The sequence below is a fragment of the Adiantum capillus-veneris genome, chromosome 16 (assembly GCF_014529385.1).
Source record: "Adiantum capillus-veneris isolate H3 chromosome 16, ASM1452938v2, whole genome shotgun sequence".
Classification (NCBI taxonomy): domain Eukaryota; kingdom Viridiplantae; phylum Streptophyta; class Polypodiopsida; order Polypodiales; family Pteridaceae; genus Adiantum; species Adiantum capillus-veneris.
In genome coordinates, this window is record NC_140946.1 from 34712648 (window position 1) to 34784736 (window position 72089).

Genomic DNA, 72089 nt, shown 5'->3' on the forward strand with positions numbered 1-72089 from the left:
AAAACAACGAAATCTCACGTGCAAAAGAAATGGGTTCCATAAGCAAAATGATCGTGGACTAATTCAAGGATGCAAGCGCCACATGGACTTGAACACGTGCTCACCCAATAAGAACTCGAATTTGAGCTAGCAAACCATCCAACGAGACGATGTACAACTCGTGCTCTTACATATTTTCTTTTCAGCCTTGTCCGTCTTTGGAATGTGTGTGATTTAGTTCAAACGCTCCAAACCAAGAGTGTAACCTACTAAGATCTTGTTCAAGGGGCTGTTCCAGTATTGGCCCCCGTACCCTAGGCTTACCATGATAACGACTCTCTCTCTCTCTCCCCCAAGACTAACCAGAGCTTACACAGCATTAGGGAGACCGGAGAGGATGTGTTCGTATGTTCAATTTCAGGAACCTTGAACAAAGCTTTGGCTTTTTGACACTTTAGTAGCTTCAGCTATGCTATATGGAGTTCAAATATGGGGACCTTCGGTGATTCACCGAGGCGAATCTAGTAGCACTAATGGATGGAGATGTATGGAGAGGCCTCTAGTCTCTATGATTTCTCGGATGATTCGGGCTAACGCCTCAGTGCCACATGACATTACTCGAGCCGAGCTAGCTGCTCCTCCCCTCGTGGTCGAGGCACTTACCAGGTCAGTATCCTTTATGCATAGTTTATGGGACTACCCCATAGATAGATATGCTCCCCATAGCATGTTGGTATAGGCAGATGACATCATGGTTTCAGTAACATGAGTTCAACGTGGACAGATTGCCCCCGTTCCAATACTCCTTGGATGCACCCTCCCTATCTATCACACAGATAGAGATCACTAGACTCATACGTCAGGATCTGATTCAGCTAGATACAAGGAGCACATTGATACAGCCAATACAGGAGTTGGGCATGAAGATGGCTTTCTATAGAGAGCATCTTCTCCAACTCACGGAGGACGAGGCCTAGATACATGGATTCACACTTCTCATGGGATACGGTGTGCTATTGGCCAGATACGCACATCCTCGCATCAGCTTCAGATCGAGACAGTTAGATTTCGAGGAGTACCAATAGAGACCAGGATATGCCATTTATGTCATTGAGCCAGAGATAGAGCTGCACTACATGTCACTGCCGGATGTACTATGAGATCCGTGGCCACTTTCACCGTTTGTTCAGAGAGGGTTTTGGACCACTTTCTAGAGTCATGAGATACCCAAACCAGAGATGCCTAGGCCTGTTTTTACTGGAGTTGCATAGACACAGGGGGACATAAAGGGAGAGCCTATCTCAGAGGCAAATCACAAATTTCTTTACACCTACACACAGTGAGCAGCCAAAGGAGTGCTCACCACAGCAAAGCTCAGCTTCAGATCACACCCACACCAGAGGGACGTCGATCGATCGGGCGATTGAGCTAGGGAGATCCAGACGCCCATGACCATGAGGGGCTTCACAATATCGGAGGAAGCTGCAACAGAGGCTCCGGATCCCCCTGGCTCGACATGCGAGGCGCCCAGTCAGAGTATTGACTATAAAGGATATTGACGAGATTTGCCACCGATCGAAGAGAGATTTCCTCCGACCCCCCCCCCCCCCCCCCCCCCCTTTCCCCTGATCCGCCTACCTCTACTAGCTTTGTACCACCTTTATATCACTGATTGTATCAGCCCACCCATTGTACCTTGTTGAAACAAAGAGAATCTCAGAGCAATGACCCTTGCAGCCCCAAAACAAAGTTCCAAGGAAATATTGACTTTGTCGATCTCCATAGCATCAACCTCCATCCTGCACAAAAGGATATTAATACAAACAATCCAATTTGAGACAATCATTTGATCTTATGGCACCAACAAAATCATCTGAACAAGCCTTACTAGAGAGCTATAGAGCCCACAGCTTCTGTTTCTGACAAGCTTCAACTCCTATAAAGATTTTACAAAGGAGAACTCTGTGACCCGAGTGAACCACATCACAGAGTGCTTGGGTTATACAAAATAGATGCACAAAATTTTAAGAATGGCACCCTCAGGTTGAGAATGTACACTGTATCATCTCAATCAAAATGGGCATATGTATATGCTTGTGTAGAGAAATACAATAAGACTCTCTTTAGTGTTTTCTCCATCTGGTTCTTACAAGCCGCAATCTACTGGTAAGCTGTACAACAGAGACATTTGAGAATGCAGGTTCTTGCCTGCAATTATAAAAAGGGAAGTATCAATGGTCAGCAATCTCATAAATAGATTGATAGTGGCCTAGCGAAAGGGGTGGAGTGATTCTCCACAAAATGGAAACGTCCCCCCTTTTCCGTTGAAATGGAAGGCAATCAATTGTGTTGCTATTCCCACCTGATGCCAAGAGCCAAATAAGGTCAGTGATCCTAAATATACATACCATCATAAGATCAGAAAAGTCTGAAATTACTAACTAAAACGGGACTCAAACAACAGACAAAGGTCTGCAATCATCCTCAATCTGACAATAGAAAAATACCCCAATTTACAAATAGCATCGAAAGATGAAACCCTCTGGCGAGTATCAATCCCATTGCTACTTCCTATCAAAAGAATTTGAAATGCTACTTATACAGCTTCAGGATCCTTCATGTAGTTGGTAGTAAAAGATGTAACTAGATACTAGTGCAACAAGGATCCAAGAGTCAATCTACACCACAACTACGCATTCATTACAAACTTGAGAGTTATAAAATCCAAATTTTAGTTGCGTCACAGCATCATGCTGCCTGCAGCTGAAGATCTAAATTACTAGAACTATACACTCACACAACATCCTAGGAGCGTCATTCAACTCCATGGTACCAGCTCTCACGGAGGCAACTATCACAGCCACGAAGATGGGACTAGCCCGCTGACCATTTAGGACTAGAGACAATTCATCCTTCAGAATCCGGATGGACTTGAAAGTTTCAGCAAGATCACACCCAACTAACAGGAAACAACATCGTCCAGCACAGAAAGATTGAGGAGATCCTATGGTGATTACAGTCACGGATATGCCAGTCCCCACCCCCCCCTCCCCTCCCCTCTTCAAGAGCTCAATTTTTTAGATGGTTTAAGTACATACACATGAATGAATTCAGGATAAGCCCAGATCCACCTTTAAAATCAAGTGCACAAGACAGTATAACCAGTAGCTCCAGAGAGAGAGAGAGAGAGAGAGAGAGAGAGAGAGAGAGAGAGAGAGATCAAATGAAATAAGATATTTATTTATGTTTGCAAAAGGCCTAGAAGACCTATGAGACCATAATATTACATCATCGTCATATGATAAGATATCCAGCGACGAAAATACCATAGACTAAGGTAGAAAAGCTAAAATGTGAAGACATGCTGGTCTATCTGCCAAAATCTGATCTCCTCAGTGGATTGACCCTGTAAATACCCTCACATGAACTCTCTCATGTGCCGTTGCATCAAAGAGTTAAATCTCCTCTGTAAAGAACCTCGTAGGAGCCACTCTATGCCTCTCAACATTTTTATTAACGTCTTCTAGAAGAGGAAGTCAGCCTACGAGACAAAACAGTGTACGTATATGTGTTCTTTGGGTATTCAGAAATGCTGGAAATAAACATGCTACTGTCACGTGCACATCTAACCCTATGTGTACATGGACAAGCTACTTCATGACATGGGTTCAGTTCAGTTTAGTTAGCCTAGCTTAGGAAGTGTTCTGGCACCTTTGTGAGTCTGTTCGCAGACAGTGCATGTCCAAGCACTTAGAGTAGATGCATATCCTCTGGTTGCACACAGCATGATCATTAGATTACCATAAGAACCCATCAGGAGCATTTATACAGTACACAGATCTAATTTCCCTATTTTAGCCATTTTTCACTTACTATTTATAAGTGACTTTGTTGGGAAACTGAAACCGGCCCGTGGGGCGGTAGGCGTTGGCTTTCACCCGAAATTCTTTACTTCATACACACGCACAGAGCACTTTGCAAAGAGAACCAGCGACGGGAGTTAACACTTGAATACACACACGGCTCGGAAGCTAGAATGCTCCGAGCAGACGCCGACAACCTGTAGGCCCCAAAATTGGCGCCCCTTTCGGTATTTCTTTATTCTTTAGGAGGGTAAATTACAAGGTAAGGTCCTGGGAATCCTTCACGTGTATCCACCTAGATACCCTTTGATTTGGCCAAATTTCGGCAACATAACAGCCCCAAAACTTGCGCGAAACCAATTCCCCTGCTGGAACTCGCTTGCACTGTCATATACCCTCTGATTCCTGTCCAAAAACAGTAAATTCAGCACGCTGTATTTACTGGTTTTTCCCCTGTTTTCAGCCCCAAACAGTCCCCTAACTGTCCTTTGCCAGTGGGGCACGATTCCCAATGATCCTGGCGTCCGTACGGCTGAAAAACAGTGAATTTACAGCGCATACACAGCGCTGATTTTGCACCTATACGGTGAGGTTATGACCCTCACCAATGCCTGCTTTGGAGTAGCAGTTAGCTACCCCTGTTCCTGCTCAAGGAGGCTCTTGCCTCAGCACAAAAGCATGAACCCACACAATTGTACATCAGTCAAATGAGTAGCCCTCTTGTGGGGCATCACATAACTGCACGTAGGGGAGAAAGAGAGCAGTGTGTAGTGTGTAGTGTGCAGGGCATCACTCCTAGCACCACACTGTACATGAGAGGGAAAGGAAGCACTCCATAGCTCTTAACCTGTGACAGACTGCAAATGAGGCCTCTCCCAGCATAAAAATCAGCGCCCATTTTTCTGCAAGAGGAAAGTTCACCAAAATGTGACACTTGGCGCATTTTCAAGCATTTTCCCGTTTCGGGTTCGCCGCTTAAAAATATCCCAACCGACGCGTCAGTTGACTTCGCGGCAGAGTTATAAAGTGTTCCCCTAGTCATACCGGAGGTAATGACGCAAACACATTTCACGGCCCAAATTAGCAGTTCCCTAAATTTTAGGAGATGCTTCCGTTGGGCTCCCACTAATCTTCTGACCATCTATCCTCATTGGGACCTCATCCAAAAATGCAATGTGGCCCAACTGTCGGATACTTTTTGTTGGTAGTCCCACCTTGACTTTACGCCTTAATTGAGTTCACTTCCTAGTATCCACCAACTTGCTAAGTGCGACGGGGGGACCTATATGATCTTGCTCTGAGCCTAGACATCCTCTTACCATACGAATTCCAGTGCCGACCACTTCCTGTCTGCGGGTGAATCTACCGTTCACATTGGCCATACAATGTCCGACCGTTTGCTACTTCAAAAAGAGGGTCTCAAAACAAATAAAATAAACCCCATTGGAAAGAAACCAACAACCAAGGTTAGCAGTTGCCACATCTCTGTGACATGATTAATAACTGCCACGTCCTCGTGACATACCCCCCTCTTGAAATCGCAAACGTCCTCGATTGCATACCATAAATACACGCCACTGATGATCTTGTGCTATTAACACTCTTTTATCATCGCATGTATCCGCAAGAAAGGTCGTAACATACATAGATACAAATGACTTAATGAGGCCTTCATACTTTTTCCATTTCCATCTATGGCACTGAATTCATATGTACATTTGATGTACTAGCTCTATCATTACCCCTCCTTTGCACACGTTAGGTTGGGGCATAAGTAGGCTGTAACCCAAAGGCTTCAAGGTAAAGCTGCAATACATTTGGTGACTCTGACAGTTCATGCTCTTCCATCCACTTTGCATCCATAGGTGGATAGTTCTTGAACTTCACCAAATAACGTCTTGCAACTTGTCCTTTAACTTTTCTGTCCTTATGTGCCAAAACTTGCTCAGGTACTAGGATCTCATCAAGTTCCTCAACTTCTGGTTGATCCTCAACTGGCATATCTTCTGGCACATCACCCACGAAGGGTCTTAGAAGACTCACGTGAAACGCATTATGAATCTTCCACGCATCAGGCAATTTCAGCCTGTAAGCCACATCGCTGATCTTGTCAAGCACTTGAAAAGGCCCATAGTATCGCATGCCGAGCTTAGGAAACAGCCGTTCCTTGCCCTTCATCTTCTTTAACCTTGCCTTTTCGAACCTTAGCAGAACCCAATCACCAGGTGATAACAACAATTCACGACGGTGACGATCAGCAGCCTTTTTCTGCTTTGCCTGAGTCTTCTCCAAGGCAACTTTAATTTTCTTATACATCTCATCCATGTTCTCAACATATCGATCTGCCTCAAAGATCTTGTCCTTTGTATGCAAAATGGGAGGAACCTTTTTGCCGCCTTCAACAATTTCAAAAGGTGCTTTGCCAGTAGACGAATGCACCGTATTATTGTACGCATACTCAAGCATAGGCAAATACTGTTCCCACTTGCCCTTATTATCTGACACATAGCATTTCAACAGATCTAAGACAGTAGAATTAGCCTCTTCTGACTGTCCATCAGTTTGTGGATGAAACGAAGACGAAAACTTGAGCGTAGTGCCCATGTTCTCAAACAATCCTCTCCAAAACAAACTGGTCATGCGAGGATCACGATCACTGATAATCGATTGTGGCATACCATGGTACTTAAACACATTGTACATGAACAAGCGTGCCATCTGATCAAATTTTATCTTCTTCCTGACAGGGATAAAATGGGCCTGCTTGCTGAACCTGCAGATAATGGTCCATATACCATCATTCCCTGTTGGTGTCCTTGGAAGATCAAAGATAAAGTCCATAGCAATGCTTTCCCATGGCTTATCCGGAATCGGCAGTGGTTGTAACAACCCTGGTGCCTTTTGCCTGTCAAACTTGACCTTTTGGCAAACTATGCATGCTCGCACAAAGGCATCCACATCTCTCCTCAAGGTAGGCCAATAGAAGAACGTCTCTACCGCTTTAACTGTTGCATCAATGCCACGATGCCCGGCATACGGTGGGACATGACTCTCTTCCATGACCTTATGTCGCAGTGGCCTAGTGACACAAAGTCTGCCATACATCATCATAAAACCATCTCTGAGGAGGTAGTGCTCGTGATGTTGCCCCTCTTGTAACTGTTCAAAGATCCTTGCAAAATCTTCATCAGCAGTATACTGTTCCTTCATGTCATCTAACTCATGATGATAAGGGATTGACACAGCTGAAATTTGTGGCTTTCTTGATAACGCATCAGCCACAACATTCTTCTTGCCTTCCACATGCATAATCTGGAAGTGGAACATGGAAAGAATGTTTGCCCATCGCATATGCTTTTTGGATAACTTTGACTGTGTCAAGAAGTATCGCAAGGTCTGATGATCTGTTTGGACAACAAAATCAGCACCTAAGAGGTAGTGCTTCCAGCTAGAAAGCGCATGAATCACGGCCAAGAGCTCTTTCTCATAGACTTGCATAGTCCTCTTTGGCCCTTGCAAAATTCGGCTTTCATAGGCTACTACCCGTCCATCTTGCATTAGCACTGCTCCGATGCTACTGCCACACGCGTCACACTGGACCACAAATGACTTCCTGAGATCTGGCAGAACAATAACTGGATCTGAAGTCAACTTTTCCTTTAAGAGACTAAAAGCTGAAATCTCTTTTTGGGTCCATCTGAAAGTGACCTCTTTCTTTTGCAATGCGTGAAGAGGCGATGCTATCTCTGCAAAATTTCTGATAAACCTTCTATAGTAGGAACACAATCCCAAGAAGCTTCTGACATCATGCACAGTCTTCAAGTCTGGCCATGTCTTGATAGCTTCGACCTTTGCGGGATCCATTCTAACACCATCCTTTGAGACTATGTGACCCAGAAAGTGGATCTCTTCAAGGAAGAATTCACTTTTCTTAGGATTGACAAGTAACCTGTGACTGCGCAGCTCTTCGAACACAATGGTCAAGTGACGCCTATGCTCCTCTTCATTCTTCGAATACACTATCATGTCATCGAAGAATGTTCCAACAAACTGTTGATGCGAGCGGAAAATCCGGTCCATCATTCTGTTGAACGTGGCAGGAGCATTTGTTAGCCCAAACGGCATCACTAGAAACTCATAAAGACCAAATGTCGTTCTAAACACAGTCTTGTGCACATCCTCTGGGCTTATACGAATCTGATGGTACCCACTCTTCAGGTCTATCCTGCTGAAAATTGCAGCACCCTCTAAACGATCGAGAATATCATCAATGCGAGGAATAGGAAACCTATTCTTGATGGTATTCTTATTCAACGCACGGTAATCAATACACATGCGCCATGAGCCGTCCTTCTTCTGCACTAGGAGCACTGGGGAGCAAAAGGGTGAAGAACTAGGCTGAATCAGCCCCTTCTCTAATAACTCCTCAACCTGGCCCATAATCTCTTTCTGCTGCGCCGCACTAACCCTGTAGGGAGGTCTATTTGGTGGGCTACACCCTGGCACCAAATCTATCCGATGGTCCTTAGGTCTCTCTGGCGGCAATTGCGACGGTAATGAATCAGAAAAACCGTCACTAAACTTTTGCAAAAATGCTGACCTTTCTTTATCTAGCACAGATAAATTTGACTGATCACTATCTGAGACATCACGTGCAAAAATCAAGTACACAGAAAGATGATTCTTTATCACAGAAGTGATAGCAGAAGCAAATACAATAGGGACTGACTCTCCTTTAAGCTTTACATCCAAGATGTGAGTTTTGCCCCTATGCTGTACAGTGATCTTTTTGTTGTAGGCATCCAAGACTCCATGCACTCGGAACATCCACGGGATCCCCAACAAAGCGTCACAACCTTCCAGCGGCATGATGTAAAACTCTTCAGTGTCCACATACGACTGAATATGCAGACGCAGTTTTCCAATGATGGGAGTAACACACTCTGAGTGGCCAGGACATGCCAACCCTGCCTCTGCTGTGTATCCCATCTCTTCAGCTCTGATGCCAAGCTTCATAGCTAACTCTGGTGAGATAAAGTTGGCTTTGGCACCTGGATCAAAGAAGATGAGTGCCGTCTGATCCCTAACTTTACCCCATGTCCTGCATAACTCACTGGCATTTGTGCTGGGCCTGTCACCCACCATGTCTGGCACTAAACCTGCCGTGGGTTTAGGCTTCTTGCCTTTCTGGTCTTCTTTATCCTTAGAGTCAGCTGGCCTTTTCCTTTGTGGACAATTGATAGAAATATGACCAGGCTGCTCGCATATAAAGCATTTGTTCTCAGCCATTAGGACCTTCTTTTCCTCGAGCGACTTGCGCACAAAAGGCTTCCTTTTCTGTTTCTTTGCCTGCGCTCCAGAAGTCCCAACTGAATCCTTATCTTTGGTGGCCTGTTCTGACCCCTGTGACGCATCAGGAGCCGTTTTCACAAAGGGCTTCTTCGCTGAATTTTTCTTTTGCTGCCCTCCTTTATCACTACTCAGAAATCCACTGTCCTCTCCTTTCAACAGGGCAAGACCAGTGTTCTCAACTTCCATAAGCTGAGTAAGGGTAGCCACTCTGTTCTTTGTACAGTAATCACGAAGCCCTTTAGGCAGCCCACAACAATACTTCTCTATCTGCTCTGTCAGTGGCACAAATCTGTAGGAGGTCACTGAGAGTAACGCTTTACAAAACCTCCTATTGTACACCAGCAAGCTCTTGCACGAAGCTGCCGTAAGCTGGTGCCAATCTGTCAGGACATCGGCTTCAAATTCATTTGATAGCCAAGCAGATGCAAACATTTGCTTGAAGTAAACCCAAGTGGCGGGTGCCTGTCCTTGCATTAACAATGTCGTCCACCATGTAAGCGCGTTGTCCTTTAAGAAAGTGGCAGCTTTCCTAACCTTCGAGGCCTCTGTAAAATTCCCTCCCGCATAAGCTGTATCAAACTGCTGGAGGAAAGTGAGTGCCTTTGTCTTGTCCTCGAAACCACTGAAGGTACTGAACTTTACTGCTGCACCACCTTCTTTGTAAGCCTTCGGCTTCTCTAGTGCCCCCAAGTTGTCATACGGAATGGTCTGCAACATGGGCACTGTACTAGGCATGATCGGCACGCCTTGGCCATTCACATTTTGCGTCAGAGGTGTGATATCTGGCTGCTGTCCAGAAAAACCAGCCATGCCAAAATGACCCTGTGGCACCCCAAACTGGCCCTGGTTGCCGTGGAAACCTTGCTGCATGCCGATAGTACCATACATGGGGTTTGGCATGATGCCTTGCGTACCCCCGAACACTGTTCCTGGCATGTACGGCTGACTTCCAGACGCATAACCAGCCATACTTTGGAACACTGATCCACCCTCGAAATACCCAGGATGTACCGTGGGTGGTGGAAAAACTGAGTGCATAGCCTGGTATCCAGCTCCCTGTCCATTCAAGACAGCATGCTGGCTCTGAAAGGTGGCGGGCTGAACTGGCATAACCTGAGGAATAGGCGTTCTAGCCACCTGTTCAAGCACGGGAGGAACCTGCTTTGGAGCCCCCGACTCCGCAACATGCGAGTGTTCCCTTTCCTCTTGCGCCTCATGAAGTACCTGGGCTTGAGCTTCAACAAGCTCCGTACGCGGCGTAGGTTGCCTATTTTGTTGTTGCACTGGTGGCGCTTGCAAGAATTCCATAAACCTCGGATTCTGCACCAGCTGCGAAAAGACATTCACCGCGGCAACTAACTGAGTCTTAAACGCATCATCCTCAAGTTGCCCTATCATAAAGCCTTGTACTACTGGAGGGACATTCACGTTGACAGGAGGTACAGATTGACGTGGCCGTGAGCTCTCGCCAATCTCAAAAACCATAGGAATCTCCTGCCTGTCCTTTGAAGAGGAACCCTCTTCCATAATTCCCTTCCCCTTGTCGGCCATAGTGTAATCCCCGCGTTCTTGCACTGTGTGTCTTTACCTTGAACAATCCAGGCTCACTCTTTGAGGAAAAAGTGATTGATGTCCCGGCAACGGAACCATGAAACCGGCCCGTGGGGCGGTAGGCGTTGGCTTTCACCCGAAATTCTTTACTTTATACACACGCACAGAGCACTTTGCAAAGAGAACCTGCGACGGGAGTTAACACTTGAATACACACACGGCTCGGAAGCTAGAATGCTCCGAGCAGACGCCGACAACCTGTAGGCCCCAAAATTGGCGCCCCTTTCGGTATTTCTTTATTCTTTAGGAGGGTAAATTACAAGGTAAGGTCCTGGGAATCCTTCACGTGTATCCACCTAGATACCCTTTGATTTGGCCAAATTTCGGCAACATAACAACCCCAAAACTTGCGCGAAACCAATTCCCCTGCTGGAACTCGCTTGCACTGTCGTATACCCTCTGATTCCTGTCCAAAAACAGTAAATTCAGCACGCTGTATTTACTGGTTTTTGCCATGTTTTCAGCCCCAAACAGTCCCCTAACTGTCCTTTGCCAGTGGGGCACGATTCCCAATGATCCTGGCGTCCGTACGGCTGAAAAACAGTGAATTTACAGCGCATACACAGCGCTGATTTTGCACCTGTACGGTGAGGTTATGACCCTCACCAGTGCCTGCTTTGGAGTAGCAGTTAGCTACCCCTGTTCCTGCTCAAGGAGGCTCTTGCCTCAGCACAAAAGCATGAACCCACACAATTGTACATCAGTCAAATGAGTAGCCCTCTTGTGGGGCATCACATAACTGCACGTAGGGGAGAAAGAGAGCAGTGTGTAGTGTGTAGTGTGCAGGGCATCACTCCTAGCACCACACTGTACATGAGAGGGAAAGGAAGCACTCCATAGCTCTTAACCTGTGACAGACTGCAAATGAGGCCTCTCCCAGCATAAAAATCAGCGCCCATTTTTCTGCAAGAGGAAAGTTCACCAAAATGTGACACTTGGCGCATTTTCAAGCATTTTCCCGTTTCGGGTTCGCCGCTTAAAAATATCCCAACCGACGCGTCAGTTGACTTCGCGGCAGAGTTATAAAGTGTTCCCCTAGTCATACCGGAGGTAATGACGCAAACACATTTCACGGCCCAAATTAGCAGTTCCCTAAATTTTAGGAGATGCTTCCGTTGGGCTCCCACTAATCTTCTGACCATCTATCCTCATTGGGACCTCATCCAAAAATGCAATGTGGCCCAACTGTCGGATACTTTTTGTTGGTAGTCCCACCTTGACTTTACGCCTTAATTGAGTTCACTTCCTAGTATCCACCAACTTGCTAAGTGCGACGGGGGGACCTATATGATCTTGCTCTGAGCCTAGACATCCTCTTACCATACGAATTCCAGTGCCGACCACTTCCTTGTCTGCGGGTGAATCTACCGTTCACATTGGCCATACAATGTCCGACCGTTTGCTACTTCAAAAAGAGGGTCTCAAAACAAATAAAATAAACCCCATTGGAAAGAAACCAACAACCAAGGTTAGCAGTTGCCACATCTCTATGACATGATTAATAACTGCCACGTCCTCGTGACAGAAACTGGGTATGGAAAATTGAGTAAGTCAATATATAAGAAAACCTAGCACTAGCATTATCTCGCAGAAGAGGCAGCAAGGACCAAGTGTCCAACAGAGCACCTTCTAAGCAAGACTCCCCGGTAGGCAACCTAGCATTTTCGAACCAACAGACCAAAGACCAGCCTAGCGTTTTTCATAAAGGACAGCCCAGCATTTTGCAGACAGCAGATCAAGCCTGGCGTTAGCAGATTTCCACGACAGAATCCATAGCGTTTTTGCAGCAAGACACCATATCAATCCTAGCATTTTTGACAGAGCACCTACCATTTTGCAAATTCCCGGCGATAGAACTCCCCTTTGCATCAGCGTTTTGCATTTTCAGCAGATAGACACCGCAGAATAGCCCCCAAACCTCACAGATCTCACCTTCCCGCAACAAATCCTCGCCGTACGGTCAGATCAGCCAGAGTTTGCAAATTCAGCCCGCTATTCGTAGATTTCAGCATCTGCCTTTTCAGTGAGTTGTCGTCGCATCGTTGTCATCGCCGTCGTCACCGACATAGAGTCAGAATTCAGCAGATACAAGATTTGCAGATTTCAGATTTCAGCCCTTGCATTTTCAGATTTCAGCCCGTCTCGTCGTCGTCAACATCATTGGCAAGTCCATTGCATTGTAGAGATTTGTGCAATCAATAGTAGACCGCTCTCGCCATAGAGAGTGGGGCCTTGGAAGAGGGTTTGACAACTTTCTGGTGTCGTATTCTTCTCTCTCTATCTCTCAGTCTCAGCACCTTCATTCACAGTGTTTACCACTTTGTTTGTGATCATTTGCACTCTCTCTCTAAAGGAACGGAAGGCTCTCCGAGGAACCCTTGAGCACAATCCGGAGCACTCATCTTGAGCAAAGTTCAACATTCACTTCCGCTGCACCTTACATTGGTATCAGAGCTTTGACAATGTTCTGTATCACTCAAGGAAAGAACCACATAATTTTTTTTTGCTTGTTGCGGTCACACGTAACCCAAGTCCATTGGGCGTGTCGATTCCTAATCGTGTTTTTGAAGAGTGACACGAAATCCAAGAAAGCAGGGCTTGTCCAACCTCCCCTTGTTTCTCTTTTCACTCATTGAGAGCGGACCATGCACTTAGCGGCTGGCCAATCGACGTGAAGTGGGAAAAAGCAACATTGGAGTGTGCGCAAGGCCGCCAAGGGGTGCGCCCGCGAGAAAGAGAAGAGCTCGGGTAAGAGAAGATCCTTCTCTAACACAGATTGCAAGCTAAAGAAGAACCTCACGAACTCAAGACCCTCAAGAACCCAAGTTCCTCGTGAACTTTAAGAACCCAAGACTTCAATGTATGGTCATTCCCCGAAGCGGAATGGATACTTCGCATGGAGGTGATGAGCATGGAAGTGGCGAAGAAGAATTTTCCCCACGAGGAGGTTTTTCTGACCCTCCGCCTTCCCCATCTACACCAAGGATTGCACCAACCCTAGGGAGGCTTTGGTCAAGATGATGATGGACAGGAAGATACAACGAGAAGCGCAACGCGCTACCTTGGAACGCGAACGCGAAGCAAGAAAGATAGAATTGGATCGCAAGCACAAAAAAAGAAAAGCCGAATTGGATTGCAAGCGCGAAGAACGACGGTTAGCCTTTGAGCGTGAGCGCGAGCAAGCGCGCTTGGCGGCCGAAGAAAGAATGGCAGCCTTAGAGCGTGAGCGCGAGCAAGCACGCTTGGCGGCCGAAGAAAGACGGTTCGAGCGTGAAGCGTAGAGAGACCAACACATGCAAGAGTTGGTCCCACTATTTTCTAATGTGCAGGTGCAGATTGAAAAGAATCAGGAGAAGGAGACTCTTTCAGTCTTTTCTTTTCCAAAGCACGACACACATGATTTGTATGATCAAGATGTGATTATTCACAAGCATGATGAATTGCATGATAATGATAAGCATGATGGTTTGCATGATCACGATGTTATTGTTCACAAGGACGATAATTTTGTTGATACTTTGTCTAGCAAAGCTAACCTCATTGCAGATTTGATCAATCACGAAGAACGGATCTTTGCTCTCGAGTCGAGGTTCCAAGAACCCCCACGGGAAGTATTATGTGTGCGCATGATTAGTAGTACGCGTTCTTCGAGTGTTTCATTCGTGATGCTTTCCTATATTTTAATCACCATCCTTATGTGATCCCTTTTCATAGGCATGACATATTGTATGATGAGCACGACTCACTCATGAATGAGCACGAATGTATGCGGATTACTCATGAAAAGATGAAATGTTTGCATTCAAGGAATCCACATTCAATGTCTCTTCCCTGGCATGACACAGTATCTGAAAGAGCACAAGAAGGATTGAGCATAAAGCATCGGCATTTCCATTGTGAGTTGCCACAGTTGATAGATTTAGACCAGAAAGACATGTTTCGATTCCAATTTTTGTGTGTGTTTAATAAACGGTTTGGCACTCCGTCTCTTTGTTCATCTACATTGCATGCACAGTCTTTAAAGAAGACTAGAATTTTTCCAGTCACTTTACATGGAATGGGTATGTTCATGTTTTTGTGTTGGAAGTGGTTTCAAGAATTTTCATCCTCAGAGATTCTTGAAGAAGTAGACGCATGACTATAGACAAAGTTGAAGCATTGAAGGAGCCACAAATGACTCGGTAAAATTTTAGACTTCTTCGGAAGTGAAAGCTCGAAAGACAACATTACAGTTCTTTCCGTGGTTCGATAATATCTATTCGTTGGCAAACTACACAAAAGAATCCAAAATCTCCCAAGCAATTGCTTTTCGGAAAGAAAATGCTATGCAGTGGTGGAGTTCTTTAGCCACAAAGCCTCATGCACCAAGGACTTTTTTTTCCCAGAGTCACCTTATTTGAAGTATAGCTTCTCGCAGAATGGGGTGACTGGAAAGTATCGGTCACTCAAAGTATTTACGACTACAACCAAAGGATTTTGGACATCTACCTTACGGTCTCTTTCTTCAAACTAATAACCTTGGAGGACGAGTGCGAGTGCTACACCATCACACTGCCATCACCACTTGAAGTATATTGTTTGTCCTAGTAGGTCTCTACCATACAAGAGCTCATCGACCATGCTGCGGTTCATTATAAATTGATGAAGGGAAGATGGAATTTACAACTAAGGACCAACCGCACACTACACAGAATCCTCGACCACAACGCACAAATTCTTGGTCTTCTTGCAACACTTAACTCCACCTGCACAGCCTCTGACTACTCGCTAACAAGATATCCTTCAACAAGGTGGGTGCTTCGAATGTTTTCATACGGGAAATGCTTTTTATGTCTGTCCCCACAAAGGTGATAAACCTTCTGAGCAACCTCCCGCCCAGCGCCAAGAAACCTAGAACCACAATGGGACTTGTTCCAAACATTTTAGCAATTTTTGTACCAATGCTTCCAAGGAATTGTGCAAAGCTTATGGAAAGATTTGTGGCCACAAAGCACATATCTTCTTTGATCCAAAAGCCATCGAAAATTTCATCCACCCAGAATTCCTCAAGCTCCTGGACTTTGAGTACGACAATTTGTTGGAGGCATTGAGGCAGAGTTGGCTATAAGAGATACCAGCATAGTTGTCTCAATTATTGGTGCCCTTCTTCTCAACATTCAAGGGTACCATTGTCACAAAATGATGACGTGGTAGTACTGCACAGACCAAATGATCTAGCAAAATTCTACGGAATCCCGTGAATTGCGTTGCCATGCTGACGTGACAATTGTACGGACCTCCGCGTTTTGCGTTGACATGCCACGTGGCAGTGTCACGTGACACATCCAACCCTATGTGTCCGTGGACAAGCTACAGCATGATCAAGGTTCAGTCAGTCCAGTCAATCTAGATTTAGAAGTGATCTGGCACTTTTGTGAGTCTATTCGTAGACCGTGCATGCCCAGTCACTTAGTGTAGATGCATACCCTCTGATTGCACACAGCATGATCATCAGTATTCCCTGCAAGATCCATTAGATTCAATCGGGGGAATTTTCCAGTGCATTTAGCCTATTTTCCCTATTTTTGGTATTTTTCACTTATTATTTTTAAGTGACTTTCCAACAAAAGTAGGTAGGACAATTTTGCTAAGTTAATATATAAGCAAACCCAAGTTAGCACAAAATGGCAGAAGAGGCAACAGGAGCTCCCCACTCAACAGGCAACTTCTCAACAGAACCCGCAGAACACCTCCAACCTTGGCGCTACCTCTCCCCTGTGGCTAGCGCTTTTGGTTTTCCCAGCAGTACTTCCCCAAGATCCGACGTATCAGCATTGCTTCATCGCCATCAACACAGAGCCCTAGCGTTTTCATCTGTGCATCATCGCCAGCACACCAGAAGCATCAGCATTTCATTAACGCTAGAGGAAGGCATCAGCGTTTTTGGTACTCAGCCCTTGGCAGCAGAATAGCATGAGCGTTTTTTTGCTTTACAACCCATCTGTAGCAGACCAGCCCAGTGTTTTCGTTTTCAGCCTGTTTTGCAGCAGAAGACTCAGCGTTTTCAGCATGCATAGGAGGTAGCAGATTCAGCCCCATCGGTCACAAAAGATTCTCCATTTTCAGCCTCGAAAACGCAGCCAAAACAGTCATTTTCAGCCACCGAAACAGTCCCGAAATTCAGCAGATAGAAGACCACAGATTTGAGCCCTTAGGTCGACTTCGTCATCACCGTCGTCATCGTCGACATAGCCTAGACTTGCATCAGTCTCATGCATTCCATTTGTACCAGATTGTGCAATCAATAATTAGACCACTCTCGCCAACGAGAGTGGGGCCTTCGGAGGAGGGTTTTACAACGTCTCTGGTGTTGTATCTCTCTCTCTCTCTCTATCTCTCAGTCTCATACACTTGCACGCAGAGTGTCCATTCACTTTGTTTATGATCATAGCACTTTCCATTAAGAACGGAAGGCTCTACCTTCCATAAGAACTAAAAGGAACCTTGAGCACAGTTCGGAGAACTCATCTTGAGCAAAGCGCAAACAATCATTCCGCTGCACCTAACATTGGTATCAGAGTTTTGGCAGTGTTCTGTATCACTCAAGGAAAGAACCACAAGAACCACATAAATTTTTTATGCTTGTTGAGGTCGCACAAACCCAAGTTCGCTTGGGCGCGTCGATTCCTGATCGTGTTTTGTTGAAGAGTGACAGGAATCCCAAGAAAGAGGGGCTTGTCCAACCTACCCTTGTGTCTCTTTTCACTCATTGAGAGCGAACCATGCACTTAGCGGCCGGCCAATCGACGTGAGGTGGGAAAAAGCAACCTTGGTGTGAGCGCAAGGCCGCCAAGAGGTGCGCCCGCAGAAAAGAGTAGAACTCGGGTGAAGAGAAGATCCTTCTCAAACACGGTTTGCAAGCGAAAGAAAACCTCAAGAACCTCAAGAACCAAGACCCCAAGAACCCAAGTTCCTCGTGAACTTAAGAACCCACGACCACAAGAACCCACGACTTCAGAATGGTCATCACGCAAAGCGGAATGGATACTTCGCTTGGAGGTGATGAGCATGAGAGAGGCGAAGAAGATTTCCCCCACCAGGAGGTTTTTCCGACCCTCCCCCTTTTTCACCTACGTCAAGGATTGCGCTAACTCCGGAGGAGTTGGACCAGGAAAGAAAAGCAGAAATAGAGCGTGAACACAAAGAAAGAATGGCAGCCATAGAGCGTAACTACACAGAAAGAATGGCAGCCATAGATCGCGAGAACAAAGCAATAAGGCAAGAGATGTTGCGCGACTCTTTTCTCGAATGCAGGCACAGATGCAACAAGATCAGGAAAAGGAGACTCTCTCAGTCTCTTCTTCTCCATAGCATGGCACACAAGATTTGCATGATTGTGTGAAGCATGATGATGATTTGATTGACAGTGACTTGCATGATGATTTGAATGACAATGATAAGCATGATGATTTGGATGATAAAGACAAGCATGATGATTTGCATGATCAAGATGTGATTTCTCACAAGCATGATGAGTTGCATGAAGATGATGTGATTGTTCACAAGGATGATGTGTTAGTGGATGCTTTTTCTAGCAAAGCTAACCTCGTTGTAGATTTGATCAATCACGAAGAACCGATCTTGGCTTTCGAGTCGAGGTCCAAAGAACCCCCACAGGACGATTCGATCATTCAAGAAGAATCGATCTTGGCTCTCGAGCCTAGGTCCAAAGAACCCTCACAGGAAGTATTATGTGTTCGCATGATTGATACGCACGCATTGTTCGAATGTTTCATTCGTGATCGTTTCCTGTATTTTAGTCAACATCGTTATGTGATCCCTTTTCCTAGGCATGACATATTGTATGTTGAGCACGTTTCTCTCATGGATGAGCACCAATGTATGCGGATTTTTTCATGAAAAGCTGAAAAGTATGCATTCAAGGAAGTCACATTCGTTGTCTCTTCCTTGGCATGACACATTCGTAGAAAAGCTGAATGAGCACCAATGTATGTGGATTTTTCATGAAAAGCTGAAAAGTATGCATTCAAGGAAGTCACATTCCTTGTCTCTTCCTTGGCATGACACATTCAAGGAAATCACATTCCTTGTCTCTTCCTAGGCATGACATATTGTATGTTGAACACGTTTCTCTCATGGATGAGCACCAATGTATGCGGATTTTTCATGAAAAGCTGAAAAGTATGCATTCAAGGAAGTCACATTCCTTGTCTCTTCCTTGGCATGACACATTCGTAGAACGAGCACATGAAAATATCAGCACCAAGCATGGGCATTTCCATTGTGAATTGCCACAGTTGATTGCTCTAGATCAAAAAGGAAAGATTCGATCTCATTGTTTGCATGTGTTTGATGAACGGATTGTCACTCCGTCTCTATGTTCATCTACATTGCATACACAGTCTTTAGAGAAGACAAGATTTTTTCCACTCACTTTACATGGAATGGGTATGTTCATAGTTTTGTGTTGGAAATGGTTTCAGGAATTTTCAGTCATGGAGATTCTTGAAGAAGAAAGAAGCATGACTCTTGACGAAGTTGAAGCATTGAAGGAGCCACAAAAGACTCTGTGTCGCTTTCGGCCCGGCCCAAAGAAGCAAGCGTTGCAGACCTTTATGAAGTTCAAGTACCGCACGACCCACACATCAGAGTGGGCCAACGAAGAGTCCCTTCCAGGATTCCGGATGCTATTGGCGATCTCCCTCGACGCCACACAGTTCGGTACCAGTACCTCACTTTGAAAAGGAGGGGATGTCACGTGACACATCCAACCCTATGTGTCCGTGGACAAGCTACAGCATGATCAAGGTTCAGTCAGTCCAGTCAATCTAGATTTAGAAGTGATCTGGCACTTTTGTGAGTCTATTCGTAGACCGTGCATGCCCAGTCACTTAGTGTAGATGCATACCCTCTGATTGCACACAGCATGATCATCAGTATTCCCTTCAAGATCCATTAGATTCAATCGGGGGAATTTTTCAGTGCATTTAGCCTATTTTCCCTATTTTTGGTATTTTTTCCTTATTATTTTTAAGTGACTTTCCAACAAAAGTAGGTAGGACAATTTTGCTAAGTTAATATATAAGCAAACCCAAGTTAGCACAAAATGGCAGAAGAGGCAACAGGAGCTCCCCACTCAACAGGCAACTTCTCAGCAGAACCCGCAGAACACCTCCATGGGCGCTACCTCTCCCCTGTGGCTAGCGCTTTTGGTTTTCCCAGCAATACTTCCCCAAGATCCGGCGTATCAGCATTGCTTCATCGCCATCAACACAGAGCCCTAGCGTTTTCATCTGTGCATCATCGCCAACACACCAGAAGCATCAGCATTTCATTAACGCTAGAGGAAGGCATCAGCGTTTTTGGTACTCAGCCCTTGGCAGCAGAATAGCATGAGCGTTTTTTTGCTTTACAACCCATCTGTAGCAGACCAGCCCAGTGTTTTCATTTTCAGCCTGTTTTGCAGCAGAAGACTCAACGTTTTCAGCATGCATAGGAGGTAGCACATTCAGCCCCATCGGTTACAGAAGATCCTCCATTTTCAGCCTCGAAAACACAGCCAAAACAGTCATTTTCAGCCACCGAAACAGTTCCGAAATTCAGCAGATAGAAGACCATAGATTCAGCTCTTAGGCCGACTTCGTCATCACCGTCGTCATCGTCGACATAGCCTAGACTTGCATCAGTCTCATGCATTCCATTTGTACCAGATTGTGCAATCAATTAGTAGACCACTCTTGCCAACGAGAGTGGGGCCTTCGGAGGAGGGTTTTACAACGTCTCTGGTGTCATATCTCTCCTCTCTCTATGTCTCAGTCTCATACACTTGCACGCAGAGTGTCCATTCACTTTGTTTATGATCATAGCACTTTCCATTAAGAACGGAAGGCTCTACCTTCCATAAGAACTAAAAGGAACCTTGAGCACAGTTCGGAGCACTCATCTTGAGCAAAGTGCAAACAATCATTCCGCTGCACCTAACAGGCAGGCTGTACGGATTTTCGTGATTTTTGATGGCTGCTTTGGGACCAGTAGCTTTTGAGTTAGAAGCTTTTCGTGTAAACTTGCTTTTGAGTTTGCAGCTTTTCATGTCACTGCTTTTGATTTTGAGGCCAAGGGCCTTTAAAAAGAACCCAAGGGCCCTCTTTCCCCAGTGTGCCGACGAGCAACTGAGCAAAGAGGGCCCCTGGGAGTTGTAAATTTTCTCAAGCATTAATATAAATATAAATACCGAAAGGGGCGCCAGATTTTGGGGCCAATACCCCTAGGCACGGAACTACGCCGGGCCATATCGACTCTATTTTAAAAAGTGTGATAAAGTTCTGAAGTATTTTAAGTGATTCTCTCGTGTGTCGTGTGTCCAAGTCTGTTACAGTGGTATCAGAGCTCACCCGAACTCTCTTCTATCGGAAAATCCAATCCTTTTTACCGTGACACATATGGATTCAAACGACGAATCCCGCAAGAATCAAACGAACCCACCCGACAACTCCGAATTCGATGAAAGCACAAGAAATTCAAATGAGCAATCAAAAGAAGAGTACGGGCCTCCACGGCCTGCGAAGTATGAACGAATGGAGATGCAACGTCAACAACAAGTTGATGCTTGTGCTAAGCAGATGCTACTGTATTTGAAGGATCCCCAATATACAAAATTTTTGACCCGGCATCCGATCAACGAAGTGCATTCCCGATGGCGTACGGCCATTAATTCACCATTATTAACGTCTGCATTGGAAAGACCACCTGTTCTGCAAATGTGCATCGAAGATGAACTTAATGATGTGATCCAACGACAAGTCATGAACGACGAGTCAACCAAATATTGAAGACCACGAAGCTTCCAAAGAGACGCAGCAAGGGAACAGATTACCCTGATTATTTGGGTTGCCAGTCTTCTTTCGCAAATGCACGAAAACAGAAGAAGCGTGTACGCTTCGAGGGTGTGTCCAATTTGTCATCATCTTCTTCTAATAGTTCCGACAGCTCTTCCTCTTCTAATTCAAGTGATGAGGACAGAAAGGGCAAGAAACGATAATAGAACCAAAGACATGGAAAGAACAAGAAGGCGGCCAAGAAAAGCAAATCCCACCGCAGATCTCGGAAATTTTCTGATAGTTCTGAGGAGGAAATAACAATTGCTCCCCAAGCAACCAATGCGGAATATTTTAAGCTGGAAAAATTTGTAGCTTGTCTGCATCCTTATGTTCGTGAGAGAGTGAATTATGAAGATCCAAGAACCTATGACGAAGCTGTCAGAGCCGCCAGGGCAAAGAGTCAGAAAGTAAAGAAGAAAATGGAGGCGGGATTGCTGCAGACTATAATCACGATGGCCGGTGGACCTAGATCCAAACAGATGTATGAGTACCAAGAGGTAAAAGCTCCTTCTTTAATGATATGCATTTGATCAAATATTGTGGGGGTGATGCTAGGCTAGAGGAGCCGGTGGTAGTACTAATAAGGTCTCAAAAGGTACAGAGAGGCATATTCAAAGTGCCACCCAATTTGCTTGTTCAAGAGAACAAGATGGTAAAGATCTTGAAGAAAAAGTGTAGGAGAGGGGATGAGTATGTTAAATACGGGATGAAGAAGGTATTAATTACAGTAGCTCTGTAGTGGAAAGGAATCAGGATGAACTCCCAGCGCTTCATTTTCTTTTTTCTTTTTTCTTGGACCCAGCCAAAGGTAGTATTGTGAGTAATTCCTTCACCAATTGGTATCCCAAGGTGGCGGAAGATGTTGCCTCTCTTCACAACCTCTCGAACCCAGCCAACAACATCAAAATTGTTGCCTTCCATCAAAGAAATAAGCCTTGGTTTTTCTATGTTGCATTGAGACCCTGACACTGTGGAAAACACTTGTACAATCTCCAAGGCTAGCCTACCATTGTTATCATCTGCTTGTAGAAAGGGTAGCGAGTCATCTGCGAACATTTTGACAACAAGTTGTTTGTCATCCTGGATAAGCAGCTTTTGAATCTTCCCTCTTGCTGTCGCATCTTCCAATGTTGCAATAAGTGGGTGAGTGGAGGCGGCAAACCAAAGAGGAGCTAAGGGACAACCTTGACAAATGGATCTCTTGACCTCAAAGCAACCGACTACTCTTGAGTTGAAGAGGAGTTCAAAAGAGCTCCCTTTGACAAGAATATTAACAGCTTGACAGATTTGTGGACCAAACCCCAAAGTCCTTAGTGTCACCAGCGTGTGACTACTATCTATCCTTTTTGTTGATTTCTTTCTTATTATCTAGTTACTTTCACTTTTTGGAAACACCCCTCGGGAAATCTAACTGCCTTGCATTGCATAGCTAGTGTGGAACTGTCCAGAGGGAGTCCAGGCCTGAGGGCAAGAGAGCACTAAGGTTGGACAAGGACTATGGTTAGCCAAGTGGGGTCATTGACTAGCCAAAGTGGAATCCTTTGCTACAGAGGCTACATTTCAGTTCTGGATGTGGCCGCAGTGTACAAAGAGGGTCGGATGACCTAGAAAGATACAATGGCAGCATCTCCTAAAATTTAGGGAACTGCTATTTTGGGACCTGAAAATGTCTTCGCGTCATTACGTGCAGTTTGACATGGGGATCATTTTGTTACTCTGTGGCCAAGTCAACAGAGGCTGCAGGTGAGATATTTTTAGACCCGAGGGTCTAAAGCGGGAAAATGCACAAATGAGTGACACTTGGCACTCTGAGGCTAGTTTACTACTTATAGAGAAGGCAAAAACGTGATTTATAGCTGGGAGGCTCATTTTGCAAGTCTCTGTCACAGGTTAAGAGCTATGGAGTGCTTGCTTTCCCTCCTATGTACAGTGCGGTGCCAGGAGTGATGCCCTGCACGCTATGCACTGCCCTCTCTCTCCCCTTTGGCAGTATGTTATGCCCCTCTAGTGGGCTCTTCATTTGACCAATGTACAGTTGTGTGGGTTCATGCGCGATTGTCGAGGCAAGAGCCTCTTGAACACGTACTGGATTAGCTAGCGGCTAATCCCCCCGCAGGTACAGGTGAATTCGGAGAGGTTTCACGCCAGAAATCTCGTCCGATTCAAAGGGCAAGTAGCCCTACAGGTGCGGGAGCTCGAGGACTTGCTAAGGATGCGACCGGCACGCGAAACGGAGCCCGAAACAGTGAATTACAGCCTGCTGTGTATTTTTGCAGGTTTAGGGTTTTGGCCCTAAACGGACCCTAATACCCCCAGGAGGTTCGGGGATGCAAGGGGACCGCTGTACAGGGGATCTGGCGCATTTTCAGGGCTGAAAACAGAGAATTCAACGTGCTGCAGATTCTCGCCAGGTTTTGCAAAGTGCCCGTATGCGTCGGGAAAGTCAACCAATGCGTGGGAATACTGACTGTGAAGGGTTCTAGTACAGTTATGCTGCTGAAATCAGGCTGGAACAGTGGAAATTCAGCCGAGTTTGTGCGGGGCAGCTTGTAAAGAACCACAGCGTATATTCCCTCTTTTGAAGAATAAAGAAATACCGAAAGGAGCGCCTAAGTTAGGGGCCAATCTGGTGTCGGTCTTCTCATACAGGTGCATTCTAGCATCTGTATCCCATTCCCCTCTCTTGTGTCACTATAGCGCAGGTAAAATAGACGACTAATAATGGGTGAAAGCTAAATTAAGGTTTAAAGTAAAGTCTACCGCCCTATTTGGATTGAACAGGCCGGTTTCACTTAGTGTTTCTTCAATCTTGCACAAAAGACTAGGTTATCCTATCATAAGCCATGTCAAGGTCCAATTAGAGAAGGACACATTCCTGTTTCTTGAACCTAGCATAATCCATACCACTCATGGCCGCCAAGATGTCGTCGTAGATTGGTCTACCTTTAATAAATCCATGCTGATGAGGAGATATATGTTATGGATAAGGGAATTGTACCTTGTGTACCTTGTAGACTAAGGCTGTGTAGTAGGCATTGATCTAGCACATTTTATGTACATTTATTACTAGAGTGATCATCCTCTTCTGAGAGTTCGGACTCTGGCACTGTTCTATTCAAAGAGGAAGCACTTTTATAGAGCCAATCAATACGACTTTCTCAAAGATAAGAGCAAGAAGACCAAAGAATTCAAGGAGGGTAGACAAGCAATAAAATTTGATACCTTTTTAGGTTTTTGAGATGCACACAAGACCCTCACTTTTATTCAACAGTGTGATAACTTTTTTGGGAGGGCGCTATTCAGAGTACTCCATAAGTAGAAGAGCAACATCTTATTTGAAAGGAAATGCACGGACATGGTGGTCCACCCTTCTGTTACGAAAAGAAGCATCGACAAAGAAGCTTAAGTTCAAGAGACTTTTTATTTCTTTGTGCCTCGCTCAAGAGTACGAAAGTGATGTGATTACCACCTAGAATCATCTTAGGATGGCTAAGACGGATACTTTGGATAGTTATTGCAAGAGATTTTGGGATGTTTTTCTGCCTCCATCTTTTAAAAAGATCCGTTTTAAGTAGAAAATCAAGCAATTTTGCTATGGACTGCCCAAAGAGATACGAGATTACTGCTTGTTACATAAATCTGAGTCCATACAACAATCGATGGGACACGCATTCAAGAAACTTGACTTATCCAACAGATTAACCTTCAACAAGTGATGACAGAAGAAGAGGAAACAAAGATACACGTCCCCGACTGACAGAGGAATAGAAAGACGAATACCTCAATGTTTTGACTGTGGTGAATAAGGACACATCTGCGCGGTGCCAAAAAAACCCCAAGAATGAGAACGACTTACAGACTGAAATAGAACTGGGCGAGAAGATACTCGCTCCAGAACAGATACTTGATAGAAAATGGAAAAAGATATTGATATGCTTACAATATTTTTTGACTTAATGAATGAATCAAAATTTTTGAAAATAGGAATTTTCGTATGTATAAAATTAATGTTTTTTGGAAGATCCTGATAACAGGTGAAATCGAGAATGAGATCATGATGAAATTGCATCTAGGAGCAATGACAGCTTCAGAATGAACCTGATAACGATAAGAATCATGAATTTTGAATGATGATGATGACTGATGATGAATGATTTAATGAAACTGTGGTGAGCACATCAAGAGTTTCCAAAAGATAAGATGGCTACACATCGATAAGATATTGAAACACTCTGTTCATTATGAACTCAGTGTTTGATTGATAAACTGGAATTCTTGGAAATGATTACTCACACATGTGATTGTGTTTGAGTGCAGGATTGAAAGATGAATGATTGAGAGATGAAATGATTGACGAGATTACAGCATTTGGGTTTTGAGAAATCTATAGACATGATCGCAATAAGGATTAGTTAATCGGACATCAGTGAGGTCGGGTGTGGATCTAGATGCGATTATTGAATACATTCCCAAGAATCATGGTCCTAGATCTGAATGGATTTTATTTGGAACCTACCTGTGCTGTAAAAAGGATCGAATCCTCCGTAGAAGAATCTTTCTGAGCTCTAATACCATTGTAACAGGCTTGGACACTCCAAGCATGAAATCAATAGCCACACACGAACAGAAACTTCAAAATCACTGAACTTTAATAGAGAGAGAGAGAGAGAGAGAGAGAGAGTCGACACGGGCCGGCGGAGTTTAGTGTCCAGAGGTATTGGCCCCAAAGTCTGGCGGCCCTTTCGGTATTTCTTTATCATTAATCATTGCAAAGTACAACTCCCGAGGGACCTCTGCTCTTAGACTCTGCGTCTAGATGCCTTGAAGAGTGAGGCCCCAAGGGCTCTTATAAATTTACAAGGGATGCCAAAAGCAGAGACCCAAAAGCAGTTTAACTTGTTCCAAAAGCATCTCGTCAACCAACGCAAATTACCGAATTTCGTACAGCCTGCCACGTGGCATGTCAATGCAAAACATGGAGGTCCGTACAACTGCCATCTCCGCATGTCAGTGCAATCTTTGGAAATCCGTACTGCTGTGCTATCTGTACTGCCATGTCAGCAGTTTGTGACATGTCAATCCTACAAAACCAGTTGTAGTTGAAACAAATGCCAGTGATAGGGCTATTATAGCAGTTTTGATTCAAGATGAAAGACCTATTGCTTTTGAAAGCAAGAAGCTTTATAGAGCGCAACAAAATTATTATGCCTATGAACGAGAACTATATGCTATAGTGTGTGCCCTTGAGCAATGGCAATATTATTTATATGGAGCTCGGTTCGAACTTGTGTTTGACCATGAAAGTATTAAGTGGTTTACTCGACAAACAGATTTGAAGGGTCAAAAGGCCAGGTGGGCTGAAATTCTTCAAGAGTATGATGCTCAGTTATGGTATCGCAAGGGGCGATATAATATTGTAGCGGATGCTCTCGCTCGAATGCTTGAGATTAAATCTCTTTCGTTTGCAGAATTAAGAGTGAGTTTCTTGAATCTCTTAAAGGCAAATGTAAGCATGATGAGGCATACTCTAAGGTGTGGAGTCATGTTTTAGTGAGGGATCCTTCTCACGTCAATGATGATCGTACATCAAGTTTCTCCACACACAATTCTTCTCTCTCAGATGACGAACTTATTTGATGGAATTTTTTTTCTATTTAAGTTGGGTACTTAGTCCATAAAGGGAGAGTATATGTATCGACGGATGTATACATTCTGCGCAACATTTTATATGAATGTCATGATAGTCCACGTGCACGGCACCCTGGCATAAGAAAGACTTATGTACTAGTACGACGAAAAATCGTCACAATGTTCAAGACGACATGCTTCATTGCCAAAAATGTCAAGTTAACAAAGCAGAGCGCTTGAAAGCAGGAGGACTCTTGTACCCTTTAAAGATTACCATGGGAAGTGGGAAAGCATCTCTATGAACTTTATTATTGGTTTACCTTCTACTACACGAGGTCATGACTCAATGTGAGTGATTGTAGACAAGTTGACTAACATGTGTAAGTTTATACCTACCAAGTCAACTATTCAGACTCTTGAACTAGCACGCCTTTTCGTGGAACATGTTTATAGGTTGTACAGACTTCCTAGTAATTTAGTAAGTGATCGCTATCCTAAGTTTAGTAGCCATTTTTGAAGGGCTGTTTTTAAGAGGTTGGGAACTCAGCTCAATCTAAGTACTTCAAACCATCCACAGACAGATGGTCGGACTGAAAGAGTCAATCAAGTGCTGGAAGATATGCTACGAGCATATGTTAGCAAAAAGCAATGGGATTGGGAAGAGCACCTACCCATTTTAGAATTATCTTACAACGTTACTAAGCATATGACTACTAAGTTCAGTCCTTTCATGCTTATGTATGGTTTTCAACCCCATTCACCAGTTGCGATGGAGTTGGCAACTGAGAAATTACAGCAAGTTCAGGACTTTTTAGCAGATAACATGAATATGTTAAAAATTGCTCGTCGATATGTTCGACAAGCACAAGGTCGGTATACAAAGTATGTCAATGAGAAGTGACGAATAGTGACTTTCAAGAAAGGTGACTTCGTCTTCTACGAGTACGAGACAACTCAGAAAGTCTCAAGATTGGACCTACGTCAAAATTGTCTCCTCGATTTTGTGGACCTTTTAAGATTCTCAAGAGAGTTGGTTCAATGGCGTCAAGTTAGAGCTCCCACCTAATACTCACGTTCATCCAGTTTTCCATGTGAGCCGTTTACATCAACGCTCGTTACGAGATGACAATGTAGTTGATCAAGGAGTCCTTGTTGCCTGCATTGAACCTCCCAGTATACCACATGAACCTGAATGCATCATGGATTTCCATGAGTTACGCACGCGGCATCATGTCCGTCGTCAAGTCTTGTAAAGTGGAAAGATCGATGTCGTAACCCTAGGTGCATGTGGACAAGCTGTAACTCCTATTTTTAGGGTTTAGGACAGCCTAGAAAGTGTTCTGGCACCCTTGTGAGCCAGTACACAGGACATGCATGTCCAGGCACTTTAGTGTAGCTGCATACCCTCTGATTGTACAAGAGCACAACCCATGCCTACTAGGTGTAGGCATTGGGGAGTGTTCCCATTAGTACCAAGCGTAGGCATAGACGCACCTCTTATTAGTGAGTCATCAGCTTATTAATAAGTAACATGTTAGTATCATTTTTTAGGATCGTGGATGTTAGGCTTGAGCCTATGGAGGGTGATGGCGTGCAGCCATGGCGAGGGAGCAGGCAGAAGAACGAGGGAGAGAGCGAGAGAGCAGGAGTCGACACAATGAGAAAAAAAACCCACCTATTCAATTGATAAAAAAGGTGTTTACATATATATAGAATTTTCTCTCTTTACCATGCAAAGACGCCATGCAAACTCCAAAAAGGAGTGGCTCTTATCAGTTGTAAAATAGGGGTTGTATCCTATGGTCAGGGGCTTGAACCCAACAATCCCCCTCCTCAAGCCCAAACTAGATAGACCACTCTCATGATACCTCGAGTTTTTGATGTACTCGTCAACCGTGAGTTTTAGGTTCTCTCACAACCAAGGATTTTGGTGTATCTATAACCTGTGCTATGATAGTAAAAACCCCCCTTAAACAGATAGGGTGTAGGTCAAAAATTAGCTACCAATAAATGAAATTTTTGGTTCACTGCCAAACCTTGGGTTTAAGGTGTACCCAATAACCTCATGAGAAGCGGAACAATATAGGACTCGAACAAAAAATTGATATTTTGGGAGGTCTTACCACTCATGTGTGGCAGTGTCTATAACCTGTATAATTTATTTTGACTAGAAAAAACATGAAAGGAGTTAATCTAAAAAGCTTCATTGTCAATAGAAAATATTGGAGATTCGATGTCTCCCTTAATCACATGAATTTGCTTTTTACCCTTTTGAAAGCATCTATTTGAAGGATGGTTTGTTTTACCACAGTGAACACAAGGATTCTTCTTGAAACAGTCCTTTGTCTAATGATTGTTGTGCCCACAAATAACACAAGATCTGGTACCAATGGATGGTCGAGATGAAGCCGAGGTAGAAGCACAATTAGTTTACTGCATAAGCACTGGGAGTATCAGAAGAATTGATAGGGGATACTGCATGAAAGACAATATATGCACTACGAATAATGGGAGAATTGGTACGGGATACCCTTCTTTCTTTTTCCTGCAAAGAATTGATGATACCATCCAAGGAGGGCAGTGGATCTTTCTCCATTAAAACGGTAACCATTTAACAGGCAAACTTTTTAACAAAACAGCTATGAGATCTTCTTTTGGCACTGGGGGTTCGACATAAACAAGTTGAGTTTTAATACTCTTCAACCAGTCAAATAAAGATGTAATATTTTCATCAACACGCACAGCAAGAGAGTACAACTCAATCTTTAGACTCACCATTAAATACTTAGCTTTAGCACCAAAAACCTTCTCTAGTTGTATCCAGGCAGCGTTGGCAGATTGCATGTCATCCAGATAATGAATAAAATCATCTTCGAGAGATGTCAGAATAATACCTAATGCTTGCTCGTCCTTGCATTGTTGCTCGGCAGATAATACCTTGGTAACTGCAACTGATGTGTCAACTTCGTCAGTTGACAGAGGCTTGACCACGCTCCAAAGATTCTTTCGCATCAGATATCCCTTCAGTTTGATTTGCCAGTAAGCCCGTGCCATTGAATTTATCCACCTTTGATGCCATATTCGATATGCCAATGATAGCTCGGTCCTTTTGCTATGCTTGCGAAAGCAAGTCACGATCGTCAACCTTGGTTAATAGAAATTCGAATTGCTTTTCAACACAACAATGGATCCGTAGCATATAAAGCCGAAGACATCGTATTTTGACAATGTTGGTCGAAACACAAATGCTAGCCACTATAAGCCTTTGGTTGGTAATGCTCCGTCATCTCGTGGCCTAGCTACCTTGATGCAACGTTCTAAAACACTGTGAAGAACTGAATTTTGAGAGGCTATGCAAACTGTCAACAAGTCACCCACTGCTTTGAGCGTTTCAACATGCAGATGGAGGTCTTTGCCTGCGCCACCAACTACACCTTGACAATTGTGCTTTGAGATGTTGCTTATCCCTGCATCTTGAGATATTGCTACTGCGCCTATGACCTCTACCCGCGCGTCTTGAGATGCTCGCAGGCGCGTGCTTGTCACTGTCGATTCCCTGCTGCATTTCTATATGCAACTACTTGCCAACGACGTCCACCACACATGCACCTTGAGATGCCGCCTGTGCTTGACAGCATTTTGAGAGGCTAGTTCCAGCGCCTCCTTCAAGCACCACCTGCATGGGCTCGCCTTGCCTTGCCAACTCCAAGAGCACCAAGCTCTGATACCAGGTGTTAGGCTTGAGCCTATGGAGGGTGATGGTGTGCACCATGGCGAGGGAGCAAGCAAAAGAACGAGGGAGGAAGCGAGAGAGCAGGAGTCGACACAACGATAAAAAAAAAGCACGCTATTCAATTGATAAAAAAAGTGTTTACAGATAGATAGAGTTTTCTCTCTTTACCATGCAAAGACGCCATGCAAACTCCAAAAAGGAGTGGCTCTTATCAGTTGTAAAATAGGGGTTGTATCCTATGGTCAGGGGCTTGAACCCAACAATGGAGGCTCAGCTTAACTGCTCGACGTAGCCTTATGTTCGTATATAAGTGACCCTGGGGGGTCATCTCTTAAGTCAAGTCAGTGCTCTGCAGTACCAGCAAGAAGCACCCGCAATACCTCAGCCAGTGTTTTTAGCACCTATTGCCAGCGTTTCCAACCCTTCATCATCAGCACCCGCAACCTCCCACAGCCAACCTTTCAGCCCTAGACCTCAGCATCAGCGTTTTTGCCATTAGAAGCCAGCATTTCAGCCCTCATTAGCTATTTCAACCATACAAATTCAGCCTTCATCATCAGCCAAGTGCAGAATTCAGCTGGAGAGAGAGAGAGAGAGAGAGAGAGAGAGAGAGTAGGAGAATGACACTCGATGGGGCCCCAACCAACCCTCTCAAGGGCCCCCCACATTGTTGCCGATGTCGTATTTGCTTTTGATTGCGTAAATGGAATGTACACACATGCAATACCTCAATGCAGACTCTACTGACTCGAATGGAGAATATTGTCGCGACGAGACTTAAAAAGGAAGCATCTTCGGGGCTTGTTTGATGCACCTTTGGTGTCACAAGACGGGAGCGTACACGAGCACTTGAAAAATCTGAAAATTAAAATACTTTGCAAATGTGAGAGAAGGGAGAAGATCGACACAGTATTGGGGACCAGAAGATGGGCTGGTCCCCCCCCCCGTTAAGAGTATTCTTTTATTCAGGGAGAATTCGTATACAAGCACGAGAACCCGAGGAAACCCCTCCGTTCTGTAATCTTAGACCCGAAGGTCATGCTTTCTCGTAAAGGGCTTGGGCACAAGGCCGTTCCTTCCAGTAAGGGACTTAGGCGCGAAGCCGTACTTTCCCGTAAGGGACTTAGGCGTGAAGCCGTGCTTCCCGTGAAGGGCCTTCCCGTAAGACGGGAGATTCCTGCAAAACAAACCACACAAACACGCGACAACAATTCGTATGGTGAATCCACAATAGATATTGTCGCTCTTGCACGGGAAAAGCGACGTCCGTGCTTCGTAGTCTCGCGATCTCTTGCGGCAGAGTCTTCTCTTGCTGATGTTGGTACCTCCTTTGCACGGGAAAAGCGACGTCCGTGCTTCGTAGTCTCGCGATCTCTTGCGGCAGAGTCTTCTCTTGCTGATGTAGGTACCTCCTTTGAGTGAGGGCATGTGGTGCTTTTATAGCTCCTTGGCCACGTACGAATAGCTGCTCGCATAGAGATCGCAGCCGTTTTTTTTTTTTTTTTTGACGCTATTCTACACGAAATAGGGAGAGAGAATTCGCTAGCTGGTTTTGTTGCTTTATCTTCTAAGTGGCTGCCCACTTATTAAGTGGGCGGCCGGCATATTTTAAAATTGGTCTGAACCTGCCCAAAAACTCAATAAAACCTTATAAGTTAAAACCAATGCATTTCACAACACTTCCCAGGCGTCCCTGGATGCAACCACATGCACGAATGCAATGCAAACATAGATTCCTCGCGGGAAAGCGTCTGCCTTCCCGCGATTGTTCCTGCTTTTCGTAAAAAGCTTCATTGAACCCATCTTTATTCTTGTGCTTGCGTTCTTACGCGTATTTTCTTACTCAGTTCGGATTTCCTCCTTAGCCTACAGGATCCCCCCTTACTGATGCACCCGTCACCCATCATGTGATGCATCAGGGGCACTCGTAACCCGGCCCTTTCCACCGAACGTACGGAAACTCCTTCGCGATGTTTACCATCACCCATCAAATGACACATCAGAGTTGTCCGTTCCTGATGGCAATTCCTGTAGCTACAATCTTTTAAAAGTTCTTAGTGCACATAATAAAATATCCTAAAAAAGAAATTAATCATTAAAATAAAGAAAATAGTCCAATTAGCAACATCCCTCTGGCTTCTAAACAGTTGACCTTAACTGTAGTGCTTGGACATATACCCCCAGTATCTCAGGATAAGCTGCTAATTCCTCCTGCGTCATCCACTGAGCATCTAGATTCGAGTAGTTCTTAAACTTAACCAAATACTTCCGTGTTATCTTTCCGGATTTGAGAGACCGCTCCTGATGACTTACTATCTGCTCCGGTTGGAGTATTTCTTCCGTTTCCTCAACCTCAGGAGGTTCCTCAGCACTAGGCTGGCTTGGAGGCGGTCCCACATACGGCCAGAGTAAACTGACATGGAAAGCATTATGGATCTTCCAATTAGGCGGTAGCTCTAATCGGAAAGCGACATCATTCACTCGCTCAGTGATCTTAAACGGCCCATAATAACGGGTAGAAAGTTTTACCACTTCCCCTTATGAGACGCTTGTTTCTTAAGTCTTGCCTTCTCAAACTTGAGTAAGACTAACTGTCCGACTGTTAAGTCTAGATTCCTTCTATGCTTGTCTGCAGCTTTCTTATGCTTTTCCTGAGAACGTAGAATAGCTCTCCTAACTTGCCCGTAGGCGGTGTCCAAATCCCGGACAAATTCATCTGCTGCAAAGATCTTATCCTTAGTTAAAAGGATCGGTGGAAGCAAAGGCTTACCATAGAGAATCTCCTAAGGTGCTTTCCCTGTCGATGAGTGTATGGTATTGTTATACGCATACTCGACAAGAGGCAAATATTTCTCCCAGTCAGATTGCCAGTCTGACTCATAAGCTTTTAACATATCCAATACTGTGGAATTGGCTATCTCACTTTGCCCGTTCGTTTGAGGATGGTAGGCAGATGAAAAATTCAGCTTTGTACCAAGATTATCCATCAAGGCACGCCAAAAATTTCCTATCATGCGAGGATCTCGATCACTCACAATAGACTTAGGCATTCCATGATGCTTAAAGATCTGTGCCAGGAAGACCCTAGCCATATGATCAGCTTTGATCGTTTTCTTGACTGGTATGAAGTGTGCTTGCTTGCTAAACATGTCCACAATGGTCTAGATCGCGTCATTTCCAGTCTGAGTTCTAGGGAGGTCCATGATGAAGTCCATGGCAATACTTTCCCAAGGTTCATTAGGCACAGGTAAAGGTTGTAGCAACCCACGCGTCTTATGCCGATCATACTTCACTTTTTGGCAAACCAAGCATTCCGTGACATACTTATCAATGTCTGCTTTAAGGCTAGGCCAAAAGAAATATCTTTCCATTGCTAAGGTCGTAGAGAGAATACCCCGATGACCCGCATAAGGCGAAGCGTGTGCTTCATCCATGATCTTCTTTCTTAATGGTTCCGCCACACATATGGCATGATGGTGGTAGAGATAACCGTCCCGAATGGAATAGGGAAACTCATTCTCTCCACGATGTAGCTTTTCCCAAACGGTGGAGAAGTCTGGATCATTCGGATACAAATCCGGTAGTGCTTCTAATTCTTGGTGATACACCGAAGTGATAGCGTTCACCCTTGGCCGCCTAGACAGTGCGTCTGCGACTACATTCTTACTCCCAGCCATGTGAAGGATCTGGAAGTGAAACACAGACAAAAAGTTTGCCCATCTCATCTGCTTCTCAGATAGTTTCCTTTGCGTAAGAAAATACCGCAAACTCTGGTGATCAGTCTTGATCACAAAATCCGCTCCTAGAAGATAGTGCTTCCAGTTGGATAAGGCGTGAATCACAGCCGTTAGTTCCTTTTCGTAGATTGATGCATGCAACTCTGCATCCTTAAGCCGTCTGCTTTCGTAGGCCTTCTTGGTTTAACACTGCTCCGATGCAATCGCCTGAAGCATCGCAGTGAACCTCAAATGGTTTTCTTAAGTCAAGCACTATCAAAATAGGCCCATGGCTTAGCAAGTACTTGAGCCGATCAAAAGCTCCTTGTTGTCTCGATCCCCATCTGAAAGGAATCTTCTTCTTTGTCAAGTCATGAAGTGGTCCTGCTACATGAGCAAATCCTCGGGCAAACCTTCGATAATATGAACATAATCCCAGAAAGCTACGTACATCATGTACCGTAGTGGGAATAGGCCAATCTTCTACCACTCGGATCTTGGCAGGATCCATACTCACTTTATTGTGGGAGACTATATGGCCGAGATAGTGTATCTTAGAGAGAAAGAACTCGCTCTTCTTTGCATTCACATGCAACTCATGCTTTCGCAATTCTTGAAACACTAAGTCCAAGTGCTTCCCTTTCTCTGATTCTGTGTTTCCTTGAACATCTGGAATGGAGTTCGAGCTTGGTGGTGCGGGTTCCTTCCTTGCTTTCTCTTGCCTCGTAGAGGCTTGCTCTTGCCGTTGCTGCTTTAGCGGGCAGTCCGGTTTCATATGTCCTTTCTCGCCACAGTAGAAGCATCTTCCTTCCTCTCTAAAAGTTTGACGTTGAGTAGGAGAAAGGTACTTAGTTCGCTTGCCAGTGCCCTCTGGCTTCTTAGAATGATCATCGTCTCTAGATGGACGTTTTCTTCCGTGGCCCCCTTGGTCATCGTAGACCCCTCTTTGTCTTGCACGGTAAGTGCTATGCTCCATCTTTCCGGGCATCCCAATTGAGTGCAAATCCTTAGCAATGATTGCTGACTCCATCATCCTCTGAAGAGTATCATGCGGATACACCTTCATACTCTTTCGAAGCTGCGGTTGGAGACCCGCTTCGAACTTTCGTTTCTTTTCCTCGTCGGCAATCTTCATGAAGGGAGTGACCTTCAGAAGAACCGACCAATACTTGTCCACATAAGTCATTACTCTTTCATGTTCCTTCTGGGCAAGCCAGTCCCATTCCTTCCGTATGTCCTACTCGAAGTCAGGTGGAAGAAATTGTTCATAAAATTCAGATTTGAAGCTCTCCCAAGTTTTGGAACCTTCCAGAATCTTGGCTAACCACCAGTTACTTGCCGTTTCCTTGAGGTGCATCCCCACATGGCGTAATTTGGATTTTTCTGTGAAGTGCCCATTGGTAAAGGCGACTTCAAACTGTCTGATGAAGGACAGTGCTTTGGAGATGTCTCTCCGTCCGTTGTAGGTTTCGAACTTGATGTCCTTGTCGCCCGATTTGAAGACTCTCATGCGATGTTGAGACTTGCGACCTTGCTTCTTGAATCGAGGCTTATCTTTAGGTTGATGTATGGTAGTGGCGGCAGTAGCTGCTTCCTTCTTCTGACGAGATGATCGAGAAGTAGAAGTATAATCAGGAGAGTAAGATGGAGATGAGATAGAGATGTCCTTGCTCTCGTCTAGCAGAGAGAGCGCTTTTTCCTGGCCTTTCCTTGAAGTAGGCCGTTCATTCCGATCCGAAGATCCTTTGTGCACATCGGCATGTTCTTCTTCTCTTGCCTCATGTGGTCTCACGCCAACAGTGTTGTCTGGATGCTTAGCTGCATCAGTTCCATTCGTTTCTTCATTCCGCCCAAAAGCTTTTGGACGTCTGGCAACAGTAAGATTTGTTGCAACTCCGCAAGCTGAGCTTGCACTTGTTGAAGCTCATCTTCAACGCTTCTCCCTTTGCTCGACATGGTTCTTCCCATTCTTCCCGGAATCGTCCTTCTTTGCAGAGAAAGAGAGGAGTCCGAGCTCTGATACCACTGTCACAAGACGGGAGCGTACACGAGCACTTGAAAAATCTGAAAATTAAAATACTTTGCAAATGTGAGAGAAGGGAGAAGATCGACACAGTATTGGGGACTAGAAGATGGGCTCGTCCCCCCCCCCCGTTAAGAGTATTCTTTTATTCAGGGAGAATTCGTATACAAGCACGAGAACCCGAGGAAACCCCTCCGTTCTGTAATCTTAGACCCGAAGGTCGTGCTTTCCCGTAAAGGGCTTGGGCACAAGGCCGTTCCTTCCCGTAAGGGACTTAGGCGCGAAGCCGCACTTTCCCGTAAGGGACTTAGGCGTGAAGCCGTACTTTCCCGTAAGGGACTTAGGCGTGAAGCCGTACTTCCCGTGAAGGGCCTTCCCTTAAGACGGGAGATTCCTGCAAAACAAACCACACAAACACGCGACAACAATTCGTATGGCGAATCCACAATAGATACCTGTTGCTCTTGCACGGGAAAAGCGACTTTCGTGCTTCGTAGTCTCGCGATCTCTTGCGGCAGAGTCTTCTCTTGCTGATGTTGGTACCTCCCGTGAGTGAGGGCATGTGGTGCTTTTATAGCTCCCTGGCCACGGCACGAATAGCTGCTCGCGTAGAGATCGCCGCCGTTTTTTTTCTTTTCTTTTCTTTTTTTTTCTCTTTTTAACGCTGTTCTACCCGAAATAGGGAGAGAGAATTCGTTGGCTGGTTTTGTTGCTTTATCTTCTAAGTGGCTGCCCACTTATTAAGTGGGCGGCCGGCATATTTTAATATTGGTCTGAACCTGCCCAAAAACTCAATAAAACCTTATAAGTTAAAACCAATGCATTTCACAACACTTCCCAGGCGTCCCTGGATGCAACCACATGCACGAATGCAATGCAAACATAGATTCCTTGCGGGAAAGCGTCTGTCTTCCCGCGATTGTTCCTGCTTTTCGTAAAAAGCTTCATTGAACCCATCTTTATTCTTGTGCTTGCGTTCTTACGCATATTTTCTTACTCAGTTCGGATTTCCTCCTTAGCCTACGGGATGCCCCCTTACTGATGCACCCGTCACCCATCATGTGACGCATCAGGGACACTCGTAACCCGGCCCTTTCCACCGAACGTACGGAAACTCCTTCGCGATGTTTACCGTCACCCATCAAATGACACATCAGAGTTGTCCGTTCCTGATGGCAGTTCCTGTAGCTACAATCTTTTAACAGTTCTTAGTGCACATAATAAAATATCCTAAAAAAGAAATTAATCATTAAAAATAAGAAAATAGTCCAATTAGCAACATTTGGATTCGTATCGATTAGGGGTTGTTGATGGCCACCAAGCGATAGATCTGGGGCTGATTTGTGCTCTCGATGTGAGAGGAATCAAGGGCTGAAAGCTGGCTGCAAAAATGCAGCCGATCCATCACGTAAAGCAAACCTGAAAATGCAGATGATGATGCCGATGATGGACAGCAATGGGAGCACTCGATGTAGCAAGGGAATGGCAGAGAAGAGGCTCAATGGGTTGCCGAAGTACCGAGCTCCAACAGAGAGGCTAGCATTAGCATTCTTGGCCGGTTCCGGTGAGGGGAAGGGCTGAAAACTGAAAACGCTGGGCTGATCTGCAATCTGGAAGCAAAACGTAGAGAGCATGCAAAAACGTTGCGTTATATCTGGCGCTCGCTCATCTTCTGCAAAACATTAGGGCTGATCTGTGCTCTATAGAAACGCTATGCTCCTCAAGTGCTTGCGATCTCAATTGATGTAAATTGCTAGCTCTCTTGCTCCCTTTGTAGGCTAGGATACTAGTTATAAACTTTTTAAGACTTAGGTAGGTCAAGTTTGGAAGACAAAGTTATACAAATAATTCGTTAAAATGATTTATTAATAAACTTGAGCATAAAGGCATATAAACAATCACTTAAAGTCATTTATTAATAAGTGACTTTGACATGACCTTCATTGGTTTCAGAGCTTTGGACGTGCTTTAGCTTCACATACTCAAGGGAAGATCAAGAACCCAAGGAACCTCTCTCAAATTTTGTCTCTCTAATTCGAAGGAGTTTCATGTTCCTCCCTTGGACTAATACCTTTTGCCTACAAATATTAGCCACTCCCACCCTTATTAATCCATCGCATCGTGCATCGCGCGCGCGCGCTCGTCTTCGTCGCTATGCCTTGGATACCCTTAAGGCAAAACCGCATCATTATGGACAAAGATCGGCATCGAATACACGAAGATCTAAACCTTGAGTACCAAGATCTACTTGCCTCATATGCGGATATGGGAGGAGTTGAAGACAAGATCCCTAACCCTCTTTCAGCATTCCCATTCACATGTAGCGCGCATCCAATTTCGTTGACATGGAACCATTGGATCTTCCTCCAAGCACTCTTACTTTTCATCTTCACCCACAATGTTTTCACGACAAGACTATTCGGGTGGTAGAACTTGCTCGCAAGGCAGAGTCAACATGAAGGCTTATTTTCTCCAACAGTAGTAAGGCTGCCTAGTAACTCGTATGGTCACCGGTCGATGTTTACATCGCAGCAGTACCTAATCCCGAATATTTGTAAGTTTGGAGTTTTCATCGATTTATGCATTCACAAGCATTCAGACTCAGAAGTACAAAAAGCATCCACAAGAAGTTCAATAGTTGTGTCTCACCAATAACATGGGGGTGCCGCAATGGCCGGGGGGGGGGGGGGGGTCACGTGCGCATTGCACTTAAGCTGCGTTGACAAGCTACCGCTATAGGTTATCATTGATCTTAGTTAATATATATTAGGATCTAGCATGGCACCTTGTGAGCCTCTAGAAAGACGTACATGATCAAGCGCGCCTCTAGAAAGACGTGAATGATCAGGCAAGTCATAGTTGCATACCCTCACTTGCACAATATAGTCACTTGAGCATAAAGGCATAACAATCACTTAACTCATTTATTGATAAGTGACTTTGACATGACATTTATAAAAAGTAGGTAGGGCAAATGGCTAAAATACCTATAAAAGAGCCACTTAGCCTTCAGTTTTTAGGACATCATAACCCAATACCCGCAAGGGCATCCAACGCCCGCAACACCTAGCATTTCCATCGCCAGTTTCAGACTCATCATTTAGTGTTCAGCATTTTCAGCATTATATCAGTATTTGTGCAAGTAATATAAAGCAAGTACTTGATCTCACATTAGAGTAAGGGGGGCCTTGAGGGTGGTTGGGACCCAACATGCAGTGTCATCTCTCTCTCTCTCTCTCTCTCTCTCTCTCTCTCTCTCTCTCTCTCTCTCTCTCTCTCTCTCTCTCTCTCTCTCTCTCTCTCTCTGTGTGTGTTCAGTCTCTCAATTAAAGTAAGTAACCTTGTGTTTGTGCGAGGTACTAGATTTGAGCTAAAATCCTTCCGCCGCACCTAACAAGCTCTCCCAATACAAATGCAATAAATCCTTAATTAACTCATCTGCCTTAGCAATCCATAAAGAAACTGAGGCATGATGTTGTACATGCAAAAGTTCCTACCTAGCTTCTACTCACTCTCAAAAAAAGAAACATCATGGACAAACCAATCCAACATGCGCTAGATAGAAGCCAAGGCGGTATGATACCCACGCTCCTATCGCTGCAAAAGATCCCTATGAGAAGTTGCAGTCGCCTTGCCTACTGTAGTGGACAAAATAATGCAAGAAGCCATATGGTCAGCAAAACTTAAGAGCTGAATCTAAAAGAGCAATCCAAAGCGAGAGAAGATGGTCATTCAACACAAAGTCAAAGAGTACACTTATCATGTATACGAAGCACCACAGCAAGCGGCGGAGCAGATTTGGGAAGTAATGCGAAATGAAATAGGGGCATAATCAGTGAGCACCGTCTCCGATTAAATGGAAAGCTCGCTTCCTCGCATCACTGCGAAATCTCCAATATGTAACCTGTCCAATCTATCCTAGTGTCTAAAACCCTAAGAGAAACGCAAAGAATCACAAGGGCTAGTAACTGAATGTATATATTAGGCATCCACTACTGAGATCACAAACAAAAACTTATCCGCATGCATCGTGCTCAACTGGTGAAATGCAAGTAAGAAGTGGACATGTACCAATCTTGAAGTCCCATGTGACTATATATTGTCGAAGTCTCTAGATCACGCCGACAATACAAGTATCCATAGCAGACCTTACATCTACTAACTGGAGCCAAATATCCTAAGTGTGCGCAGGCATCTGTAGGGCCATGATCCCAAGCAGAGAATCTGCCAGTTGCAATGATACCCAATAGCATGGCCATGGAACAATACACTGCAGCTCCCATTGAGATACATATACCACCACTGCAAGACATACAGCCTAATGCTGGCTCTCAATCAGTGAAAGCACCTCCAGGCAGGAGATTCCCACAACAATCAGTGTGAGCAAGAGAGAGCTTGTTTGCACAAGCAGAATATCCACACTGCACAGTCCAGGCCCAGACATGCTAATGATATCTTTAGCCATGATGCGAAGCATCATAGCTTTATATGAGAGACCACCATTCTTGCCTAATCACTTTGAGCTGAATAAGGCATAATAGCCTATAAAGCCATGCCTTCCATTAATATTAAATACCATGTGTATTATCTATAATACAATTTTTTTGTGAGCCATCACAAAATGATTTTACATATTTGTGCAAATTGATTTGCAAGCAATATGCACATGCCACAAGCAAAGAAAATTTTGAGAGACCCTAAGCATGCCATAACTGTACCAAGTCCACAACCCCGTAGTTTTCCTCTCTTTAGCACATTGGAAATTCCTCACTATGTGAATGAAACAATTGAGTACTGACCTTAATCTACTGGCTCATGAAGAAACATGATTATAAACAATGTTAAGAAACGAAGGCAGGTTATTGATTGCCTGTTTGTAACTCTTGCACAGATTGGAAAACTCATGACTTAACCATGAAGGTTATACAACTACTGTCTCATGAAGAAACATGATTATATACAATGTTAAGAAACGAAGGCAGGTTATTGATTGCCTGTTTGTAACTCTTGCACAGATTGGAAAACTCATGACTTAACCATGAACATTATACAAAGAGTACATTCCACTTGTTAACCAAAAATCATATAGCACTTATTGGAATTCGGAAAAAATAAAATAAAAAAATATCACCTTCTCAGTGGTATACATGTACCATCCCCTCATGTTTTAAAAGCTTTCAAAAAATTGACTCACAGAAGGAAAACTAAAAACCTAACATTTTCATACTCATGCTTATAAAAAAAAGAATGTACTTACTGGTTAATAGGTGGTTGTCTGCGGTTGACAGCCAAAAAAAATCCAAATCACTGATAGAATGTTCCTTTGCATTCTTCAGATTTGCAAAGGCATTGCTTTCCTGGCACTTGATAGTGCGGGGAAGGGGGCTCAGAGCCATAATCAATTGTCAATTCTCTGAAGGGTGGAATGTTGTCCATCGCAAAGAGCATCACATGAGGGCGTTTGGTGTCTTGGTAATCCCGAAAAACACACTGAACTAATACATTCGGAGAGCAGCTGTGATTAATAAAGCGAGCTGCATTGCCTGTTTGACTCGAGTCTATAATTAATTCTGGCCTGGGGATGCTTGAAGTCACTTGTGCCGCTTGGCTATCCAGAAAACTAGATACATCCCCCCAGAAGGGATTGTTTCTAGGAAGTCGCCTAAAATCTAACACAAAGTCTCTTGTCTGCAAAAACTGTGGTGTTTGCACAAGCTTTCCACTGTACTCACAAATGAAGCTCCCAGCTGGAATGGTATCCCAAGACCTCAAACCCCATCCTTTGTTTTTTGATTTGAATATTTCCAACCGATACTTCAATGCTCGTTGGGTAAGGCGGTTTTTACAGCTGAATGAACACTTGCAATTACTGCCGCACTCAAAGATTACCCCTCTTTCTTTGACAAGAATACCGCCACCCAAATAAGGGAAAACGCCACCGTTTGCTGCACAACAAGAACATGCCTGAGGACTGCATACACCCTCACAATTGCACCCCTCTGCACTCCCAAAGTGATGGTAAATGGAAGCTTCGGGCGGATAGTGCAAGCTGGTTGAATACTCAAAATTAGGAGGACTATGAAGGTTGTCAACAGAGTTTACAACACAAACAGGCACACCTTCTTTACCATTAGCAATGTCAGGTAAGCGCAATCCTTCTCTCTGACCAGGCCTGTATTTCAAAGAGTTGGAAAGCTTGAGTATAGCAGATCCAAGCTCAGCCTGGCCAGGGCACCTCCGCAGCCTAAACTTGAACTCTTCAAAACCAGACTTACCTTTCTCAGTCCAGCATTCTTCAACCAAATATAAACCATCGTATGTATATGTTTTGCCTGAAGGGCTGGCAGAATCTTTAACACCCCTTGTCACACGCACAGGCACTTGATGCTTCATGCTGCCTTTCATAGCTAAATTCCCTCTTTCCAACTTCTGATCCTCCATTGGTTTACTAACTAAAGCACTTTTTCCACCTTGACCTGTGTACACAAGCTCTTCACCATCATCTTTAGCATCATATCCACCTGACGAAATTATACTTATGGCAACTGCTGTGTCATGTTCACTCTCCTTTGCTGTGATGTACTCAATTCCAGCTTGGATAGGACCATGCAAACCAACACAGCATAATTCCATTCTGAAGTAAAAGAGAGCGCCAACGTCTATTCCAGGGACTGATCCCACCAATTTCTGGGACCTATTTACTGCAAGGCTTTTCGAATTAATGACACTACCAGCATTCAAGTCTGGCCTGCTGCCTTTGTTTGCATCCTTGCTTTTGCGTTCTTCTTCATGCATTAAGCTCCTACGTAAAGCATCGTAAAGGCGCACAGTGTAGATAACAGCTCTGTGTGGGGAGGTGTGCAAGCCAGAACCATCAGTAGCTGGACGCTTCGAAGCGATGGACCGTTTGGGCTTGAATTCCCGGCATCGTTTTTTCGTCTCCAACGCAGAGCCTTCATCAGCAAAATTTTCATGAGAAGATAAAATCTTGCTTACCTCTGCTTGTGATTGTACCTCATTCTTGAAGCACCCAAGAGGGAATAATCGAACAGCAGAAGCCTTTGTTTTGCTGAATTTTGCAGCAGCCGCATGGTAGGAAGAATTGCCGTCGTTTGGGACAGCACCATTTTCTGTTGCTGCTGTATTAAAAGTTCCGCTATGGCTGGCACTGGGCCTTGCATCTAGGTCCTCCGGTGTTCGATCACCCCCCTTAAAACTACTGAAATACCTCACATTGTTGCTGCTAGGGGCAGGAGCATTGATACCAATGCCGCCTCGAGCTTGATCAGCGTTGCCAAAGCGATGGCCTTTGCCATTCCAGAAGGGGGCATGATTTCCATTGCCAAAATTAGTCCGCTCATAATCTCTAACACCTGAGGCTGCTGAGGCTGGACGGCCAAGATCGCCCAAGACAGTAGCGGTGCGCACACGATCAAAGTCGCTTCTGCTTGGGACCTTCAGGGAACCGCCATAGCTACTGCTGGCTGCCTGGGGGAAGAGGTCAGGACGGAGGCCATTGAGGACGGAGTGAGGATCAAAGGAGGGAGGAAGGATAGGTGGGACGCCAGGTGGGGCGACAATGCGCAGGGGGGGAACGTACAACACAGGATTCGGGCGAAGCAAGGGCGGTTGCCCGGGATTGCTTCCAGCTGCACTGGCACTACTACTGCTTCCGGGCTCCATTGGAAAGAACAGAAATGGGTTACTCGCCATCTGGCAAAAAGCAGGTGTTTTTATATATTGGGAAGCTTTTTTGTGCTTGTTGGCTATGGCGGACGGGCTCTAACTAAATGCACAGCGGAAGCACATGTGGGCACTTATCTCTCTTGCATGTTTGAGGCCTGTTGGAACTTGGTGACCTTGGTGCTATTATGCCAACTTAAGTTACTTTCCCTTTCCTCACATTAGGAAGTGTCCTCCAGTTCAAGTCCCTTCACACATCTCCTTTGAGCCCTAGGGTTGTGGGTGTTGGGTCCCACTTGTGGAGAACTGGGCCCACATCAACACCACCCCTTTTTTTAAATGTCCACTCATTCTTTCATCATCATAAAACAAGGGAAGTAAGACTCATGAGAGAATGTCCTTTGTGCCATGTGCCTACTTTGTCCTCTGTGACATGTACTAACTTTTTTGCTTTTATCGTCGCGGAAGACCACTGTTGACACCAGAGGAGTTCAACGTGGTAGCCTTTTCTTGTTTGTTGATAGCAGTCTTAAAGCAGACTTCTAAGCTTCATTGACAGAGTATATGTCATCACTTATTCTTAGAATGCAAAGCATCTAAAAAATCAACCTTCCGTGTAATATGTTGAAATTGATCAGACATTGAATAACCCTCTCTCAATACCCAATTACTTTTCGTCTTAGATCTGTGGTTACAATCCTTATGTTGGGGACGCTGGCATACTTAAAGTCGTTATTTACAAATCCCTTTTCTTTGGCCTTTGAGGCTTGGTCATAGTTTTACCTCATTACCTAAGCAAACTCCTTGGAAAACTCAAGTAGGTCTTAGAAGCATCCTCCCGCTCTATGCAAACTTCAAAAAAAATGTAATCAAGCAAATGCAAACCGGCAAAGCTCAACACATTGTAAATCCCCACAATTTAAAGGGAAAAGTAAAACTTTCAACACGAAACTCATTGAATTTTTTTTAAAATGTATTTACATTATCCAAAACTTTTGATTGTCGTAATTTACTTAAAGGATAGATCGAGTTTATAAAGCTTATAGGTAGTTCATGATCTAACAAAGGAGCCCAGTTCAACCAAGAAAAATCAACTTCTCTCATAATCACATTTGAGGTGTGAATATTGAACCATGAGATAAGGAGAAATACAAATGAGACTCTAAGCCAACCTTTTCCATGTAAAAAGGAAACAGGGTGTGAGATCAATCATCATATACAAAATTAATTTGGATATGAAAAATGAGTAGTATCATCGTATACAAATTTGGCGAAGGAAAAAATATGTTTGCTAAAATTCTTTTTCACAGGAGCTTACGGATCATCCTAAAAGGGGCACCTATAGCTACCACCTCTACTAGATTGTCTTTAAAGTAGAGTTGAAGGACCTGGTGAAAGGTTATGCCAACAAATATTGAATCAACATGTGCTTTACATAATGCTGATGAAGTTGCTTGAGTAGCATCACATGCAATTTTTTTTACCCATTGACCTTAATTCCAGATTTTATATCTTTCTTCAAACTTGAGCATGTATAAAAGAGAACACATGCATGTGGTATGCATGTAAAGTTTGCATGAAAAAGACAAAGACCACCAATGAACACCTAGTAGGTGCTTCTTAAGTTTAGTTTACTGGATGCTTTTGGAATCCTATTTCAAAGCATGTACCACAAAGTGCTCCATAGCACATAAAAAGAATCATTTGCTTAGCCACATAAAATACTACTTACAGAATTATTTGCTAAAGACGACTTACTCGACTTGCATAAATCTCTAAGAGTTCACTCAAGTTATGAGTAACTCCACACATCCTGCAATTCTCACTATAGAAAATGCACAGCTCGTGTTTTGTACACATATAGCTTCAACCTTTTGGAACCATTGCTACTGACTTCTCAATGCTTGTTGACACTTGCATGCTACAATCTCATCTCTCTCTCTCTCTCTCTCTCTCTCTCTCTCTCTCTCTCTCTCTCTCTATATATATATATATATATATATATATCATCTCTCTCTCTCTCTCTATCTATCTATCTATCTATCTATCTATCTATCTATATATATATATCTCATCTCTCTCTCTCTCTCTCTCTCTCTCTCTCTCTCTCACACACACACACACACACACACACACACACATAATATCCCCATCTTTGTTCATAAGGCATACACCCATGCATATTTTGCATGAATTCATTAAGTATCGAATATCTATGTTTATATCACTTAACAACCCATTTTATCGCATAACATGCATCTACCCTATAAGTTATGAACTATACACATTATATATATTGACGTTAGTGATAATAGCAAATTGCTTTTTCTATTTGCATGGAAACTCTCTTTTTTTATATAAATGCCAATGCTTTACACATAGGTCATCTTACTATTTACAACAATGAGCCAAAGTGCTATGCAACGCAGGTAATTACAACATCAAACGAGAAATTGTGCTCTTATTCAAGATTTGTATAATAGAGCAGTTGTATCCAAGATCTTTGAAGCTCATTCTCTAGCTATGCAACATATTATTGAATGCAAAGGGCTTGAATGAAAGCTACATCTATGGGCTATTGGGTGGAAAAGGTATCGATAGCTTGCATAAAGTTGATTGGCCTCCTTTTTTTTCGTAGGGAATAGAAACACCAATAAGGGTGGATACACTTTAGCCAAAAGAAGCATGACAAATATGGGTCTTGAACTTAGTCCTCTATTTTCACAAGGGCTTGTGTCATCCACCACATCTAGCTCTATCTCTTTCCTTTAATTTAGTTTGTATTATTAGGCTATCTTTAAAGTGCGTCATGTTTCACTATTTTTGGTTGTCTTCAAGGCCCTAAAAAAACGTTATATTTTCGTATGCTTCAACTCCTCGGCAATGTTGTTCTCTTAGCCCTATATCATTCCGAGTAAAAGCGCTATCAGATGTATCAACATATGCTCACTCTTTTGTAACATATTCGCTATAGTGATTTAAAAAAAGCCTTGCAATATAATCTAAAAAACAAGTTTTTAGCTACTCATAAATTTTTAAAGGCTTTATAGTTTATTATTAGTTGGAATGTAATTTAGCATCAAACATTAGAATGTGAGGTTGTTCTTGTTTAAAGGTTAAAAGTAAATATACATATATATATATATATATATATATATATATATATATATATATATATATATATATATATATATATATATAAAATATGTATATATATATATATATATATATATATATATACATATTATATATAATATGTATATATATATATATACATATTATATATATATATATATAGAGAGAGAGAGAGAGAGAGAGAGAGAGAGAGAGAGAGATTCTTCTTGTGCTTTTTAGTATATGGGGATCCATGACAGTATGGTGCAATTTGTAGAAATTGACCCCTCTTTGTGAGGATGCCTCTTAAACTCTAATGAGAAGCTTTGATGCCACATAGGATACACATGATTGATTGCCACATAGACTCCAAGTAGGATAGGCTGGATACATATGGATACTCAACAAATGTGCACCAAGGTAGGGCTCTGACAAGGTTTGTAGGACATAGCCCATGTGCATTAGACTTTATGTAATATTAAACAAGCATTGGTCCATAGTAACTTTTTCTAGATTACAAACTAGAAATAAAATAGATATTTACCTCAATATTGATAACATAGGGCACTATTCATGGTTTTCCATAATTGATGCTTGGAGGAGATGCTCTCATGACTTACCCTTTTTCACGTAGAACGGGGAGAACCATGAAAATTTATGTAGTTATTTGATTACTCCTTGTCCTACCTATATGTGGATGCTTTGTGAGATAAAATTTGACCAATAAAGTGTGAAATCTCAATATTGATATATTATATAACAATTGTACTAGGTTAGATGAGGCTACTCAAGATATATCATAATTTTTATAGCCGATACAAGACAACAATGGACCCTTGACAAGTTCATAAAAAATACATCTCGATTAACTAAGATACAACTTATAACCATTGCTCTTTGGATTGTAACCATCATCCAATTTTCTCTCAAGCAATAAATTGTAGATATATTAACCAAAGACACGCAAGTGAATAATAGAATATTTCTTGCCATGTCAAGCTTCACACAAAATGAAAGACTGCAAAGCTTTAGTGGGACAACTATTGAGTGCATAAGCAGCACAACTTTGCTTTTGACCATGCACAGTGGCATCTCCATAAGTGACCAATTTTTTTTCTCAAATAACATGCAATGTACATTAGCGTTTTATCCCATGACTAGTAAGAAAGCCATTACATTTCCCAACCCCTCAATATGAATGGATGGTGGACCTAGTACATCCACACACATTTTCAATCATAAATAGAAATTGCTTGAACCACACAAACACTTCAACAATTCACCACAAGGGGATGTAAAACATGGATGCCTTGAGTACTCATCTAATGAAAGTCACAAGTTACAGATGATTCTCAAAAGATAGAGTATGTATAGGATCACAAAAGTCATAAAATGGACAAGGTGGAGTTTGCAAGTAGCTAGCATAGAGCCATCCTTTGAAGCTTAAAATTTTTCACTTTTTCCATATACAATCTTAATGTACATGTATACAAGATGCTTTGAGAGGAGGTGACAACAAAGAAAACACCTTAGACGTCCACAAATGCAAGAAACTAGCAAAGCTAGAGATGACCAAAATGTGCATGCCAAAGTTTTGCATGTGTTCATCCTTTGAATTTAATACTACACATGCCAAGTCTTCCGCACATTTGTCTCATATGCATGAAGCTCTATGTTGCAGACAAAACAAAGTGTCAGATTCCACAATATTTTGATAAGAACAAAGATCATGAACATCATATTTGTCATCCACAAAATTTTACTACAAGACCACATAAGAAAGCTCAAATACAAACAATAAATTATTGTTACTTCATATAGTGAATCATCAAGCATGAAAGAGCTACCTATCACAACATTAAGCATAATTCTATCAAGTCCCTTACTGAACAATAGGAATAGTTGGCACACAAGACAACGTTCTCCTTGTTGGGATTATGGCCTTTGACCTAGACCTCTCCTATCTCTATGGGTACTATCTCTTGTACAGTCAGCAATCCAATCATCCTTTGAGAATGTGAGGGCACATCGCCCAACAAGCATGGCATGTTGAGTTTCACATGAGCCCAAAGCTCTTCCCACTCATCCTCACTTGCCCCCTATTGTGGAAACACTCTTGGCCTTTGGACCTTGATACCCCTTGACCCTTGGGAAAGATGCTAGTGACCCTTGAGAGGTGCACCTAGCCATATACTGCTACTACTTAAGTGGCCATACATTGTACACACTTCCTAGTGTTGATTGTTCATTTCATTATATCAAGCATTGTTATTAGTGTTCTACTTTGTGCATTGTCCAATTGCTCTCTCTAATTTCCCATTATGAGTGCTATACTACTCATGCCACCTTAACTCTAACCTTTCAAATGGTGTTAGAGCCATGTAGTGGTTGGTATTTTTAAATCACACATTAGATCCATTAGTATAATCACTCCCTAATCAACATCTTAATCTCTATGTGTGGACGTGTTCTTGGTGAAGTCTAATGAGCCACTGCTCTACATAACTCGATTCGAGTTGATTAAGGAGTTGTAAGCATCATATGCATTTAGTGTTTTTCATTGAGCAATTTCTCTCAAGCTAGATTGATTGGAAGCATTCTATCTCCATCTCCAATTGATTGAACCAACTTCACATCATTTTAGTATGCATATTGGTGTTGATATTGTACATTTTGTGACTCCGGTTAATTTCATCTCAAATCTCCCCTTCTTTTGATTTTTATGTGTGAAAAATCCCTCTGCAAAAGCAATCCATAGAGCCCCTAAGCTCCCTAATCCAACACCATTAGCCCATTCAATCTTATTGCTAAAAATAGGTGTGTGTGTGTGTGTGTGTGTGTAGGGACGCAATTTTTTGGCGAGCATTTTTTCAACGAGTGTTTTTTTGGAATTTGACAAAAAGATTCCAAAAAGATTCTCTCTCTCTCTCTCTCTCTCTCTCTCTCTCTCTCTCTCAGGTGTGTATGTGCTTTGTTGGTGGTTGTATGTGTGCTAAAAAAAAGGAGGAAAATGGTACAACCTTTCACCCAAACTTGGTTATGTCATTTCCATCTTGAATAACCATTTGATCAACCTTCTTCTTCTTCATCTTCTCTCTTTCTCTCTCTCTCTCTCTCTCTCTCTCTCTCTCTCTCTCTCTCTCTCTCTCTCTCTCTCTCTCTCTCTCTCTCTCTCTCTCACACACACACACACACACACACACATACACATAATTACACATTGGTGAACACACCTCGAACAAACATTCATCATTTACAAATCTCTATCTCTCTTTTGCGTCTCTCATGTACACTCATACAAGCACATAAATGCACCCAAATCATTACACAAGTAGTTCTCAAACGTTGTGATATATGTTGAGCATCAAGCTCAACCACCAACGTGATAATTTTCCTTCTATTACATCACACTTGTGTGCACTCATACACATGCACACTCGTATACAAACACAGAAAATATATCCAGATCAGAGCACACACACTCTTTTCAAACATTATGATATACACCGCCCAACAAGATTAGCCATCAATCGGACAATGATACATGCACAAAAATCATTCGCAACAAGCCAATTTCAACGGTTAGCAGTCCATAATAATCTAATTTGACTTTGAACAACATTTAAAGACTGCAATAAAAAAACCACATAGACTAATATTAAAAGGGTTGGCTCTTAAAAAAACAACTACAATAAGATAGATATGGACCAAAACGAAAATGTACAATATACTCATATGGTTTCAAAGGTTTATTTCTCTAACATTAGCAAGGAAAGGTGAAATCTAGTTGTCCTCATCGCCTAGTGTCATTGTTAGCTTCGTTGTTGTCATAATTGGCTCCATTGGATTGTCCTTGAGCAGCAATGAATGTCATCCACACTTCTACCCAAGCCTCACATGTCGTTCAAAGTTTCCACACTCTTGTGGGGTGCGAAAACCATGTTTCCCCAAATCATGATTGCATTATTGGCGAGAGCAAAAACTTGTTTGGTATCCCCTTCGATTGGATGTGCATTGAAATTAAGGCCATGCATGGCGTTGAATATGTAATTTGTTGCCTTGTTGACTGCACGGAGAGCCTTCGTGTAGTTGTGTGTACTATGTGATGTGCATACAACATTCATAGCATATATATTGTTGAGAATGTAATTAGCATGCACATTGTTGATGGGCTCAACACAAGGGGGTGGTTGAACACGTTGAGAGCCATGCCCGCGTTGTGCGGGTGGCCCACACTCATCGCGTTGTCCACAATTTTCCCTCGGCATGGTAAATATATGAATGAGAGAAAACTAAAGGATTAGAGAAACTTGTAAATGAACGAATGAATGGAACTAGTGTTTTTTTAGCTATTTATAAAGAACCCCAAGTGACTTTACTTCAAAGATCATTTGCACCATGTCCGTAATATTTTCACATAAAATAAAGAGAAAAAAAAAACATCACTAAATGATTAACCACCTTCGATTGACTTGCCTTAAAAGACTAAAACATAGTTACAAAAATCAAAACATAGTGGCAAGCACATAGCACATGATGCTCATTGAGAATTAAAACATAGAATGAACAACTAGTAAGTTTTGGTGTGCCATTACAGACAGAATAAGTGCAAATGGAGTAATCAATACAAATCTGGATTTAAGGTCCCAGTGGCGCAATTTTTGTGGCGATTGCGCTATTAGGACGTGTGCAGGTAGGGCCCCATGGCTACTGTGGGAAATAGTGGGGCTGATAGAGTGGTTGACCATGGCTTGGCTAACCTGGAACTATAGCTGGAGATCTACTCGGAGGAGGAGTAAATGGCAGAATCGACTCCTGGTGACGCCGTGAAGGCGATGGAGGTGGCTATGACTCTGTTGAACGTGATACCTTTCCCACATGAAGAGTCAATCCTAGACCACTAGGAAGCCGCTTTTGTGGTTGAACACATGCCAAAAACAATTTGCGATCCTAGTCAATGCTGATGCAATGTCGTTGTAGATGCTCTCACTCCATTGCCAAGCCACCACATCCTGCAAGACAATCCAAAACTACATCCCCAACCTTTGTGAAGGTACCCAACAACCACCTGTTACAAAGGCACAAACGTTAGCGGGTATTTCAATGGAAAAAACCAAGCATAGAAGTGCCTCCTTGACTTACTGAGCAAAGAACTCGCTCTTCTCCAGTCTAGGCCAAAATGGTGCTCCAAGGGCATCTAGCGTCCATCCATAGTGGCTCTCAGATCATGTCACTATCAAACTCAAACCCATCATTGTCTGCTACCACATCTCCTGCCCGACAACCATATAATGGAATCACTAGAAGCCCTTCAATTTTACGTGTGAACATGGCCAGCAACAACATCTTGACCTACAGTACGGTTTAGGATTTAAAACAAAAACACACCAATATCTACCAACCTTGAAATTCATGGAAAAATGGTTGAGAACTTACTGGATCCGTGAAGTCATCTATCACAGCGTATGTGCGTGACACCATCCGGAGAAAAATGGTGCAAAGATGAAAAAAATCGCACAAGCGGGCCTCCTCGCTGATGAGTGCCAAGTGGCCAGCTTGATACGCCACAACTACTGCACCATCCGGTAGTAAAAACTCTAGCTAGTGTGAACACACTGGCAACGAGCTCGATAGAGAATAAATTCCATTGGGGTATGCCAACAATGCCAGCTTCAAGTTTGCAATGTGTGGGAATGTAAGAAATGCGGAATACGATAAGGATCTAGTAGCAAGGAGAGTAGAGAGAGCTAGATGCCAAGTAGATTAGTGGTGGCAAATCAAAAACTTTATATTAGCACACTATTACAAAGTGATGGTGTCATCCACCCATGCGCTCTCAAGGCAGAGCTTAGATGGTGATTTAGACAACTAGAGCAAGTAGGAATACAAGGGACTAACAATCCTTCAACAAGGAGGTGTTGTGTGCATCAAATGTGCACACCAGTCTACCAAATTACTCATGAGAAGGCCTCCTTGTATAGAGGTAAGGGAGCCTCTAAACGCCCATGTGTAGCCACCCTTAGATAGCCAAGTCCAAGTAGGACTCTCCCATGCGCCCATGTGTAGCCGCTTTTGGGTAGACAAGTCCACCTAGAACTCGGCCACCGGCCAAGGAAATCCAGCCATCGATCGTCGCCGACCACCTACCAAAGACCACGATGTTGGAATTAGGGTTGCAGAGAAACGCACACATCTTGGAGAAGACAAAGGAAGCTCAAGGCACACAATAGAGAGTGTGTTACTTAGTGTGCAATGGAAAGATAGATAGCCCTAAAGTGATGGGCGTATATACAATGCACGAGGAAAAAACCTCCTAAAGAGGGAAAAATGCCCCGGCGGTCCTAGTGTGTTCACACACATCACTACCACATGTATATGGTAACAAATCCCCCCTGGAGTGATGCGGTGAACGAGAGCTGGCACATCAGTAAAGGGAAGTGCCATGCCCTGAGGACATGATCAGTCCACAAAGGGGAGTAAGCCCAAAGCTTTGCGGAAAGCTTCAAGCTTCTCATGAGACAATGCCTTTGTGAAAAGATTTGCAAGGTTGTCCTGTGTTGGCACATAAGCCAAGCTGATCTCTCCTGCTGAGAGCCTCTCCCTGACATAGTGGTAATGCACCTCAATGTGCTTTGTGCGAGCATGAAAAATTGGGTTCCTCGCAACTGCTAATGCGCTCTGAGTGTCAGTGTAGACAATGTTGGCAATGTGCTGTCCAACACCCAAATTAGCCATAAGGCGTTTGAGCCATACACACTCAATCGTAGCCGTGAAGACTGCCCTGTACTCAGCCTCACAACTCAAAGTGGCCATAGTAGGTTGCTTTTTGCTCAACCATGATATACATGAACTGCCAAGCATGAAACAAAAACCACTTGTGGACACTTGCGTGTCAAAACAACCAGCCCAATCTGAGTTCGAAAAAGCATGTAAGTCTGGCGGCAATGATCCCCCCTTGGGATAAAACAAGCCAAGATGTAAAGTACCACTAAGGTAGCGGAAAATCCTCTTGACAGCCTGCCAATCCTTAGACCCTGGGCTATGCATAAATCTGTTGACCTGTGAGACTGCAAACTGAATATCCGGCCTCGTGTTGCATACATAAATGAGGCCGCCAGCAGCAGTTTGATAAAGAGTGACATCAACAGAATCGCCAGCATCATGCAGACTCAACTTCAAACCTGTTTCCATGGGAGTGGCAATAGGTTTGCAATCCTCAAGTCCAAACTTACATAGCAATGTCTCTATGTAACTTTTTTGACACAAGGAAATACCACCATCACACTGCTTAAACTGTATACCCAAGTAATGATGCAACATCCCCAAATCTTTCATCTTGAAAGTAGCATTCAAATCAGCCTTAAATTCAGAAATATGTCTCTGATTTGGTCTAGTGATCAGCAAATCATCTACATAGAAAACCACAATGAGAAGTACATCACCCTCACGCTTTACATACAATGTGATTTCTGTTGGACTGTTACAAAAGTCTTGTTTGACCAAATGAGTGTTAGCTTTCTTATATCAAGCATGAGGAGATTTCTTCAACCCATACAAAGCCTTCTTACATCTGCACACTTTGTCCTCTTGTCCTTTTATGAAAAAACCGCGAGGCTGCATTCCACAAACTTCCTCAAATATGTCACCATTCAAGAAAGCAGTAAAAATGTCTGATTGATGTACATCCCAACCAAAATGAGCTGCCAATGCACATAGAAAATGCACAGTAGTCATACGGAAAGTGGGAGCAAAAGTTTCTTCATAATCTATGCCTTTTTGTTGTGCATAACCCTTTGCAACAAGCTGAGCCTTATGGCGATCGATCTCACCATTGCGTTTCAACTTGTAAACCCACTTCGTACCAATGGCCTTTTTGCTAGGAGGCAAATCACATAAAATCCATGTGTCATTTTCTATAAGTGCATCATATTTTGATTGCATGGCAGCCATCCAATTTTCTGAATTATGTGCTTCATCAAAAGACAGAGGCTCCTCAACATCATGTAAGCTAGACACAACCAAAGCATAACAATCTGATGCATAAGATGCATGGCGAGAGCCTGAACGAGTACGACTAGACAAAGGAGCATCCAATTTACTGTCATGCAAAGTGTGCACTAGCCATTTTGGCATACCTCTAGCCTGCTCATTTTCAGCCCTTTCCTCATCAAGTACATCATGTATATCTGCATCAGTAATAGGCTGATTTGTAACATTTTTAGAAACCCCCATAGGGTGTACATTTGCCTCATTGGAACTTACATTTTTATTTCCACCACTGATTTGAAGAGGCAACAAAGTGTCATAAATGTCCTGTGAGCTTACATTACTGTCTCTAGTACATGATAGCAAGGGCTGAACAGAATTTTCCACAAACACTACATCCTGTGAAACCAGAATACATTTTGTTTGCAGATGATACAACCTGTAACCTTTGCTTTCAATACTATAACCAACAAAAATACATTTGACAGCCTTATCATCCGATTTCTTGCGCTGTGTTTGTGGCACCAAAGCATATGCCAAACAGGCAAAAACACGCATGTGCTCAATAGAAGGCTTTCTATCATGCCATTCTTCATATGGAGTAATAGACTGCAAAGCTTTCGTAGGACACCTGTTTAGTACATAAGTGGCACACATGATGGCCTCAAGCCAAAAAGAATGCGATAAAGCTTGACTTTTGACCATACATCGTGCCATTTCCGTAAGTGACCTGTTTTTCCTCTCAAAAACACCATTTTGCTGAGGTGTATAAGGCACTGTACATTGGTGTTTTATCCCATGACTAGCCAGAAATGCATTGGTTCATGAGACATATACTCCCCCCCTCGATCAGAACGGAGGGTGCCCATAGTACATTTCGAGACATTTTCAGCCATAGCCAAAAAAAATTTGAAGCACATAAAAACTTTGGCCTTCGCTTTAAGTGGAAATACCCATGCATGCCTGGAGTAATCATCAATGAAAGTCACGAAGTAAAGGTAATTGCCCAAGGACGGAGTTTGCATGGGCCCACAAACATCACTATGCACAAGTTGCAACCTGCATGTGGCCCGAACTGAACCATCCTTTGGAGACTTAGAATGCTGCATCTTACCCAAAATACAGCCTTCACGAACATGTTTGACAGGTGCTTCAAGAGGCGGCAAAGAAGAAACCATATCAAATTTCTGCAAACGTAGCAAACTGGCAAAATTCAGATGACCAAAATGTGCATGCCAAAGTTTTGCATCTGAAATAGCCCTTGAATCTTCAACAACATTTGCAAAATTTTGTCCACACTTGTCATACAAAGCGAGCTTATACAGCCCACGGCACAAAAGGCCAGATGCAACAATTTCATCACCAAAACTGAGATCATGAATTGTACATCTGTCATCCATAAATTTGACTACAAGTCCAATTCTAGCAAGTGCGGATACAGACAAGAGATTCTTCTTGATCGCAGGTACATAAAGTGCATCAACAAGTGTGAAGGAACTGCCATTTGCAGCAGTAAGCACAATATTTCCAACTCCCTGAACCGGATAAGAGGCATTGTTGGCACAAGTGACTGAATTCCCATGAGGGACAGACTCGAGAGAGGTGAACAATTCACAATGTGAGGTAATGTGCTTTGTAGCACCACTGTCGAAATACCACACATGTGAATCTGCAACAAACTGACAAGCATGCATCATGGACAGCAGGATTGTAAGTGAATTCTGCGCTAAAAGCCCATTCTACATCGACATCAGCATCACAGTCTCCTTTCACAGAAGACTCAACAATGGCTGCATTTGTAGTGGAACCAGCATTTGCAGTGGAACCACCCTCTTTCTTCTTAGCCTCTTTGGCCTTCAACTTAGGACACGACTTGATCAAGTGATCATTAGCTTTGCAATAATGGCAATGCATTTTCATTTTGTCCTTATCACCAGAATTTCCAGACGAATTGCTGCCAGCAAAAGCATTAGGAACATAAGTTTTGCCACTCACATCAGAACCATAAGAAGTGGTTGCATTGCTGCGACCACCCTTTCTTTGAGAAGCAATAAAAGTGTGTTCAACTGCACGCTGCCTAGTCCTGTTTTTTTTGGAAAGTGACTCTTGCAACAGCAATGTGCATAATGCATCAAACTTGACAACTTCAGGATTTCCTTGGGTCATCAGTCTCTAAGTACTAGCAAAAGTCTAGTAGGAATCTGGTAAGGCATCAAGAACAGTTTGCACAAGGGAACTGTCTGAAATGACTTCACCTGCAGAAATAAGTTGCTCATTGATATCCTTGACACCAGCAAGGAAAGTGTCCATATCATCTTCCTCATGCATAATCTTCGACTCCAGCTCTTTATGCAGCAAATCAATTTTAGCCTCATTGCGACGTGCATAAAGACCAGCCAAAATATCCCAAGCCTGTTTTGCAATTTTGCTGAACGGATGTGAGGAACAATGGTGTGCTTCACAGACAACGCAATCAATGCATGAGCCTATGCATCCTTTACATCCCAACGAGCTTGTTCTGTTGTAGGCAAAACAACTCTAATAGCAGCAATCTTTGCAGCAAGACCTGCAACATCCTCAACATCGCCTGCATCCTCAGAACCAGGACGTACATCAATGCCCTGCACAATATTCTAGATGCCCTTTGACACAAGAACATGTTGCATCATGTAAGCCCACATAGGGTAATTGTCCCCATCCAACCTGTCCTCAACAGCAAACATCTTGAACACATCTGTGTTGTTGTCAGCCATGGTAAATGCTGCACCTGATGTGAAAACTGCCCGAAAAGAGGAGAAACGAAGCGAGAACAACACGTGCTATATAGCACAAACCGTAGAAGACTTCAAGGCACCTGTTATGCAAAAAATGGTACTGACAGAAATTCTGCACAAAATGACGAAATAGCCTGTGCAGACCTGCCTGTAGTGAAATCGGAGAAAGTGAGTAGGCGTGTGTTGGAGCAGTTGGCGACTAAGCCCGGGAGGATGTAACCTTCTCTGATACCAATTGTTGGAATTAGGGTTGCAGAGAAATGCACACAGCTTGGAGAAGACGAAGGAAGCTCAAGGCACACAATAGAGAGTGTGTTACTTAGTGTGAAATGGAAAGAAAGATAGCCCTAGAGTGATGGGTGTATATACAATGCACGGGGGAAAAAACCTCCTAAGAGGGAAAAAATGCCCCGGCGGTTCTAGTGTGTTCACACACATCACTACCACATGTATATGGTAACACATGAACAACCGCCCACCGGCCATCGGACGACCATTTTTCGATTATCTTCCAGTTGCTGTCCGGTCAAGATATTCCGGTGAAATTTCTATTTCAGCGAATAAAAAGTATTGGGGGCTTCTGTCCCCGAGGCCCCCAAAGTTGGCCCTGAATTTTCTCTGTACCATCCAGGATCACAAATAGATTTTTCATCAACGTGGAAAGTTGGAATCCACCAAATATATGTGCACCACTCATATGGGGGCCTTAAAAATTGTGCAACATATATTGTGGTGGCAAAACTGAGAGAGGTGGGCATTGTAAGTATACCAACATGGAAGGTCTACCCACACAAGTCGCACCCCTCCAAGTTGTTGATCAGGCTCCATTTTGTCAAAGTGTGAGAGACACAATCTAATACTGGATCACTTGAAGGCTCCTGCAATACAAAATACCATGCAAAAGAAAATTGATTGAGTGCTTATCAAGTTCAAAGTTGAAATTAGATGCCAAAGTGTCATAAACTTGCTCAGAAGAGTTTTTTTGGATCCATGAGAGCCTTCCGTAGATGGTATAGATCAACAAGTACTACGAGATGTACTGGGACTACTCCAACACTTACAATTTTTCCCATTTCTACATCTGAGTGAGTTAAATTTAATCAAATTTATAAGTACCACAAAATTTTAAAAGAAAAGCATTGATTTGTGGCTGTGTTTCTTACCTAGTGGAAAGGAGGCAAGTGGTTTGAGTGGCTAAATTGAAACTGGGTGGCTGCCCTCATTTTGCCCAATAGCAATGGATATGGTTCTCTCGAGACCCCGAGACCTCGAAGCCTGGGTTGGACTAGATCTTCGTGACTCCAAGTGACGTTCGGAGTCGCCGAGCTCATAATCTGACCCGTCACCTTCATACTCACTCCTTTCACTTTGAAACTCCTCCGAGAACTCTGAAAAATTGATGATGATTGGTCGTCCTCTCTTCTTACCTTGTTTAGGTTTATCCACTGTAGTTTTTGGGCTTCGACATCCCTTGGTCGTGCTAGGGAAAATGGAAATATCGGTGGGAGGTTGATTGACGGTGACACTTTTGCTTTTGCCCTTTTTCCTAACCTTCTTGGGCAATGCTGCAATTCCAATTCCAAAAAAAATGGAGGACACTATAGCAAACCAAACACATTGGTTGAACAAAGAAAACATTACTTACCGTTGTATGCTTATGTTTCATCTTTGGGAAACTCGCCATCCACATAGTCCAAAAACCATGGATAGTCTCTCCACGTTTCCTTACCATTGAGCTTCTCTATCCAATCGTCGGGATAGAAACTGCTCTCCTCTCTCTCATACTGCACCCACGTGTTGCTGGGATGCTCGAGGTATGGACTATTGCAAAGACTATCTTAAGGGTGCAGGGTGCTCAACCACCATCTACAAATAATAAGAGAAACAACTCCATCATTCAAACACTCATTTTTAATCTTACATCCTAAAAAACTATATAGTTCAATACCTGTATAGCAAGCTTTGGACAATACATGCAAAATGTGGCTGCTCCCTGCATTGTGTGTGGCTCATATGGCTAGCTTCCACTGCACAAAAGCCTTACCAAATCGCTTTTGTTGAAAAGCATGCATTGCTCACCAAGAGACATGCCACAATTGCGTGCGGTGCATGCATGTAGCTTCTTCAACGTGGAGTTCTCGGCCTCTATCTTCTCCGCCATGTTTAATACACCCCTACACTCCAAGTATTAGTAATGTGGCAATACTAGAAAGACCCCATACTCTAATGTTATTATGCTCACCTTTCAAGATGCCACCAATATATGTGTATTCTCAACCATTGCAAGAATGGCTTCTCTTGTGTCAAAATAGATGCCTCCACCAACGACACATTACCCTTGACCAAATATATCAATCAGGTGACATTTTTTGCAATTTACCATTGGATAACATTTTTAATAAATTAAAGAGGATAAACATTGCTTTCAAAAGCAGATAGTACTTACTCCGTAGGACTAATGCGTGCAGGTGCAACCTCGGAGACTCTGAAGGGGGTCATTTTGCAACCCTTTTCTCCCCAACCCACAAAGGAAATGCATTTCAAAAAAATATATGTGCCATTCTGAGGAATGTCTATGACCGCTATCTCTAGTCCCTTACGCACAAAAAAGTTTTCGGTCTCTTTCACAGCCAAATCATAGCTTGCCTTGTAATCATCCTCGTGCATGTGGTACTCTCTACTCCCCTTGGCTGTCAAATTTTGTGTTTTGAGCTGATACATTGCATCGAACTCTTCTTGCAATATAAATCACGAACAAAGTGATGTTCAAGAAAAACCCCATGTACTTACCTAATGCATGTGTATTATAAAATTAGAATTATCTTCCATAGTAGTTGCGCTAGCAAAGATATAGGTAGTCTAAGCCATTTTTGGTTCATTGTCGTGCCACGAAGTGCCCTCTCAACTTTTGTCCTATTTTTTTGTCCAATAAGGACTGTAGGTAGGCAAGCGCTAATTTTTGCATCATAAATATGTTGTGGACAGTGGTGTGAGGCACATGGACTCGTGTCACCCTATTTTTAATGTAAAACTATATTAACAATTAATAACCCAAGTGCACAAATAGAAGTGTGAAGAAACTTACTTGTTGATCATGTCTAGAACCATTAAAAATTCCACCATATCATAGGGTCTCACTTCACAATCATGCACTCAACCTTTGGCGTAGAGAATTCATCTAGCCACTCTTGCAATGCCCAATCTTTGTACGCATGGAGCCGATGGTTTCCGTCCCATAAAATGAACATTTTCTCCTCCATGTGAGAGAGCTCAAGAATGTCTTTAATTTGGTCATCAAATGTGGCTGACATCACTAACTCTCTCCCATAAGTGCCATGTCTAATGAGTGGTGTATGATCTTGTCCGGAAAAAGCTTTGGACACAATGAAACGAGCCATCGTAGGTTGGTAACCTCTTTCGACTATAGAGGTCGTTAGTTCTGCCACACAATCATCATTCGTTCTAATGGTCCGATTGGCCAAAAGAAAACATGAAGAGATGCGTGGAAACAAGTGATTGTTTGGCACAACATGTGCATCAATCCACCCTGATGAGATGTAGCTATTAATCACAGATCCAAAGAGATTGGTAAGAGGGTCATTATCCATGTTTTTTGCTTCCATGGTCATCGATGTGATTGCATCCGTCGAAGGAGGTACATGTACTGCCATCAACACGGACGCTCCAATCGCGGATGTTGTTGTGAGAGAGGAACCGCTCTCTTGAGTGGTGTGTAGAGGAATTTCTTCTTGACTGTTTTCTTGTTAGAATTGACATTTTCTTTGTGATTAGCAATGCAATTTTTAATAAATTAATTTAATCTGAAACTCAAAAAATTATTAAATAATACTAATAACTACTAGGATTAATATAAAATATCATCAACTCTTTTAAACACAATTAAACACTTTCAATCTTATTTTTTCAATCTAGTGCTTCTTTTTTCCACTCTACTATCATGTCGTTCACTATATTCTTTCCTTCTTTCGAAAGAGCTTTTCTCTTTACCAATGGAAAGATTATTTTTGGGGTTAAATATCTACAAGAGCATGTTGCTCCACAAACATTTACTGCTCTACATGCAATTGTCACGGTTGGGAGTGAAGAGCTAACAGTGCCACTAGAGAAGAGAAGCTATCACTTGGGAGAGGAGTTTTATGTTGTGGACGAACCTCTCTCTACAAAGTTTGTAATGCTAGTCGAAGATGACACAGTTTCAAATTTGAGTGGCGTGGCTTCTCCTTTGGTGGATGTTCCATACATAGACCTTACTAATCCAAGCAAGGAACAAATCTTTGGGGAGAAAACATTTCAGAATTCTACTGAGGTAAGGAGAACAAATGATATTTTGTCATTTTTTAATGCAATGACGAAGCCCAACACCTTGACAAAGCTTCTTTCAAAACAAGTGGACACCAAACAAGTGTCAAAAATACCAAAGGTGTACAATGGTAACATGGTGTTTGAGTTTGCACCGACCTCAAGAAAGGTTCATCTAATGGATGAAAGAACATAAGTATGATCCACACCACGGGATCAAACCACAAACCTCAAACATCGCATGTACTAGAGTGTGCCACAAAAGTCAATGTGCAAGTGCCCTAAAGTGTCTCAATGAAAGACGTCCCAAATTGGTTATTTTTGGGAAGTCAAACACAACACATTTCAATGGCAATATGCTAAAATAACTTTGCATGGGCGAGTTTTGCGATGGACTTGGAGGCAAGCTTACTTGCCACTATTGCGGACAACCACCCAATTGTTTGCGTACATGTGATTGCTTCGTGTATTATGTCATGCCAAGGGATGAAAGCATGAGCAGATTGATGGTACAACAAGGAAATTCGCCAACATGACATGAGGGATGGTACATCGAAAGGGCTCACCTATAAAACCAAAGAAATGGTTACACGAGTTCTCAATGTAGATAGACATGCAGACGCACAAAAGGTGCAGATGTGTGTGGCAAAGGAAATTGTGACAACAACTTTGATGCAAGCGGGGGGCTCTAGCCATGTACTTGGTGAGCAAGAATTTTTGGTCCCTTAGTGGAGGACAATTGGTGAGGATGGTTACTTATTTCTCTTGTTTGTGCATATTATTTCAAAGTAACTTAACTCTGTAATACATGTTTCAAAGGTTCATGGCAGCAATAAGAAGTGGGCCAACAAAGGAGAGCTTTGATGTGGACTCCTTGCAGCGGCTAAAAAGGAATTGCACATATGTTTTTTTTCACAGAAGTAGGTTTCTAAGGCAAGGAGCGGAAGGGGAGAGGTGATTTGTGTTCAAGATATCTACAGCTGTTCATGCATGTGGATTGGATTTGGTTAATCGAATGAGATGAAGTGGACCTAGAGATCTTTGACACGCTTGGGTGAAGTTTGATCACACTCACCGAGTGGCGGATTGGGTGACCATGACATGCAACATTTACCATTCAAGGTTTGTTATTTTAGGAATATATTTCTCAAGATTTGGGTATATTAAGCAACAACCAACAATATGTATAATAATATGAATATCTTATGTTGTAATATGCAAGATCTCCCCACTATTGCAACTTGTGAGATGAAAGAGGAAGACATGGAAGCACAAATTCTTTTCTGGCAGTGCATAAATGAAGTTATAGGGGCATGGATGTGAGAGAGCATATTTCCATGGATTCCTAGGCGACGAAGCTCAATCCAATTGGAATGCAGTTCGCACCGTGTTTAATGGTGGGAAAGACAATGTTCTACAACATCACGAGAGATCTTGCCTTTTTCATTAGAACAAAGCATGGTGGGACACACAACAAAGTACATTGTCTCTTCATCTCAACAAACTCACAAAAATATGTGTAAAAGTGGTGTTTAGCCCCCTCTAGAGAGGTAGCTGCAACAAAGTCTCGTCTCCTTCGACAATGGTGGCCCAATGGAAATTACATGGATAAAAACATCCCTACAATGGAATCTTGGTTGAGTTGGTGGGAGGTGTGTATTGCACATTGGGGGAGCATCATGATAGCAATAGAGAGAAGTGCTGATGGGGCAAACTTTCCAAGAACCAACTTGGCCGAGAGTAAGCATGGGAGTTCGATTGCAGGTAAAGGGTTCAAAAAAATTATCTCATTGTATGACACATGTACTTTAGATATGGCGAATGCAATACTACAAAGCACGAAGGCAGTTTCTTACTCTCAAGGTAAACACATTGGAAAGGGTCCTTCACTAGAGAGACTCAAGGAAAGAGTTTCCTCTAGTCCAGCACAAGTGATAAGAGTAGTAAATGAGGCTACATCTGGAACACCCATGTATAAGGCTCACACCCCGCTTGAAGGAGACAAAGAAACCGTTCAGCAAAAGCAAGGGCCATCGATTGTGATTGATGTTGAGGATGAATTGACACATAGACCAGAGTACAATGCAAAAACACGTGATCGTACAACACACGGAAGGCCAAGGAAGATCATTTTCATGGAAGATTCAGGGGTAGCAGATGGGAGTTAGAATTCCAAAGAGAAGACATCTTGTGGGAACTTGGCATCATTGCTTCATGTTTGCTCAATTGTAAATTATTTGGAGTCGACTCCTCCAAAAAAACTATTGTTGGTTCTTTAAGTTTTTTAATGATGAAATACTTTTGTTGTTGCTTTTCTCCCATGGTTAGTGCTTTTGCACCATGCTTCCTGACATAGCTATTTGTCCCAATTTTAGTGCTCTCAGACTCAAAATTCTCAGTAGCTTCTTTCAAAACAGCCAAGCGTAAACCAAGGAACTATGTGGTAGCCTTGCTCATTGCAAAACTTTGTCTCAGAGAGATCTCTTATGGAAATTGCATTCCTCACTTGCCTACATGGTATTCTATTCCCCTAGAAACTCTCCTTCATTGACAATTAGGTTCTCCTGATTCATTGAACCATTCATAAGGAAATCATATCATATCCATCTTCATTGCAAAACCAAGTAGGAGTTACGTCGTTTACACATACGTCCAATGTGGCTAGTATTTAATTCCATCCAAAAGGTTCAAAAAGATGTTTGGAAAAAGGTTTTGGGATATATGCGTCATCTTTCATTAGCCTCTCCAATTCACAATCTTCTTTGAGTAGATCATCACAATCATGTGTCCCACACATGCAAGTGTATTTTCTCATTTGAAGCCATGTGGGGACTTCGGGTTCACCTACCATGGCCAAGACAAACTTCTGAATAGGTGTCTTTGTGACATCTCTATAGGAATGATTTTGCAGGCTTACTCTTATAGTCATTTTGTCATGCCTCAAGTAGATGTGGTCAAACCATTTTAAGTTGTCTCATGAATGTACGTCCTAAAATGATGTCAAATTTGTTCTTTTCACCATCTACTATTGTAAACATATGCTCGTATTCAATTCCACATGGTGTGAATACTACTTATTTTTATATTCCGATGGGTCTTTCAATGTAACCATTTGCAAATTGTAGTTTCATGCAAGTTTTCCTCATGAGGGTTTGTTTTTTCCTCTTCTTCCAAATTTCTTTTGCTTCCTTCACCTTCTTGTTATCCTTTTGTTTGGAAGCATATATCTGTGAGAAAGTATTATGCTTCATTTTCCATTTGGAAATTCTTTTGGTGCAAATTCGTTAAGAGATTTTACATCATGGAAAAAGGTTATTGATTCAAAAATTGAAACCAAGTCAAAGCCATCCCTTCCAAGGTCAAGCCAAATCCTTCGTATTCGGTTTTGAAAGATCAAGGGCAATTAGAAACTAAGTGTCCAAATGATGAGCAGTATGAGTCGCAGGTGATATATTATGAGAAATCAAAGCAAACAAGGTAAGTATGCACTTATTAATCTGGATAAGTTGGGCACATATAGACAAAATGGGGCAATGTAGAGCTCATTTTCAAAGAGAGAGAGAGAGAGAGAGAGAGAGAGAGAGAGAGAGAGAGAGAGAGAGAGAGAGAGAGAGAGAGAGAGAGAGAGAGAGAGAGAGAGAGAGAGAGAGAGAGAGAGAGAGAGAGAGAGAGAGAGAGAGAGAGAGAGAGAGAGAGAGAGAGAGAGAGTTGAGCTATAAATGTGCACTATTGCCTAGGCTAGCACTAAGGTCTAGGAGAATTAAAGCCCAACCTAGGAGGAGGCACCAAAGGGCATGGGAAAGCTGTAAATAAGGCTTGTATATTGTCAGGCATAAATATGAATGAGCAAAGATTGTGGCATTTCATATCTCTCTCTCTCTCTCACGTCATCTTCTTCATGCTCTCTCTCTAACCGTTCCTCTCTCTTCCCCTCTCAACACTTGGTGATCTTGCTAGTGTCTCTTCTTGTAGAGATGGGAACGAGTTCAGATCATCAAGGAGGAGATGATGGGGCAGTTATTTTGGAGGTTTGAGAGCTTTCAATGGGCATGGCGAGAGTTCAAAACTCCTTCTCTTGAAGCGCAGTTTTGTGCAGGCAAAAGAAAGCTTTACAACTTACCCTGCGCACCATCAAGCCTTGAACCCACGATGGGACGACAATGAGTTTGAAGGCAAAACCATTAGGGTAACACCACGCTGTGTGCATAGCACATTCATAATAAAGTTATGTAATTGTTTTTGTCGTTGTGAGGGTTGTGTTACAGCCGCTGCAAAGAAGGCAATCGACACTCCTTTGGTGCGCCGCCTAAAATCTTCTTGTTAAGCCCCAACAGTGCAACCATGGAGTAATGTCATTGCATGCCTGCAAAGGGCCATGTTCAAGACCGTGATGCTGCAAAATCATAAGCCAAAGGAGGTAATTCAATTCCACCACTGTTCAGAATTTTGCGCTGGTAAAAGGGGCGACCCACTCATGCACTGGGAGTATTGAACCGTCGCCATGGTAATCCCATGCAACAAGCGCAACCGCTCAGGCTCTGAGGCACAAGCATGACATAGTGCAGACGATAAGGTTTTACTGCATTGAGGCACAACCAAAGGGGTAACACCACTCTGCTCCTACATTTCCACATTAAACTTAAAATGATTTGTTCGGTGAGCGCTGTCGCTGGCATGGCTCCGCAATGTCCTGAGGGTAGTCGTACCCCAGCGTAATGGTTTCGCTTGAGGGAGGCAATCGATTGAGGAGATATCCCTTTGTGTGTCCACAACACCAATGCAACAAAAAAATGGTGGTGTCAGCAAATCGAGTTCGTACTCGCAGCAACTAGCAGGTCTTGATGCCTTCCAAGATAATTAATTTTTTTAAATTTAAGAGGTAATACTCATGCTCTTAACAAGGGATCATAAATGACAAAAGAATAAGATATATGTGCATGTAAGCTGCTAAAAATTTTGCTGCAAAGCTCGTTGTCAACATGATGATGGGAGATTTGAAGGTGCATGTTACATAATTTGAAGCACATCATTGATGTAAAATGAAGGCATGGTAAAGAAATGCAAGCCACCTTGTATTTTTTGCAGGGAATACGATCACAGATGAGAAAATTGTCGTAATAAGCCGTCGTTGCAATGGGGTCATGATGACCATAAAGCCCAACATTGCACATTAACATTATTGCAACAATATTAAATTCTCAAACATGACATTGTACACAACAATTTGCATAAACCCAAAGCATGGATAGACAATTTCATTGATGCATTGGAAAAATCATATTTGTGGTTCTCTAAACAAGGTGACAATACATCTCGCACTCATAGGCAATTGAACTTGTTAAAGGATTTGCACAAAAATGCAAAGCATTTGTATGAGTTGCTTCATAGTCGCAGATTTCTTAAAAAAGTGTTGAGAGCATGGCATACCATAATTGAAGAGGGGGTAGATAACTACTCAAGTGATGATGAGACCATAATGAACATGGGAATGGCAGGTATGGGATGGAGATTGGAGTGAAGAGAGAGGACCCTATGAGCCAAGAGAGCCAAGGAGAGTCCCAAATAGCTCTATACTACATCTTTCACCATCAACCAAAGCATAGTGGGTCAAATTCCATCAGTTTTTGATGGTGAATTGCATAATTTTGATGTCGTAAATGATGGGATGATATGCACTTGTTTGTTGATTATCATGAGATGAATCAAGAATATAATTTTTGCAACTCTAAAGAAAATGATTTCTTTAATGAGCTTTTTGATGAAACATTGAAGACAACTCATGATGAAAATGATGAACTCTCACTTCTTAATGATGAAGAAAATGATGTGATCAATGCTTTTGTGAATTCTCTTGCACTAGGAGAAGATTTTTGTTTTGCTCATGATGTTGAAATGGCAACTAACCAAAATGAAGTTCTTCTTGATGAAATGTCCAAACATGACAAACAAATTGTGATGTGTGTGAAGCAACCTATTTCACAAATTGATGGAATGTTGAATGATTGTTTTCTTGAGGCAATGTTGTGTGATGGGATATGTGTATTTATCCACACAATTGGTGCCTATGTAAAGCATGATGGGGCTTGTATGCTTATCCATGCTAGGAAAGGTGATGATGTTGTGATTTTGGGCAAACTAAATGCTTACTTTTGTGCATGAATATGCAAAGAACTTATGGCTTTTTCTCATTATAAGCCTAGAAGGAGATCATTTTTGGTGTCTTGAAGTCCAAATTGCATCAAGGAATGAAGTTTCTCTTTGCACAAATAACATGGAGCTAATGTTTTTGGATGTCAATGTTGTTGAAAGCATAGTTTTACAAATTGAAGCCAAAGTTTGCCATGTTTTTGACAAAGGATGTGTCAAAGCAAAGGAATTTTTGTTGAAGCATCTTGATCCTTGTTTGCAAAACAATGAAGCTTATTTTGAAGTTATTGCCTCAGAGACGGAATCTACTCAATGGAGTGGAGATTTTCTCATTACTTTATGGTTCTACAACTTTTTTTTGTATGAGCTCTCATGGATGTTGATTTACTTGATGGGTTCCCAGCCTTGGCATGTTGCCAATAAATGGTGCACTTGCATTCACATTTTTTGGTGAGAAGGCAAACTTTACCCGGTTTGGTGATTGTAATGCAATATATAACTTTAGGGAGTGTATTTGTGCATCTTGGATTGAGTTTTAGGCACTGTGCTTTGCATTTTCTAAATGCTCGGGGAGAAAAAGGGCGGTGTTTCATGGTCTATGTGGTGTATATGTGTAACTTGGAGTAGACTCCAGGCAGCAGTGCACTTTACATCATGGTATTCTATGAGCATTGAGTTTTTGGATCAAGGGAATTGTGGGATTTGAGTCAGATTTTTGTGCCAAAACTCTTACCATTGGATTGTGCCAGGTGTTGAACCGTAAATGTGCACTATTCCCTAGGCTAGCACTAAGGTCTAGGAGAATTAAAGGGTTGCCTAGGAGGAGGCACCAAAGGGCACGGAAAAGCTATAAATAAGGCTTGTAGATTGTAATCTCAGGCATCAATATGAATGAGCAAAGATTGTGGCATTTCGTGCCTCTTCTTCATGCTCTCTCTCTAACCGTTCCTCTCTCTTCCCCTCTCAACACACACACACACACACACACACACACACACACACACACACACACACAGAGAGAGATAGATAGAGAGAGAGAGAGAGAGAGAGAGAGAGAGAGAGAGAGAGAGAGAGAGACCTTTTTGACGTAGAGCTATCTATCACATTTTTGCCTGCTGCGAACACCCACGGACACTACACTACATCATATTTGACATGTACGTTTCTTAATTGCTCATGCGCAAATGTGTATAGCCCACACTACACAAAAAACACCAAATCAACCGCATGGACCAAATCGAAGTCAGATTGTCTACACATGTGTATAGCCCACACTACACAAAAAACACCAAATCAACCGCATGGACCAAATCGAAGTCAGATTGTCTACAAAGTATCCGGGTTCAGAGGGGCACCAAAACTATTCCAAACTCATAAAGGTATCACCACTGAGTTCAACTAGCAAACCAGAATCCATTGATGTTACAGGTAATTCTTCAATTTTTATGATGCACCTCATTTAGTTTAGATATTGAATTTTTTGTATGACTAAAACAATATCTTGTCTTAATATTTTGACATTGTGGATTGTTTTGCCCATGAGTATGTGCACATGACAGGATAAGAAATTGAGAGAAGCTATTTTCAAACTTGGAAGGTTCTAGTAAGGTACATCATATCTCTACTCCACTACAAGATTATATATACACCAAATCCTCAACATGCACTTGGTGTACTCTTGTATGTTATCTTGTAGATTTGTACGGTCCAAAGAAATTGAAATAGATAGCATCCCTGTTGCTCAAATACTTATCGTGGAAACAATGTGTGCTTTTGAGGATGCATTTCCTCAATCCGTTCTTGTTGTTCAAGTCCACCTCCTAGTTCATATGGTTGAAGAGATATCTATACGTGGAGTAGTGTATACACGATGGATATTTTTTTTAGAGAGGTTTGTAAAAACTCTCAAAGATTTTGTGCGATCATAGGCCCATAGCCAGAGGCATGCATAACTGAAGGATGGATTGTGCAAGAGGCATTTGTATATATTTCAGAGTATTTAGTCTCTTTTTGTATATATTTTGGAGTATTTAGTCTCTATTGATCCCTCTATGCTTCACATGTGGTCAGATGAGGAGGAAGCAAGGATGACATCGCACTTGCCAAGTGAAAAGGAAAATTAATTAACACATGGACATGGATCTATGCCAAGTGGTCAATACTTTTTGCATCCTCAATACAAAGGTACGACCAAGTGGGTGGACTTGTGGACAATGGAAAAGGCAACATGTTTGCAAGAGAGGGAAACATGAAAGTAAGCTCATGCAGGAAGGAGGGCACCCCCTGTTCCTCGACACCTTGAATGTCTTTCAAATCTCATTAGTCCCAAGTGGATCCATCACCGACAAAGAACGGGAGTATGCATGAGGTTGCATACCGAAGGTAGAAAACTCATATACCTAAATTATATTGTAGTTTTTACTTAATTTAATCTTTGTAGTTGATTATATACTTTTATCTATTCTTTAGTGTCTTTCCTCTAGCTCTATGCAGTCAAAGGGTAAACACTTTTGTACAGCCACAATAACAAGTGTCAAACCAACATGGATTGTGGCATCATGACAACTTTGACACAGATAGTAATGAGGCCAACTACTACAAGACTATTGAAAGGATACTAAAGGTCGATTTTAGAACCTTACATACCTTCATCTTTGAGTTCAAGTGGTTTCAAAATGTCTCTAGATAACATAAGAATGGAATCTACATGGTGGACTCTAGTGTATAACAGGGAGGGATGACAACTTAGTTTTTCCATGCAATTTTGAGCAGGTGAGTGATAACCAAATTTACCTTTATTTATTTTTACCATAATACCAATGTGATAAACTTTGAACTTCTACTATACAAGTCACCTATATCCCATTCAACCAAAACTTTGGTTTGTAGTTCCATTAACACCTCAAGGAAGAACCATTTTTGCCTCTAATGAAGTAGAGACCATCTTCGACCCTCCCCGACCTACTTCTTTGGATGAGGAGGAGATCAAGGAGAGAGAGATCGATGAATCAAGCCCCACCGCCAATCTTAGCATGGAGGATGATTGTCATGATGATGATGATGATGAGATGGAAGATGACGAATTCAAAGATGATGAATCCAACACATCTTCATAAACATTTTGTGTATTTTATTCTACAAAAAAAAATCATGTCGCCTTTCCTGTCTCTCTCTCTCTCTCTAATTTTATCAAGCACGCTAATTTATGTTAACAAATGTGGGTGATTAATTTAATGATCAAATATATATCATTTTTTGTCCAAAGTTTGTTGGTAGGAAAGAT

General features: G+C 42.8%; 1 protein-coding gene across 1 annotated transcript; it reads right to left on the bottom strand.

Moving 5' to 3' along the window:
* Window positions 1–1848: 1848 nt before the first annotated feature.
* On the bottom strand, window positions 1849–44653 carry LOC147438844 (histone-lysine N-methyltransferase family member SUVH9-like). Its single transcript, XM_086484809.1, has 2 exons — window positions 42040–44653; window positions 1849–2341 (listed from the first exon to the last, which is right to left on the bottom strand). The coding sequence occupies exon 1, from the start codon at window positions 44493–44495 to the stop codon at window positions 42087–42089; it is 2409 nt and encodes an 802-aa protein (XP_086340935.1). The 5' UTR covers window positions 44496–44653; the 3' UTR covers window positions 1849–2341; window positions 42040–42086.
* Window positions 44654–72089: the final 27436 nt, after the last annotated feature.

Excerpts from the sequence above, each read along its gene's own strand:
- LOC147438844 (XM_086484809.1), bottom strand. The coding sequence starts at position 44,495 with ATGGCGAGTAACCCATTTCTGTTCTTTCCAATGGAGCCCGGAAGCAGT.